This window comes from Ornithodoros turicata, chromosome 1 (genome assembly GCF_037126465.1).
Source record: "Ornithodoros turicata isolate Travis chromosome 1, ASM3712646v1, whole genome shotgun sequence".
Lineage (NCBI taxonomy): Eukaryota > Metazoa > Arthropoda > Arachnida > Ixodida > Argasidae > Ornithodoros > Ornithodoros turicata.
In genome coordinates, this window is record NC_088201.1 from 32682779 (window position 1) to 32754565 (window position 71787).

General features: G+C 44.2%; 3 protein-coding genes across 6 annotated transcripts in view; 2 read left to right on the forward strand and 1 right to left on the reverse strand.

Moving 5' to 3' along the window:
* The first annotated feature begins 2549 nt into the window (after positions 1-2549).
* LOC135398038 (uncharacterized) lies at positions 2550-22857 on the forward strand. Its single transcript, XM_064629489.1, has 9 exons — positions 2550-2676; positions 3555-3633; positions 12307-12466; positions 16304-16475; positions 18830-19233; positions 20806-20838; positions 20915-20962; positions 21165-21280; positions 22743-22857. Exons 3-8 carry the CDS (start codon positions 12308-12310, stop codon positions 21261-21263), a joined length of 915 nt encoding a protein of 304 aa, XP_064485559.1. The 5' UTR covers positions 2550-2676; positions 3555-3633; position 12307; the 3' UTR covers positions 21264-21280; positions 22743-22857.
* Positions 22858-26663: 3806 nt separating this feature from the next.
* Positions 26664-40201, reverse strand: LOC135377913 (tubulin polymerization-promoting protein homolog). Of its 3 annotated transcripts, XM_064610670.1 has the most exons (6): positions 40012-40201; positions 39842-39930; positions 30872-30982; positions 30006-30223; positions 29309-29441; positions 26664-27705 (listed from the first exon to the last, which is right to left on the reverse strand). In XM_064610670.1, the coding sequence occupies exons 3-6, from the start codon at positions 30962-30964 to the stop codon at positions 27523-27525; spliced, it is 627 nt and encodes a 208-aa protein (XP_064466740.1). In that variant the 5' UTR covers positions 30965-30982; positions 39842-39930; positions 40012-40201; the 3' UTR covers positions 26664-27522. The 3 variants fall into 3 exon arrangements, with proteins under 3 accessions (XP_064466740.1, XP_064466738.1, XP_064466739.1); XM_064610668.1 differs by lacking the exons at positions 39842-39930; positions 40012-40201 and adding an exon at positions 33644-34128; XM_064610669.1 differs by lacking the exons at positions 30872-30982; positions 39842-39930; positions 40012-40201 and adding an exon at positions 33644-34120.
* A 17682-nt stretch (positions 40202-57883) lies between these two features.
* Positions 57884-71787, forward strand: part of LOC135377914 (alanine--tRNA ligase, cytoplasmic-like) — a 20891-nt gene continuing 6987 nt past the window's right edge. The window contains exons 1-18 of one of the 2 annotated variants that reach the window (XM_064610671.1): positions 57884-57969; positions 59929-60086; positions 60222-60410; positions 60474-60619; positions 60717-60908; positions 61597-61741; positions 61802-61947; positions 62010-62118; positions 62211-62249; positions 62372-62483; positions 63245-63369; positions 63810-63963; positions 64202-64371; positions 64482-64598; positions 64683-64823; positions 66828-66968; positions 69529-69641; positions 71554-71662. In XM_064610671.1, the coding sequence (XP_064466741.1) occupies positions 59949-60086; positions 60222-60410; positions 60474-60619; positions 60717-60908; positions 61597-61741; positions 61802-61947; positions 62010-62118; positions 62211-62249; positions 62372-62483; positions 63245-63369; positions 63810-63963; positions 64202-64371; positions 64482-64598; positions 64683-64823; positions 66828-66968; positions 69529-69641; positions 71554-71662 (2286 nt within the window). In that variant the 5' untranslated portion in view covers positions 57884-57969; positions 59929-59948. Of the gene's footprint in view, positions 57970-58304; positions 58479-59928; positions 60087-60221; positions 60411-60473; positions 60620-60716; positions 60909-61596; positions 61742-61801; positions 61948-62009; positions 62119-62210; positions 62250-62371; positions 62484-63244; positions 63370-63809; positions 63964-64201; positions 64372-64481; positions 64599-64682; positions 64824-66827; positions 66969-69528; positions 69642-71553; positions 71663-71787 lie in introns of those variants that run through there. The other variant, XM_064610673.1, reaches the window with a different exon arrangement.

The window sequence follows — 71787 nt, forward strand, 5'->3', positions numbered from 1 at the left end:
ATTCTTATCTTTTCTTTTTATTTATTTATTATTATTTCTTTCTTTCTTTAATTCTGATCTTTTCTTTTTATTTATTTATTATTATTTCTTATTTCTGGAATAGCAAGCCGACGTCCCGTGTGGCTGACCTTTCCCCGGTTTTTTTTCCTTTTCGTCTAATAAATATATCCCCCCCCCCCCCGAATGTTCAAAAAGCCCAATTTTTTTTCGGGTCTTATGAACATTTGGGCGTTCTGATCACTTGGGCCTTATGCACACTCGGGCCATATGAGATGATACCTGCTCATTTGACCCGAATGTTCAAAAAGCCCTAATTTTTTTCGGATCTTATGAACATTTGGGCGTTCTGATCACTTGGGCCTTACGCACGCTCGGGCCATATGAGATGATACCTGCTCATTTGACCCGAATGTTCAAAAAGCCCTAATTTTTTTCGGATCTTATGAACATTTGGGCGTTCTGATCACTTGGGCCTTACGCACGCTCGGGCCATATGAGATGATACCTGCTCATTTGACCCGAATGTTCAAAAAGCCTTAATTTTTTTCGGATCTTATGAACATTTGGGCGTTCTGATCACTTGGGCCTTACGCACGCTCGGGCCATATGAGATGATACCTGCTCATTTGACCCGAATGTTCAAAAAGTCCTAATTTTTTTCGGATCTTATGAACATTTGGGCGTTCTGATCACTTGGGCCTTACGCACGCTCGGGCCATATGAGATGATACCTGCTCATTTGACCCGAATGTTCAAAAAGCCCTAATTTTTTTCGGATCTTATGAACATTTGGGCGTTCTGATCACTTGGGCCTTACGCACGCTCGGGCCATATGAGATGATACCTGCTCATTTGACCCGAATGTTCAAAAATCCTTAATTTTTTTCGGATCTTATGAATATTTGGGCGTTCTGATCACTTGGGCCTTACGCACGCTCGGGCCATATGAGATGATACCTGCTCATTTGACCCGAATGTTCAAAAAGCCCTAATTTTTTTCGGATCTTATGAACATTTGGGCGTTCTGATCACTTGGGCCTTACGCACGCTCGGGCCATATGAGATGATACCTGCTCATTTGACCCGAATGTTCAAAAAGCCCTAATTTTTTTCGGATCTTATGAACATTTGGGCGTTCTGATCACTTGGGCCTTACGCACGCTCGGGCCATATGAGATGATACCAGCCTAATATGCGTTTCTAGAAGTGCAAGGGTGCAGGCGAGCTGGTACATTGTAAAACGTCGATAAAACCTGAGACACGGAACAGTATAGGGTAACACCCTGTATTTAAACCATGGAGATCTCCTGAGGCACCAAGAAGCGGTGGGAAGCTGCATCCGCCTCTGAAGCGTAAAAAAAGATGAAAATAAAATAATAAACGTAATACACAGTTCTGCTATTTCAGTTCTTCTAGGAAAACCTCAATTGAAGAGTAGTTTATCAATTTATATTATTAATCATTCATAATGCAATCGCAAAATATATATCGCACGGGGAGAAAACGCCGTTGCAAATGTGCACGGTCCGCTTTTGTCCGGCTTCGACGCTGAATGGGTAAGCTTTTGTCCGGTGAGCGTTTGTCCGGTGAGCCTGACCAACGTGCTGCTCCGGGGCTCCGTCGTGTCCGCCCTGCTAAGCCTAACGGCCGCTAAAATGTGGCTTTCGTCCGCGAAAACGACTTAAACAAACGTCGAAAGCCCATGAATTTGAGTGGTTAAATCGTGATGTCGTGTTTCTAAACACGGCATATCATCTTATGAAGCAATCGAGTATTCTCTTTGATTTTCCTTGTGAATTTCGAGATCGGGGATTTTGCAACCGGGAATATCGAGGTCCTCCCCGTCGGATGTAGTCGGGTGTGTTTCCCAACTCAACCTGAATGCTAGTCTTGGTCAGACCAAGATTTTGCAGCTGTTCTCTTCTACTTTCTGTTGAACTACTGTTTGTTGAACTGTTGAACTACTTTCGATGAACCGTATCTTCAGCAGAAGCGGAGTTGTATTTTTATTTGTTTGTTTATTCCGTGTTAGCGCCGCGAAGCAACTAGAAGCGGAGTTGTAAGGGCAATGAAATAATGAATGAGTGGGCGTAGAGCTTTTATTGTCCATAAACATAGACACAGAAAAGATGCAGGGGACAACTGTAAAACTAAAACCTGTGTCCGATCAGCAGGAGAAAAATACTAGCATACAGCGAACGATATCACTAGCGAACTAGTGCAGCGAATGATATCGCTTTTGTGTTATTCATTGAAATCCTGTCCATTGTGCCTTGGGGTAGTGGGCCGCACCTCATGTGGCGAATTTCCCCATTCATTATCATTCATTTATCTGTTCTTGTTGTTGAAATGGCGTGTAGATTGCATTCTCAATTAAACATGAAAAAAAAAAACGCTCTATGTCTCCCAATTTCAACAAATCGGGAGAGCGAACAGTTTCAGGTGGCGGCGCATCTCGCCAGCATGCTGCGTGTCTCTAATCCTAGTCAGTTTAGTTCCCGCAGCTCAGGGTTCTAGGGTTCCATCCGGATGGCGCCTCCGAAATTGACGCCTATCTTTATCTTGTTTTGCGTTTCGAAGGTCCTTCATTTCAGGTGAACAGTGGGATTCTTATTGCTCTCCTGCGCTGCAACACTCGGAGGTCACGAGACGGATGTGGACTGTGGCTGCGTGAAGGTACAGTCAGCTAGCATATCGTCGAAGCGGTGAAGCCGGACGGCGCATTCTACCGGCAGCAGTCCCCCGCGGAATAGGCCCAAAGGGAATAGGCAAACCTAAACCTAAACCCACACAGACATGGGTTCCGGAAAAAAAATTATCCCGGAAAGAATAGTCCCGGAAGAAGTGGTCCCAGCTTTCATGGAGGGGCTGCCGCGGATGGTGCCTCTATATAGGCTGCTTATGTAGACACGTATAAAAGCAAAAAGGGGAACCCAGAAAATTAATTGGTTCCTTCTTAGGGTCCTCCTATGGTTTAGTGGGTCTCGTTTTAGAGCAGATGTGTAAAGAAGTGTAAAGTTCCGGTTTGAAGGAAGAAGAACTAGCGGGCCAACAGCAGGTCTAGTTATAGATCGGCAATGTATGTCATTTCCAGTTAGACCACCCTCTATTATTCGGGAAGATCTGCAGGTATTTTGCATTTTCAACTGTGTTCCTTAGAAGCCATGGTTTTGTGTGCTGTGAAGGGCACAAAAGAAGTCTCTAACTGACATCCATATTTCCATCAACAACGTCCCACTTCCTTGGGAGGCACTGGGGAAGAAAAAGGCAATGCATTCTTCCTCCCAGACAGTCAGTCGCCCAAGTGACCCCTTTCGAGACACTGGCAGCCGAACGAACCTTCCCACGGTATAAGTGGCTCGCTTGCCCATGGCGACCTATAATCCCATCCTACCAGACGTGTTCCTCTTCACCACTGGTGTCGTAAAGTTGCGTTGTCTCCATATGGGGAAGAACACTAACATCCTCGCCACGGTGGTCCTTCTCTCCCAACCGCAACGATGGTCCTCTCATATGTTATGATGGTCTCAACTTGGACCTTCCTCACTTTGCAGTTCGCAACCGCGCCCTTCGTATCGTGTTACCAATATCGGAGCTCCGAGCAGTGATCGCCACCCGACTCGTCCGTGCCAGGTAGGTCAGTCTTCCTTCCCCAGTGTTGGCTTTCTGGAGTAGAAAGCTGCGATCGTTCTTGGTCTAGCTGATACCAGGGGTGGTACAGTTTTCGTAATATTCAAACAACCCAGAGAAAAGAGGTGCTGAATTCGTTAATTTCTGGGCTTTTGGAGCTTACTTGTCTGTGCCGTCCCTAATTGTGGTCTGCCTCGCCAATTCTCGTTGTTTACGTTGCTTTCGTAATATATTTTGTTGTATAATACTATTTCTATAATTCGTCTGTATTTGTACTATGTATTATAATATTCACCCTCTGAATGTATTTGTGTCGGTATTATAATACACGAAATAGGAGCATTACATGCATTATGATACTTTAGATGACGTAATACTTGCCGGGATGGTCCTACCTACCGAGTGTCTCCGGTGATTTTTATCACTATTAAGCCCGTGCCCCACAAATGTCTGGTCACAAACAAGGCATCTACTATATTCGCCCGAAATGAAACGCGATTGCAGAATGACTTGTATTATGACGCAAAATGTTAGTGCCTCTTGTTGCCCACCCCTAGCTGAGACAGAGTTTCTTCAACCTCCTTTTTCTCTTTTTTTTTTTTTTTTGCATAACTTTACATGCGACGCGTGTACAAAGCATTTAGCTGTCGAAGCTAAAGGCAGTCATCCGCACGTTGACGTTGACGTTACTACGCCCGATAAACTTCAGCAGTTCTTGGAGAAAGAGTTTGCCCATTTCACACATTGTGTTCTGTTGCGCAGAAAGGTACATATCCATTATGTAATATAAGATTGACATTTAGAGACATTAGTAGTTGTCATTGTTACCTCGTCGGTTCGCTCCACCGGTTGGATTCTAAACAATGCCATTGGGCTTGGCCAACACAAAATCTATTTCTGTATTCAAAGGCCGAATGAGAATGTCAATGTCACGGTCAATGTCTGCCTGTTGCGTACATTCAGTAATCCTGCCACGGGAGCGAAGTTCGCGCAGATGATTGCCTTTAGCTTCGGTAGCTAAATACTTCGTACACACGTCGCATGCAAAGTTATGCACCCAAAGGAAATGGAAGCTGAAGAAACTCTGTGTCAGCCAGGGGTGCGCAATAATAGGCACTAATGTTTTGCGTCATCATACAAGTCATTCTGCCATCGCGTTTCAGACGTCTTTAACCTCGGCATCTCCGGCGCCTGAAGTACAATTTTATTTAAAAAAATCTTATTACATTTGCAAATAACCTTTGTCAAAAGTAAATATGACCTAAAGAAAGTCTGCACACAACGTTCGAAAAAGAAGAAAAGTAAAGTTCGAAGAAAAAGCGGCACCGAAAATGCCGTTCTTAGCTTGAACACAACTATAGACACTTCCGAAAAAATAGTTCTTAAATTGGGGGAGGTTAGAAACGAGGATGGTCTTGGCCCAAATGGCACCGTCCGTAAAGCGAAGGTTCGTAAATCGAGGTGTTTGGTTCGGCTGTATAACTATACGCTTCGGTTTTAAAATTATCAATTCGCACAGGCCTAGAAATTTGTTGAACGGATGAATTAGAAAGGAAAAGAAAGCTTGGTTGAACCGATGAAAAATCTGGGAGTGCGGTAATTCATTCATCTCAGTAAGGGTGGAATGCAGTCAGCTATATCGTCCTTCGTTCCCTCAGAACGATAACCTACGAGTGTGGTGATTTATCTCGAGTCTTATAGCATTAACGACACGTGGATATGCCACCTCCAACACACAGTTGAGCACGTACTTTCTGTCATCTTGAAGGATGTGTTCCACATCCTGTAGTACAGCGGCACTCCCACTACAATTAGGAGAGCAAACTTTCCTGGGTTTGAGAAGCAATTGCCGGAAGGAACATTCAGCCGAGCTTATGGATGACAGACAAAGTTAGTTGTATGAGGCGGTTGTGTGTCATTCGAAACCGCGGGTCGGGGTCAACGTTGCACAGGAGCAATGTTCGTGCAATTCCTCCGAGCCAGTTGTTATAGGCAGGGGCGAAGCGTGAGGGAGGTCTTAGGGTACTTTAGCCCCCTCACCCCGAGGATTCACTGAAACACTCAACAGGTCGGATCACAACGGCGGGACGGTGCCTCGAGGAGGATCGACAATGCTGGGTGGAGACGTAAACACGACGACATGTGTGTGTGTAAACAACTTTAGAAAGCATCAGAGTGAGATAAAATACGACAACTAGCTACATCTGTTTTTAATTGTAAGAACTCAGTTCAAGTCAATGAATGCGTGTTTTTCAAGTGCGTAAGCGCATATGGCGGTCGCATTTTAACCCCACTGATGACAGTACCCTACGACATCTGTTTTTACTTTGTTTGTTTATGAGTTGGGGGGATATACCTTCGAGCAGCCAAGCTGTGCATGCACCCTCTTAGGTGCGTCCGTGTCATCGGGGCGCTTCTGGCTACCACAGAGTCTCTCTTTGCTGTGCTTCTGCAGCATCTACTCCAAATTTCACAAACGTTCAACCTAGTGGTTTATTCAGAATCGCGAGCGCAGAGGGCTGTTACAATAAATTCGGGGAGGGGGGGGGGGGGGGCTCATTATTACAGTATCCTTGCAACAGCTTTATTGCCAACATGCATCTTATGCTGAAATAACAAAGGCACTTCTGTAGGGGGTGCACAGGAAAGAAAGACAAGGGGTGTCTCTGCATAAATCCTTATAACAACCTTTCGACTGTTCAAGCTTAATTTTACGCGAGGTCTGCATTTATTTATTGTTTTGTGGAGGTACGCTGCAATTGTTCTGGAAGAGCATTTCCAAACACGCGAAACGTCGCTGTTTTGGTATTTACGTACCACAGAAAAATTTCGCCATCATGTACTGTTTTCTATTTACGTTTTCATCTATTTGCATGCTTTCCATTGGTTTCGAGGTCAACCATCTTGAAAAGCGAGAGCGCCACGCTCCCGCATCAGTACAGTTACATTGCAACTAGTGTACCTACGCGACCTGTGCGTTTATATGTGGCTTCCGTTGGATATGCACATGTAAAAACAGATGTGGTTCGTTACGTAGTTTTTTTTTTCATTTGGTAACGTAGCGTCCCGGGCACTCAAACTTAGCAGATCACCACGACCACACACGACCACCTCATAGCAAGAAACCCATGTTTTGTTTACAAAACAAGGGAAGCGATGGTCACCAGAGTAACATTGGTCCGTGTTCTCATGTAACAGTTGCCCGTTTTTGTACATTCTCACAGGGGACGCAGGTCAACGCCCCACGTTAATGACGTAGGCTAGAGTGACTCGACGACCAATCAGTATAGGTCCGAGTGACTCGGCCGTAAACATTCACTATTAACTAAGCAAACTCTCCTGCTCACTTAACCATCAATTCTGGCATTTCCTCCAGTTTTCACACCGCAAATGGACATAAAAAAAGTAAACTTTCCTTGCATAACCCATGGTCATTTGACCTTCCACCAGAGCTCCCAGAGTTGACCACTGGAAGTAGAGGCGGTGCTCCATTTCGCCTAGATGTCCACGAAGAAAACGACCTTGATGTACCCCTATGCGTTCGCAATTTCAATACATTGTGCTGCTAGGGGTTGTCGAACGTTGTGTGGCTATGCAATGCGACTGTATGATGATCATTCGTGGTGCTATTTCGTAGCTTTAGCTCGCAAGACAATTAATATGCGGCCGTAAAAGCAATGCCCCCTCTGTACCCCCCACACCTTCCTGCTGTCCTCTCTCCATCTAATCCACATCTGTACCCGCTCATAGCCACAGTTGCTTCGCGGCGCTAATACTGAATAATAATAATATACAAAAAGCAATGCGTCTGCCCCCCCCCCCCCATTCCGACAACTTGCGAACTTCTTTCACTCCAGGTTTTACACTAATCTTCAGATAACCATGTAAACGGATTAGCTGCCTGAGCTCAGCGTACGTGGCCGTGCGTTGTCATTGGAACCATTGGAAAGCCGTCGCCACACTGCAGTTGGAACAAGGTCATCCTCTTTGAACATCCAGCCGGCACCGAGACACTGCGCATGTTACCGTCTTTTATGTGGGCAAAATGCACGGATCGGCCACCGCGACCTTAGGCACGATCTCGCGAAGTAATGCCACGATAATATTACTATACAGTCGATGATTGTCACGCACAATTTGGCAAACTTTCGCAATGTCATTTCTGCTGGTTTACGGCGGAATTCACCTGCCATGATCCCGCCCATTTTCTCTGCTGAAGCTTTTGCTCGTTTGCTAACTGACGTTATTTTATCCAGCATTAGTCCGTACATTTGACATAACGTTTCCAGAATTTCACTTCCGCCTTTTCCCAAGTTTCACTCGAATTTGATGTTCATTAGCTATCCTAGTTCAAACTGCGGCATTTTTGCGACCAAGCGTCATAGTAGAATAAATAGTAGAAAGAATAATGAAGTGTGTGCTCTGGATAAGAAAGATCCTGCCATGAATTGCCAACACGACGAGGTAATCGAAGTGTCGGGACCTGTCCATGTAGTGCTGACATCATGACCAACGCAGCGTTGAGTTTGCAAACTTTATTGGCAAACCTCGCAGAATGTTGCTAGCGGGGCATCTATATTTCACAAGCTTTCCTATTCGAGGACTTCTTTGTTCCGACAGCTTGCACAGACCACGTTGAAACGCGTCTCCATGCTCGTGCAGAAGAGAGGGAAAATAGAAAAGAGAGCGTTGGGAGAGAGAGCCCGTTTCAAACCTAGGAGCGCGTGCACCGGCCCCAGGGAGTCTGGAAAGCGATACGCTAGCGTCTCAGAAATTTCTTACAAGCGTTTGTCCACGGTCTGTCTGTTTTCACAACAGGACGAAATATAGCACAGTTTCAGACGTGTCAAGAATCGAGCCATTTGAGTAAGTTATTGTATAATTCATTTGCTTTTGCAGTATGTGCCCGCGTCCAACAAATTCTACAGTTTGGTCTTCGCGTTCATGTGGACGTTTCCTAATTTAATGAACTAGACAATCATTATCGGTCAGTGTTCCCGTGTGTTATATGTTCTGTTGAGGACTGAAGGGTAGGACGAGAGTGTTGTGTGTTGATAACCATTGGATTACCGTATAGGCAGTAATTACGCAGCGAGTTAGTGCCGCCAAGTTAGCGTTGCCATTTTTCTAATCGGGCACTGGTGGTGTCACGTGTAGGATTTTCTTATGAGATAACAGTGGTAAGCTTCACATCAGTACGCGCTTATCTTTAAGTTGCATTTGACTGAAACGCGTATCTCCCTTAAGAGCAAATGTTTCTTTGTTAAAGTCGCTTCATACGCACGAGGTAAGCAGGAATTTTGTTTAGGATACGCCTGTGGCATTCCAAAAAGCTGCAATTTGAGTTTTTGGCAGATCCTCTATTTCAGGGGGAAATATACATCTCGTGCTACGTATGACATTTTAGGCGAGAGCATTGGAGCTGTCGATACCACCGATGTTTATCGACAGGCGTCTAACTATCGAGAGAATCGGAATTCAGTAGAATCGCTGGTTTGAAGCCACATCTCTAGTGTGGTAGGGTATTACTGATGGTGTTCGCGATAACGGTTCTGAAACGATAAGCCATTCGTTCATTCCATTGAACTGTCTGATATCGCCTAACTGTCCTCTGATTTGTCAGCTTCCTTTATCGTATCGTTTTTGTAGAGTGATTCCGATCTACTAAGCTCGCGGCACACACCTGGCCCTCAGTCAGGGTGATGTGCGTTCCCGAGTCCCGCCATTGTGGAACGCGTCTAAAACGGCCTTTGGTGGAACCAATGCCTAAGGTTCGTGTGGTGTAATCCAAACGACGTTTTACCAGAAGTATATCGCCAAAGAGCAGCTTACAAGAATGGTTACACGACCCATAAAGTAGGGTTGTAGGTTGATAATCGTACGTTATCGCCTTGTCGTACGTAAGGGATGGATTTGGTAGTTCTGCGCACGCGCAAAACAGCTTCGCGCACTGCGCAGAACTACCATGCCGTCCTTACGTATGCAAAGGCGGTAGCGTACGATGCACTAGAACTCAGTATTGTTCAGTATGTTGCCTTAGCGTGGAATACATTCTTGTAATGACAGCACTTTGAGGTCGGCACTCGTGACCGCTACTCACTCACTCACTCCGTGCTCCGCTTGCTCACTCTGTCCGTGCTCAGCGCTCCGTTTGCTCACTCAGCCTTCAGTCAGTTATTTTTGTTACAAGTGTTGCTAATTGGGGTCGTTGGTACATGTATTTGCTAAAAATGCAGCTAAAGGCAACAAACACCAAGACACAGGTGCGACGTTGTACCTGTTCTTTTTTTTTTTTTTTTTTTTGTGTTTGTTGTCTTTGGCTGCATGTTTAGCAGGTATTTTTGGACATATCCATAACGTCAACTGAAGCGGATAAAATTACAGGCGCGGGGAACGATTAATAGACGAGACTAGAGCGCTACACAGTCCTTAATTTACTGACCCCGTACCCAAAGCCGCGGGGTCATACCCGGCTGCCGAAAACCCAGCCCGGCCAGCAGCTGCATGGCAGATTTGTAATGCAATCCGTCCAACAGGTTCACAGCGTGAACCAAAGTATTGCTATTAGTTACATGGAACGCGCGAGCGCAGCATTTCATGCGGTTTGTGCTTGTTGCAGCACCTTGTCGCCTAGTGTTCCTCAAAACAGAATGCACCCTATTTGCGTCTAGTCTTGCGCGCCGGTTTGCGGTACACGCTGCGGCGAGGGCGTGATTCTGAACATCGCGAAGTCGAGAATAACGCGACGTCTCTGTTGCAGCAGAAAGGAGCAGGAAGGGCCCAGGCACTTGGTTGTCTTGTTTTCAAAACGAATGATGAGGATTGAATAATGCGAAAGTGTCTCAGAGAAGCTCGCTTGCTATTTCGTGCAGCAGATGTAGTTTCGTGTGGGTAGCTTGCCCAAATATTCTTGACAGCATCTACTTAATGCACATTTCTATAACATTGAACCGAACGAAGCACAGAGAACGACAACATCGGAACTCGTGAGGCAGTGTTGGTGTAACATACGGGTGCAGGTACTGTGGCAACACTGGGACGCGTGCGTGTTGAGCCAACACCTCCTAGATAGTAGAAGGCCTGCGCACTGCCCAACTCCCGGAGGACCGCGGGAGCTTTGCGACCTGCTTCGAGCTTTTCCAGTGTTCGCTCTTTCATTGACGTCATAGCAGCATCCACAGCAGGCTTTCGTGTGTGACGCTTGTCACGTGGGGCGCAGGCCTGATGCTATCTAGGAGGTGTTGGTTGAGCGGACTTATCGCGAGCGTTTCGTCACGCGCGTCCAAGGTCACAGCATGTGCGCAACGTTTTCAGGCAGATATGAAGGCCTCAACATCCACTTGCTGGCATTCGGCGTCTTGCCTTACGCGGGGCATCCAGGTCGAAACCGGATGTGACGAGCATAACAGTGGCAGTACTGGCCCAAGCAGCGCAATGTACTGAAAGTCGAGTGCATTAGGGGTGGACGGGGAGGTGGAAGGCCTTGAACAGACTCGTGAAGCTAAAGAACATTGATAAGACACATACTGCCCACCCCTATTGCACTCGACTTTCAGTACATTGTGCTGCTTGGGGGCCTATGAAAGATGGAAGTCACTGAAAAGGTTAGCCAGGCTGTAGGACTCGAACCCACATCTTCTGGATTGCCGGTCCAGGGCTCTACCAATCAGAAGATGTGGGTTCGAGTCCTACAGCTGGCTAACCTTTTCAGTGACTTCCATCTTTCATCGTTAATTTCTTAGGCAATTTGAGGCTTTGTATGTATTTATCCTTTTTATGTTCCAGCCTCAGAACATAAGTTCTGTCAAGTATTGGCCTGTTGCATACATAGACGAGGCACAACGCACCCACCCTTTCCTACACTGAGGTTGGACAGGGTGTCGCGAATTCTGTGTCGTGCTTACAGGATATTCACGATTACTGGTATGAAACACGCGACTCTTAGGATATCCCTCATCTTGAGTGTCAGCTGGGCAGACTTACCAGAGGGGGCGAGCCCCCCCCCCCCCCCTTTTCTCTTCGCAGTCGGTGCCTATGGTTGCATACATATTGCATCCCTATACAAGTACAAGCCAAGTTACATACTGTTCTCATTACATTTTATGCCAGTGCAAAGGTGACAATGTCAGACGCCAATAACAGCCGCAAACATGAGTTTTTGAGTACCGGCCAGCATTTATGAATGCACGAAAAATGTACTATGGGAATCTTCCCTCCTATGCATCAGAAGGAAATGGGCCGTACTTCTTTAGCATGGGAAGAGTTGCAGGTGTTCAGGATAAATTCTGATTTCGTGATTTGCATTCTAATAATATTGTGATGTCCTGCATGAAAAAGAGCATTGTATATATGTTACCTTGAATAGCTGTTGAATGGGCACATTTGTAAACTTTGCAGCCAAATTTTATTTTTTAAGAACATAGTGGTATCAGCAAGTGCCTCAATACAAAAACTTGATCTGTGCACAATACTGCACTATCATTTTATTTATCTATTTATTTGGTATGTGTGAGTGAGTGCTACGCCTACTAGATTTGCAAAGAAGTATGCCACATAAATAATGATCATTCTGTCTAGCTGTGCATGTTTAGGCCTCTGGAACAGCAGTGTCATGCATGATGCACACTTGGAGCCGATTTGCTGTGGACATAATGCTCAATTTCCATCCCCTTGTAGTATGCCGCTTCTCCTGAGAGACTTCCTGGTTCCCAGCCTGGAAGATGGAACATATGGGTGTCAGCTGTACTGGGTTAACAAAGAAGCCAACATTTTCCAAATCACTTGGGAGCATCAGGGAAAGAAAAACTGGAAGGAACAGAGAGGTGCAGTGTTCAAGGTGAGTGCTTGCTTATTATGGCTGTCTCCGGGGCATGCAGGGTGCAGAGCAGTGGCTCGCTTGTTGTACACCCTCCCTCATCACAATGGCACAGTTCCTTATGCTTTCATACCAAGCATTCATTTCTGGTTTGGCTTTGCTGTCCTGCATTTCTAAACTTGTTATATCGGTTCATTACTTCAAAGAGAACAAACAGATATAAACAAATGTAAAACACACATTCTGGAGCTGCATCGCCCATTGCAGTCTTATTTCATTGTGCTGTTGTTGTAGAACTTTTAGTTCTGAAGGGAATTCAGAAAGCAGCACAGGAAGGTTCTTTCGCTGCCATACTCCTTGTGGGACTGTATTATGCCACAATACAGCTTGCTGCACGGCAGATATGAGCATGTCAACAGCAAGGAGATGTACAATGAAATCTGTAGGGATCAACTCCCTTGCACTTTGCTAGAATCCTTAAACCTTTTGCAGAAATCAAGTTGCAATAAAGTGCTCCTAAGTATCTGCATTTTGCTGTACTAGAGTCTAGCATGATATGGAGGTTTCACATTAGTTACTGTACAAGTATTTTAGTAATAGAAAGCTAATTAAAAATTTACACTTAGTGTCCAAAGGAGAGGTTTTGTCGCTAGCAGTGAGGGGAGTGAGAAAAGTGGATTTTGAGATGCCAGTCAAAAGATAAGTCATGCCAGAATCCCATAACGGCAAACCTGAGCAAGCGAAAAACACATAGACAACACTGCACAGCTGTGTAGTGTTGTCTATCTTTTTGCCCTGCTCAGCTTTGCCGTTATGGAGTACATCATCCAGCTTGCCTGTGTTTACGCAATTTTATCTGTCATGATGGAAGCAAGGTGTCTCTTGTAATGTACAGCAGAGCATGTACAAGAGTGATAAAAATGCTATGAGGAATGCAAGGCAAACACATACTTCAAACTTTTGATAATAGCATCCACAAACCCGGCAATCCCGTGCTTCACAAGCAAATCTTTTTATATATATATATATATTGCAACGAAGAGTGTTTGTGGTGCTCCCCCTTTGAAAGGACCATGAAATGATTCTCACAAATGGTGAGTACTCTGCCAGGAACCGTTTTACAATTCCTCACTATGATAAACACATCGACTTATAGCCACATTCAGTGCCCCACTGGCGCAGTTACCACACAAAACTAGTAGGGCGCGACCGCCCAATACGTCCCTTCAACGCGTTCTTACATAATCTACATCCAGTCCTCTCAATCAATTGTGGACGACCGTTTGTACACACCCCCTGTGGGACCACACGGGGGTAGTTGAAATCAATAGAAACATGGCAAAATGCAAATTGTCTGCAATGCAGAAAGAGATTCGTTGAAGGTACACAATTTCAATTTCAGTTTATGTGTGTTCAGTTAGTGCTAGGGTTTGGAATCCCGGGCCCGGGTTTTCTAAATGTGGATCCCGGGACTGGATTGGGATTCTTTTTTTTTTTTTTTTTCCAGCTACAGTTGTTGACCGTTAATTCTGACACGTTCGCGGAACGGCCACAGGCCCCACAGGGTTAATGTATAACAACGTCCAAAATTTCGGACGACGTACAGCCCTGTTCGATATTTCGGACGACGTATGCCCAGCCAGCGAGTGTCCCGAACGGTTGCCAACTCACCACGTGCGCATGACACAATGTGGAGGTCAAGGACTACGCATTACTCATTTCTTCCTTATGACTAAAGCCCCTGGTTTTTCTGCTGCAGCAAATTCAAAATTCTGCGGCACCGACTTGTAAATTCTGCGATTTTCCGCTGCAAGCAGTCAACGGCTGCTTGAAATGGAAAACACTTTATTTTCTTGGATAATGTGGGTACAAAAATATTTTATAAAATTACAGATTGAGAGCACTGTTGTGGCTCAGCATTACATACATGATATCTTGTGTTTTTCTCTGTCACCTGCAATCATTTTATACCTGCTGAAAAATCTTTTCAGCGTCTACAGGGTTTATAGGAACTTTATAGAAAGGAGCTTACAATACACATGCCCTCTGGAAGTTACAGGACACCCTTTTTGTTTCTAGGCTGTAGGCATTATTTCAGAGTCTTTAAAGGCAAACTCCCAGACATCAAATCAAGGTCCCCCACTGCCACCGCTAAACTGCCCACGGGAGGGACCCCGCCCTTTCCTCAGAGGAAGTGTGCACTAATAAAGCTAAGCTACAAGCTGTCTGTGCTGGTCCTGCAGCATGGGCAGGTTCGTAAAGCAGGCTTCCCCCCATGCAGGGAAGCTTCAGGTGAAGCCCACTTTCAGGAGGTGTCGTTCGTTTTCGGCGAATAGTCGGATATTCGGAAATCCGAATATTGGGTATTCGATTCGCAAATGAAATACTATGAGTGATTGATATTTGATTGGAATTCGAGAACTCTTAATATCCGCACACCCCTAAAAATAGGGGGATTTCGTGAAGTTCCGTGCCAAACGAAGAATTCCGCAGAATCGTGGAAAACCCGGTGCCTTACTTATGACCCACTTTAACTGGACCTGGAAAAAGGAGTGAAACAGGAAACAAAAATTTCCACTTCGGGAAACGGGCAACCGCTGCACAAATAGTGAGCGTGTCCCACAATTTTCGCTTATGTGGTCCGTTCACCATTCCAGATGCAGGAACTGTCATCTTGAATGCAGAAGAATCTTGATCATACGAATCTCTCGGGACACCAAAAATTAGGGATGGGCCAACCGAATCGTACACAGGGATTCGAGATTTGCGAATCCGAATCCTAGTTCCCAAAACGGCGAATTGAATCTTTTGAATCCACCAACCACGTTTTGGTTCTTTTTAAAATTGGTGCCTCCAGAGTCTGCCGAAAGCCTCATTGGCCTGATCCGAATCCCAGTTCCCAGAACGGCTAATCGAATCATTCGAATCCACCAACCACGTTTGTGTGTTTCTGTTAAATAATCGGCGCCTCTGGAATTCGCTGAAAGCCTGATTGGCCTGATCCGAACCCCAGTGCCCAAAAACAGCGAATCAAATCTTTGAAATCCACCAACCACATTCGTTTGTTTCTTTTAAAGTTGGCGCCTCAGGAGTCTGCGAAAGCCTCATTGCCCTGATCTGAATCCCAGTGCCCAAAACGGCAAACTGGTGCATTTTGCTCTTCTCCCCTTTTACTCATCCACTGTAATTGCTGTGTTCTGGTGTGGAGCATCCCAGTCTAGTTTTCTCATAAGGCTGTCTCAGTTTTTTCTTCTCAACATACGTATTCATGGAGGAACAACAACAACAAAAAAACACGAAATTCTGGAGAGAGAAAGATTCTGCAACTGACCTTATGGATCAGAAGACTCATGTTGAGGGCTGTTCTTGGCCATAGCTTGCGTGGTTCACATAAGTCTGCAGGTAACATCTTTGTTATGTGTTGTGGACGATGGGTTTGGTTCGGTTTTGGATTGCAAATGATATTTTTAGGGGAGGGCTGCTTGAAACCAAAGGTCAGTATGACATCGTTCTTTCCTTTTCACACGTACGACCGCATATTCGTTGTCCAGAAAGCCGAAATTCATTACTCCAAAATCCTGGGATTTGGTCCCACGTAATCCCGGGATTTTGGGACATTAAATTATGCTGAAAGCATGGGATACGAACCCTCGTTGGTGCATCCCGGAACAACATTACTGTCAAATTCAGATAAACGGGGGTCGACAGTAGTTTCGCACTTTCCTTGAAGTAATGTCTGTCTGGCTGTGTGATGTGCCTGACAAAATCTGCCCTGCTGTGCCGCTGTCATAGCGTTTTTAAAAAAAAATTTTTATCTGCAACAAATAAAAAAAAACACCCTGTATTTTTCTTCTTAAGGACTGGTCTGTGAAGAAGCGCCGCTGGAACGCAAATGATCCAGAGCGTATGTCCAAAGCAAAGCAAAGAATCCGGTCAGCTCTGGATAAGTTGCGCAATGTAAGGAGACTTTGGGGTGCCAATGGCTGCGAATACAGGATGTATCAAATCCTGACGGATGAGAATGTCCAAGGTATGTACACCTCCTTCTCTAAGCTTATATATATTACATATACTTTGGTTGCACGTTTCGTTTTGAGTGGGGAAGTGGAATGCTGCATCATAGTGCCTCAAGAGCTATCTGTGCCAGTTGAGTTAATAAGAAGCACAGCATTCTTGACAGCTGTGATGTCACAGTGGGGCCACACAACTGCTCAAACCAACCCCTGCAATCTTGCTTACAATATGACATATGCTTCAGCCATCGAATAAACAATGCTTGGAGCTGGAGCATTATGCTGAAATATCATTCCATGGACTGGGGTGTGCTTGAAAGTGAAAGTTCCTCTGAGTGAATGCCAGAGGAATGAGACCTCTTCACGAATCACAATCAAACTCCTTTAGCATGAATACCTTTTAACAGAAAAATATTATGACAAACTGTCTATAGTCTAGCTGGATTCCCATAGGACTAATATATTTATCACACCTACAGGAAATGTACAGCCCCCATTCCCCTGAAAAATGATTATAACTCGTAATAAAAGTCACTGAAAAAGGTTAGCCAGCTGGTAGAGCCCTGGACCGGCAATCCAGAAGATCAGGGTTCAAGTCCTGCAGCTGGCTAACCTTTTTCAGTGACTTCTTTCATTCTTCATTAATTGTTCTTAGGCACTTGAGGCTTTGTGTGTTTGTCCTTTCTTCTGTGTTCCTGCCTCAGAACATTAATTTCCATTGTGTTCAACAGATGCCGCTTGCGTTGCCCCGTCGTATGAATGTGTGTGTGAGTGAGAAAACATGTAAGAGTGAAAGTGGAATGAATGAGTGAGTGGGTGTGGTTTGTCCCTTCAGATGACACAACCTTGGAAGGCACTGGAAAGGTGTGTTAGCTTAGCTCAATCGGTAGAGCCCTGGATGGCAATCCAGAAGATGTGGGTTCGAGTCCTGCAGCTGGCTAACCTTTTTCAGTGATTTCCTTCTTTCTTCATCAGCAAGTTCTTAGTTTGACAGCAGAGAGCAATCCTGTTAATTCAAACTCGAAGAGCACCGATGATTTATATCGAGTTCTGCCTCAAGGGGCCATTCTCAATGAAGGCTTGATGCACTGGCAGTACATACTGGCTGTATCGGAGTCACGTCATGGCCTTTCTGGATGACAGAAGTATGAGAAGCTCATATTCTGAAATATTTATTTACAAGCAAGCATGAAAACATCTCGGCTCATGAAATAATCTGCTATGTGCCCTTGCATTCGTGCCCTTTATGTGCCCTCGCTTTTCAGATACGGAATCCAACCCAAACACGAATCCCGCTAACTCATATCAAGAAAAATATCAGCCATCATCCATGTCTTTTTGTTGACTGTGTAGTCAACAGGGAGGGTATTGATCCCACTTAAAACAGTGAGGCAAGCAGTATTGTTCCATGCCAGTGACATTTGTGCACACCATTACGGTGTGATGATGCATACACCTTTCCTCTGGCACAAGTATTGCCTTTATAAGTAATAGGTAAACATGTCCCTGATATGCCAGCAGCATGCTGGCCGGCACATAGCTGTGTGCTCCAGGTCCGTGCATATTCTGGTGTGGCCAGGCAATGTCGTTCAAATAAACTGTCGCACGTGTTCATATGTTCGAATTGCCAGGTGTTTCCCCCGTTCAAATACACATGACTGATGAGACCCAAGTGTCAGTTCAAATTATCCAGAAGTACGAAGTAAGAGATTTTGAATTAATGGGATGGCGCTGTATTACAAAAGAAAATCTGCACACACAAAGTATGCCATCCTAACTATCGTGCGATGCACACCAGCCTGTGTATAAGCAGCATGAGGATTGGGCCACATACTAGTGAAGCACACAAACTTGGAAGCCTTTCTTGAAATATTCACAATTGTCCGTAAGCTGTGTTTTCAAAAGGTGCTGTACCTCCACGTCTAAGATCTATGGTTCCTTGTGCCTGTGCTTCATAGTCGGTAATGGTTATTATATTAACGTGCTTTGCGATACCATCTGACACTTGACAAGTGGTTACGATTAGCGACATGTCAGCCACCACCAACTTTACTTTCTTTTGTTTTTCCTAATACAACATGGCACATCCATTCTGCCAAGACAGTTAGGATGGTCACTTCATTGAGGTCTTTGCACACATGCCTTCTGTGACGACTAAAGGTTTTTCAGTAATATCGTTTCATATTTTTCCAGAAACATCCGTTGTTTGTTGTAGAACAAAAAGCAGTCGCTCTGGATATTCCTTGCATTTGGAGTTCTTCAGTGTTGTAGCAGTAGAAATGATGACAGTTACTTGCTGATTGACAAATTGAGTACAGTGTTTGTAGCATGTGACATTACCTCTAACATCAACTGCATTCTTTATGTTTAGGAAATGATCCACTTAACAAGGTTGCTAGGGCTTCCATCACTATAAAGAAACCTAAGCAGCAAAAGGCACGTCGGAACTACCAAATCGTGCCTTCTCGACCGCGTCGCACATCAGCAAGGACTAGTGTCGTGGGGAAGGAACCTGCACTTGCACAGGCAGCACGCACAGCACAAAATGGCAATTTCATGAAGCCTGAACGTGACTGTAAGGAGGATTTCAAAAAGGAGCAGCCCAAGAGGAACATGCCTCTTCGGAAGTGCCGCACAGCAGCAAAGGCACGCAGCATCAAAGAGGAGCCTGCACAGGCTTCCACGACACAAGTTGCAGACCTCATGCCCGCTAAAGGTGACTATGAGGATGATTTCAACGGGGACCCATGGATGGAATACACTATATTCGCAACTGTAAGTGTCCATTTCACCATTCACTGCAATACAGTGTAGTTACTAATGATCTGACATTTTTTATGCTGCGCTTGGCTGTGATATGGTCTTCTGGTATGTGGGATTTGTCTTCGTTCAGAGTTCCTTCACTTTTAAGGAACTAAGAGTGTACGGTAGACTTCCGTAAATACGACTTCTGATAACTGCTTTTTTCTTCTGTAATTCGTTCGAGTTCAAAGGTCTCGTCAAATGTCCATATGTTTCTATTATTAAAAACAGTTTGCTATTTCAAACGTTAAAGCAGTTCACATCGTATAATTTGTGCGCGTAGCAGGCACCAGCATTGTACCACACATAGCATCAGATGTCCTAAAGCTCCGATGGCAGATGATGACTGAACAGTACCGACAATACCCATTTGGTGGCAGTAGCGGAGGTTTTAGATAGCTAATTGGCACGCTGGCATTACGTCAGCACAGCCAATGGTAAGCCCACCACCTCGTCCTGGGCAAGGAGGAAATGTCTTCTTTCTTGTGTTGGTCTGCGGTAAGGGAGTATAGCTTGTTGCAATGCACGTGGTCGCCTGTGCATGGGAGATGGTGATGCCGGAAACATACCAAACTGCTTCCGCGAGTGTGGTTTTGTCATCTGTACCCATCCCGTAATGCTTGCACCGGATGCTGTGGACGGTACAAATCCTTTCGAGCTGGACCTGACCCTATCCAAAGAAAAGTCCAACGTACAGCATGCCGTTCGCGATGTTAGGTTTGTGTGGAAGTGGGCAGCAAAGTTAAAGCATGTGGGTCATTTATGGATACCGATATCGTGAGCAACGCGACCTGCCGTGCGGAAAGTGTCGGAAGCGAAACTGAAGACAATTTTGCCAAGTGCACCGTGTGGGCGACCAAGTGTCTGGAACTGGCGTTCTATCACATCAGTGCTCTACATGGCATGTTTTCAGATGCACGTTTCATGTGACAGCAGTCTGTCCGGCTATTTTTGCTAATAAACGTGACATTGACCTTGTTCATTTTTTTTTCATATAATCTTTAATTTGACCTTTGGTTAATCTCCAAATTTCAATCAAATTTCGCATTCTCGTCGGGATGGAATTTAATGGAAGTATTATGTAAAAAACTCTGATATGAGTGAATGTTGCATACTGCAATCCAAATTGGATTTTGTTTAGTGCTTGAAAAATTTTGGCTTGCATGTTCCAGCAATCACTAGCACTATCAAATGTCCCTTAAGCCAAATGCATGTTTACATTTAGTATTGTGGATGATCTCATAGACAACTAGCTTGATTTCCTTGAGGCAATGGTCCAACCTTGCTCAACTTGAGCATATGACTTAGCACAAATGTTTATGGGATTGATTTTGTAGTTTTGACATTGAAAGGAGAAGTAGGGCGCTGACAAGCCGGTGCATGACTACAAAAGGAGACCCGAGACAAGGAGAATGAACAGAGAAATTTCTGTTTTGTCTCATTGTCTCAGGGACAGTCCTTTTGTAGCTTTGATATGTTAGAAAAATCAGCTACTGACTGTATTTCCTCATCTAGATACTGATAAATGAATTCTTTGCATTATAGGATATGCCATCATTCCATCTTCCATGGTGCGAGGTAAATATATTTTGTCTCTCCTCATTGCTTATTATGGTGATCATTCTTCTGAATATTTCCTTCCCATTTCTTTTAGGAAGAGTTTGAGCAGGCATTCTTCATGTCATCCTCATCTGGCGATGAGGTAAGTTCAAGTTTTGAGAAATTCTCTTGAACACAAGGCTGCCAGGCAGTAGCCAGTGCATTAGCTTACTTTTACACATGCACATAAGTACCATTGCAATAATAACTGGGATTTGCAATGGCAAAAATGTTAACGATACATAATTTTGTGGTTTGAGGGCACTAGTAATAGCTTGCTGCTTACAATTTGTACCACTTGGCAGGATATATTGAAAGATAGCACATACTGCGGCTATGCTTTTTTGGACTACGTCCCAGATGTCTGCGCATCCAGAGAATTTGAAAATCGCTGTGGTCGCTAGCTCTCTGTCAGCACCCAGTAAGCATGGTTACATCATTGGTTAGTTAGCCAGCAATGACAACATCGTTATCAATTTCATCGGAGGTTTGCATTGACCCAGTCAGAACCTGACAATCGGATTAACAATACCATGGCTGAAACTAAGACGAGATGAGACACAGCGGCGCTTGAACGTGTCCCTCATGTTCCAACTTTTTGAAACCTTGAATCTATTAGAAGATGTAAGAAAATATACTTCTAGCTGTATGTTCAAGAGTTTCATGTAAAATTTAGTGCTTTGTCCTTTCTCTAAATGAATGATGGATTGTGTGTTTGGAATGTTTTCTATTTAGTTGCATGAAAGCACACGAGGCTAGTGCTTAATGCAATCTTATGCCAACAAGTTCATGATGTAGAACAGCGCTTACACCATATGCAAGGAAATTAGGAGTCAGTATACTCTGCTCCATGGACTGTAAAAGGTGCTAAAGCAGCTTCATGTCAGTTCCATCACTGCTTTGGGGAACCGCTTAAAGGGGAACTAAAATGCAAAAACAACTAGTTCTCAAAGTCAGTGTTTCAATTAGTATAATGCAAGCAAAATTAGTTCACACAGCGCTACCGTTTAGAAGGAAAACTCAATGAAAATGCACCCGTCTTTGGCGGCAACGAATGGGAACCACAGGAGGCAAAGATTGGCGGCATCCAATGAGACAACTGGAGAAGCACGCTATTACCTATAGTGGCCGTGTGGATTTGGAACGGGTCCGATCGTAGTGTTCCGTATATGCGCGGCATGATGCGTACTGCCGCAATTTTCAATACCGATTCACTGAATTGTAGCCCACAACAGTTCTCGCAATGTTCCACTGACAACATTTATCTTCATGTCCTTCGGACAACGACGCCAGTTCGCTTCACAACTCGCACTATGTTTTTCACCGGGTATGCTCCATGGTGTGGCACGCGCAGCATGGACTAAAAACACCGATGCGCGAGCTGAAACGACGTTCCACTGCTTAGTGCCGAAGCAAGAAAGAGCCCGGTATAATTTCGATTGTAGTTCCGTAACAGAATCACCGTTTTGAATTATGATAACAAGTACGAAATTAACATAGCGTGTAACGTAATTTGAAGTGAATATGTTTTTGCATTTTAGTGCCCCTTTAACAACTCCCTTGACACGCTACAATCACATGCGATATCAGTTTCGGAATTTTGAATTCCAGATAGGTGCATATGGATGTATGCATGCAGGTGTGAAACCGAGACCATGAATAATCAGATTTGCGAAAGCGAAGCCGCTGAAAGGCCAACCGTATGTCTGTACATCAGTCAGGCCGTACAGAGAAATAGTAATATGAGTTGAGAAATATGCACATGTGCACAAAAGCAGTTTGTTTTATATGCCGGGAACTTTTTGCTCGATTAGGCAGAGTTGAATTGAGTCACAATGGTTTTCACTTTATTCAGCAACTGATACTCAAATGTTTTATTGCAGGATGCAGACACTGGCATTTACTCCTCCTTCTTCTAGTCATAACCATTATTGCTTGTTTCCTTTTCTTTTCTTTTTTTTTTCTGTTCATTGTAAATAAACAATGGTGTGAAAAACATTTAATGGTATATGACCTCATTTTACATACACTGTAGAGGTACACTACATCAGCGGGAATGAGGAGTTCCCTGGGTTTTCCTCTGACAGTTTATGGGCCCAAGATGCACGTGAAAACCCCTGAACCAGAAAGTCCATATTTCAAGGCAGTGGAAGCCCTTCAATTCTGGAAGTATTGCTTCACAATAACTGTCATTTAATAGACGACGCTCCCCTCCGTCTGCTTCGTAAACCAGCCGTTCTATATAAACGTGTTTATCAAACCGAATGTAGATGCCCTCACATCTAGTACTGCTCAATAGCATTTCTTCTAGATGTTGCAACTGTTCATACGAAAGCCTGCATTGTGCCCGTCTGCATTCACCTGCATGCACTTTCTGTTCAATTCTTATTGACCGCTAGTGACTGTGAAGTGTGCATATGAGTGCCCAGAAACTACCTTCCAAGCATCGTGGAAAACTGGGGGCTTTAAGCATGGATGTCAAGTTTCACAGTTTCTCGACCTCTAACAACTGTTCCCCCCCACTTCAGTGAGACTGTCGTACTTGAGAGGATTAGCGATCAGGTGGCTAGACTTATGGCGGAATTCAAAGAAATTGTTACGAGAGGACATTGCATAAGTGTCCCTTTGGTTTCTACCTTTGCCATGTCTCAGGAAGTTGCTGGACACCTAGGTGTGTGTCGTCTTCGGTTTTTCTTCCATGTCTCAGGATTCACTGTTGTGCTCACCTGCTTCCTCACAGCTCTCTGGAAAACTGCTTTGATATTTGAAGTTATTTCTGTAAGTTCCCTGTAGCAGTAGGTGCACAGAAGCAGTTCTAAGTTCACGTTGGAGCTTGTAAACCCCTAAAATTTTTTCCAGAATTCCTTTATGAACCATGTGTATGCATCACGCATGCATAAGCATTTGTCTCACCGAAGGGCATGGGAAGGGGGTGTTCCACCTGCAGTTATATTTCAGGAAAATTAATTCTCCTGTAAGTTCGAGTTTCACTGGTCAGTCAAGCTAGTATATATCGTAAAACGTATGTTAACATTATTTTCTCTCTTTGGAATATTGCATTCCCAGTTTCTCTGTATCACATTATTGGTTTTTCGTCTACCGAGTGAGATATTGTACATAATTCGATTGCCGCCACATTCCTAAAATTGTGGGAGCAAAATTTTCTACTTTGAAACATGGCTAACAAAAGGTGTCGCGCGCAGAAACGGGAATCTCTCTAAAAATATTTATTTTGGGCAATCTTTAATTAGGTACCGTATTTACTTCATTCGCAAGCTGTTAGGAAAATATGTGGTGAAATAACAAACCCGAAGTTGGAGGGCGAGGGCGAAACCCGCTTCAGGTAAGCTGTACAGGCAGGGACTTTCGGCAGCTGGGCCATGCCAAAATAGCCACAAAAGCAGCAGATATGGGCGTCACCCCCCCCCCCCCCCCCCCCCCCCGGATGAAAATCCTGGGAATATCCCTGTACAGTACAGGGCATCCTACCACGTCATTTCATGACATAAAAGTCATCTCGTGAACAAAAATTTTCAAAATTTTTATCGTCGGAGCCTAGGCTCGTGTATTACTTTACCTTGTGGAGTCCAAAACCAAAAAGCCGAAAATGTTCGCCTTGAACGTCTGTTTGTGTGCTTCAGCCTCAGAACAGTTACTTTGCATCAAGTTCGCCTTCATCACTTTCATGGAACCACAATCTTCATATTTTTCTTGCAACTCAACTCAGCTGAGATGAAAATGTGAGGAACATGCTTGCAAAGAGGGTGCCCGAACTTTGTGCAGCATTAAATAATGATGCTTGCGGAAGTGATTTATTAACAATTTGTCAGCTCAGTTTGCATGGCATACTTGAATCTCAGCAACACATACAGTATATATGTATACACATACATGCAGAGTAATGCATATTCAACCGAACAGTTGCTCCTCAACATTGGTGATGCTTTACTGAGGCACGAGCCTTTACATTTCTAATTGCCTTTTTTTTTAAGGTGTACAGTTTAATGTTTCTTGTTTTGCTTTTTAATGTCTGCTCAGTTTTGGTTACTTTTGTATGCACGAGTTCTAATGCACATGAAATACAAAAGGTTGACAATATAGTTGAGTGTTGTGTATTCATTTCATGCTAAAAATAGGTCTGCTTCTACAAAAATGCTCCTGGCATAACATGAAACATCAATACAGGACACGCACAGATAAAAAATTCGCAAATGAGTGGCTGGCCATCGTGAGGAAGCCCACATCCACAGGGAAAAGTGAATGGATACAAAATGAACAGTAAATTAATATGATTATATCTGTTTAACGATTTCATTGTGCCTTACAGAAGAAGATACATGAAGATATGCCACGCTGAATATTTGCAAGTCTCATGACCTTCAAATGGATGACACGCAGAAAAGTGCGCAGTAATATAATTGAACAGAGCCTTTGTATGATTGAGATGGTCACGGCATAGTTCACTTTTGGGTCTGTATCGTGCTGTTGGCAGTTAGAGAGCATATTCAAGTCTAATCTTATTTTAGGGACGTCAGGAGAAGCAGCCTGAGCATAACTTTACATTCTGGAAGTATGTACCGCATTATGGGGCATAGCAATTGCATTCTCGCTGCCAAAGTAAAAATGGAGAGAAATTGCACGTACAATATTTTGTATACAGTTACTTGTATGTAGTTGTATGTATGAAATAGTTACATTCAGTTAACCAGGTCACAAGTATCTTTTAGTGTCAAAAAAGGTGGTAACCACAGGATATCAGAATATTCGTAGCACAGGAGACAGTACGTACTGTGACATACATGTGACTTTGAAAACTAAGGTGTCATGTATATTTCTCTATTTTACTTTGATTAGCCGAATAGCAGTAGCAAAAACCCTGCGTACTGGTATTAATCGAATATTTGATTTCACGAACAGAGGGAATAGAAAACCAGCAGAATGTAAAACTATCAGCGCTGAGGAATCCACGGAATTCCTGTTTTCTTCGAATCTTTGTTTGCATTGAATATTCGTCGTGGTACATTTTGTAATAACTAACACTGTGTAAGCAAACTTTCTCGCTTCATCCGGCTTATTTTCGAAGCTGCAACGCTGTCGGTCGCGAGGTGATGGCGAATGGTAGACTCCCCCCCATTCCCCCCCCCCCCCCCCACCACCACCACCACCAATGAGGAACGAGCTCCGTTCTATTTTCATTTCGTAGATCTCTGTGCTAAGCGAAAACGAGAAAACAAAATATTCTCCACGTCGGACTGAGTCACCCTGTTTCTTCTGTCTTAGGCTTGCACTACAGCGGAAATTTCGTGTTCTGTGATCTCTGTTTCAGGAAAAAATATTTTATCCTATACGACGATATTCTCCACGTCGCCCCGATGTGTTTTATGGAGGAAGGCTTTGAGTCGGCACGTGGCATTGCGTTTTTAGCATTTTTGGAATATGAACCAAAATATTTATTGTTCGCGTTCGCGTCGATTGCGAGTCGAACGACTAATCAAAATTTGTTGTTGAGTAAATTTTAAACTTTCTGTCTAACATTACACAGCAATAATAAAGGTATGCAGATTCCCTTTCGAGTTGTGCGTTTTCACACTTTTCCTGTCATCGGAAGATAAGCCAGTTGATGTGAACCTTTGTTGCACATCCCACAACATTGTATGTACCTTTCTTCTTGCTTGTTTGGGTGTTTGTCTCGCTTTACATACTCCTTTTTTCGTCATGGATACAGCTCCGAGAGGCTTGTGGCGTATGCTACCCCACAGCAAGCGTCTCGAGAGCGCGTATTACGCTAATTTAATGCACTAGCCTCTCGTTGCGGCAAATTTTATGAACAAACATTATTGTCTACACGATGAATGCGCACTTTCTCACATTTTTTGGCACTGCTAGCAATTTGTAGATGGAAGGAAAGATGTGTCGGACAATGGGAGACTCTCATCTTGGGGAATGTTGGAACACGAATATTCCTCATATTTGTACTCTTGAAGAAAAGTGCGACTTTCTATGTGGCGTCTTCATTACTAAAGTTAGTGAAAATTCTCCAAATAACGCAAAAATATATGAAATCCGGTGGTCGATATACATTGCTTACGATAAATGTGTTTCAGCGTCATCGAGCCTTATTATATGTACCATCTCGGAAAGCCATCGTTGTGAATCAGCGGGAAAGGTATCGTGTGTGCTGCATTACATAAGCATAGTTGAATTTGTGAATTACGGGGCTTCTGCGTTCGTATATACAGACAAAATGTCCCATTTGGATCGAGCTACCTGAGTAAAAATATGAGAAATTATTGCACCGAATTTTCAGTAGAACCATTCTTATAACGCACCTTGCAGTACCTACATATCCAATTAGTTGAAGCAATCTCCTATTTTCTGCACACCTTGCCTTCTTTGTAAAAACCGTTCCCATTTTGGTTCAATCACACGTTTAGATTTTTTTTGTTTTGCTCCTATCTGGAGAAGAATCGAACCATCATCAAACGTTCCTACGGTGGACAAGGTAAAGTAAGTCATTTAACAATTAAGCTAAGGAAGCGTGAAAAGAAGCAGATAATCTGCTTCACAGCGAAACTTCAATGACGCACGATGCTTCATGCACGATATGTCTAACACAAGGAACGCAACACTGCCGGAAGGGTTATGTACAGTCGGAGACGCAGCTCAGTGGGTTTTGTCATAATTCCCTTGGTCCTTGTAGCCTGTGACGTAGCCCGACTCATCAGGGGGATCTTCACGGCCGTCCTTTCCCTTGCCTTTACCCGTGTCGTCGAACCTCTGCTTGTGCGTCCCAGTGTACTTAGTGTGGTCCGTTAACCGTGCCACGGCTCCTCCTGTGGCTACAGGCTGGAAATACAAGCAGTATTAGCAACAGGGACAGCGCAGTGATGCATAGTCGGTTAAGAATCACTACAGAAGTGCGAGACGAGCACAAATGGAACGACACAACGTCACCTGGCTCGCCTCGCCGGGTTTCAATGGCAACAGCTGCTATTTTTGGCCTGTTGCTTGATGACGTAGACCCACGAAACCCTCTGCGTTGATTATTGGAAATTACCCAGGCTCCCGCGTATTTGTCCGACATTGATATTCTTCCCTTCTCATGAACGCCACGTTACTTTATGTAACATCCATAGAATCATTGGTGTCCCGACTAGTCACCACCACTTAGAGTGTGTCACAACCACACTCTAAGGGGGAAAAACGGACAGTTTTATCATTTTGGGGACGATATGCATTGCCACAACTGTTAGTCCCTTTCGGGACTAAATGCACCGTCGTTTATGCGAAGTTTAGGGACTATATTTGCAGCGCTGTGGAATAATTTCAGGTTCGGTAAACTATGCGATCTAGATAGGGACTACAACCTGTAATTCTTCTCCTCAATTTACTCCTTTTTTTCACGGTGTGCACGGGAGTAGACTCAAACAATACATAATTTATTCCGTTATCTACTATTAAAGTTGCCACTGAGACATTGTCACACTGAGAGCTGCCGTTGGGGACTTTTCATTGAGAAATGCTGCTGATCCGAAATAAACGTATATCCCCCCCTCCCCCAACTGCCAGGTTGGTCCTAATGACGAATTCTGATTATGAACTCTGAGTCGGTCCTCCCCTAGCATGTCCCGATCACACACAACGGCATCATTTACATTCACCACTTCATCGTTTACAGCAAGAAAAACGCTCTTTCGTTTCTCAGTGGGACTACGCAAGTGGAATACTTCACAGCTTTAAATGGGCTGTTTTGTGTGTAGTATGATACTCATTAGCTCTAGAGTGTTTCTATGTGCTGACGGTAGTATGAAACGAAACGGAGGTTTCAGAGGAGCAGGTAAAAAACCGGTCACACACCAGTGTTGTATTCAGCACTGGCTACTCCACTCGATTGCGTAATTGCGTCATATCATCGCTACCGATAGTAAAAAACGACCAAATACATTTAGCGCTGCCAAATTTAAGCACTGCTATACTCTTTCCGCTAGTTCTATACTAGGAAGCTGTAGTATACTCTCAAATCAGCACGGAATATAAAACACATGAGCTCGGCGTTTTGTCTCACCTTACGGTTTGCCTATACATATCAGTTGTGGCCACATGTATCGTCAGTCATGCATCGTTGTCAGTAACTGTGCAGTTTTGCGAACTGCAATCTCTTCGCAAGAAGTTCCACAAAGACTGTGGACAGCACGAAAACATAAAGCCTCCAATCTGAATCAATAAAGTTCAAGCGGTGGCTCGCGGGATAAAAACAAGAACCAGTGCGACTACAGGGCCTAAAGTGTCAGACTCTCGCCTACCTCGGCTTTTTGTGAACCACATTGATTCTTAGGCGCTTAGGTTCATTTGTGTTGTCCCTTGATGAAGCCAATTCGTCTCAAGCGCGCGTCCCAAACAGTGCGAACGGCAACCACCAGATCATGGAATAATGATGTTCCTTACTTACCGTTGTTCTAGTCGTCGCGGGCGGTCCGCAGGTACGTAATTTCTGCTTGATATCTTCAACTTCCACTTTCTTGTTCTTGCCAATAATTTGCAGGAACTGTTCGTAGTCTTTTATAGCCAGAGCTTTCTTCGTCCTGAAAAGAAGGCCTGCCGTTGTACAAGTGTGCACCAGCTGCACTGTTCGGGTCAGGCGCGACTGACTTTCTTTCTTTGGCAGCGACGAGATTCGATAAGTACCATTTTCATGCTTTGTCCGAAAGTTGGATTGGATTGCTGTAGTAAATCTTGTCCCTCGCTTTTAGCTGTGTCCCTTGAATTAAAATTGCTTCGCAAAGATCAGAATGAATTTCATTTTGCATTGAATATATACATGAAATATGTTCGCCTTCAAACTCAACATGAAATGGCCTCCACCATAGTCGACCTTGTTGTCTTTACCGAATAACTGTGGATTACGCGTCGCTTTCACTATTCCCTGACATGTCAGGTGGGACAACCTGTTTTGCCAATGATGACTTGGCCGATCGTTGTAACAGCAAGCATTCCATAATGGAGGGTTCGATCCTGGCACACACCGGCTCTTTCGCGATATGAATAATAGACGTCTCGGGGGGTGTTTGTGCTGCTCTCGGACGTTCGTCTTTTCCCCAACTAGCTGTCATTCAGTTTTCGCGCAGTTCGTGTTGCTCACGACTTACTTTGCCACTTGTTTGAAGTAGATTCCGGTGTCCGTGGTGGTGATCTTCTTGCCGTCGATAACTTTGCCTTGTTTGAACCACTTGTCGCTATTGGACAGGGTAATGGCTTCGCCGGTGCTTTTACTGTCGCCGAACTTGGCGAACGCTTTGAACTGGGCCTCAAACGAAGCTGTGGGCTGCGGAGACCCAGGCGTCGGAGATCCTGGAGGGGTGGCCATCTAAAAATGCGAATTCCACATTAGAAGTCTAATGCTTGGCTTACTGAGCCGCATCTCGCATATTTGCAATATTCCGGGTATGCATAGAGTGTGTTCAGACCAAGAACCATAATACTGTCACAGAGGAAGGAGATTCACACTGACAAGATGGCGTATATGCAGGCCAGCTGGTGGATGAACTCCAGAATGTAAAAGCCTGAGTCTGGGCACACAGAGGGACGACACGAACACACGACTCAAACCAGTGAGTTGAGTCGTGTGTTCGTGTCGTCCTTCCGTGTGCCCAGACTCAGGCTTTTACGTTATGGAGATTCACACCAACGATTGCTAGGTATTCTATTGTTGAAAGACGAATGGCGTTGAAGCTTCTGCGCCTTTAGCAGATGATATGGTGAAAAACATAAATGATTCTCTCGCACACTGATGGACAAAAAGTATTCGTCCGTTATTTCTAGCAACGAAGCGTTTTAGGAGACCGCTGGTAACGTCAGCGGGACAGTATCCTACCTATACGAGAACCAATGGCCGCATCGGTGACTCAGGATCTTGTCTATCAGTTGAATGCGGTATATAGGCGCTTCGAAGGGCACGTTATCAATGGTCTACTAAAACTCTCTAATGTTTCTCTGCCGTTTGAACTATTCGTGCCTTTATATTTTCAGCATGAGAGCTCACGTCACCAGCGCAGCGATGAAGCGCAGTGCGTCCCGGCTTTCGGTCTCCGGGTGGTCTCGTCCCCATCGCGGTCTCCTTCGGTTTCTGGTGATGGTGATGGATAGAAGAAGAAGAAAAAATGGTCTAAAATGGCTTCTTTCGATTCAGAGTTGAATACTGCTGTCCACTCTCTAGAAACGGGTACAATGAATGAAAACAGCAAAGCTCCAAATAAGACGTCATCCAGCAAACATTGTCTAGTCCAGTGATGTTCGAAGAACGAAAGGAAAAGAAACAAGCCCACGAACACGGCATCATCCGAAATACTCCACGAGTCGCATCTTAAGTTCTCGTAGGTTTCTAAAGTTCGGTTCACCGATGGTGGATCACGTTGGCGAAGAAGGTGATTTGTTCATCGGTTGATCGGTAGCTATGAGTGTATTATGAGGTAGAAATGCTCCACAACATGTTATCGAGGAACACATAAATACCGGCCGCTTTTTTTTTTTTTTTTTTCGGAATAAGGTACGTACTTTTAGCGAATGCCGTCCAGTCATTAGCGGTTGTTAGTAGACCGCTGATCACGTCGCCGTTAACTTACCATGCCTACAGGAACCAGTGACAGAGAGTGTGACTGAGAATCTATCTGCTGATATAGGGTGCGGTAGACGCGGTAGCGGTCTACTAACACTCGCTATTAGAGAATTTTAGTGCATCGTACTCTGTCGCTATATTTCGTACGCGAGGTATAGTAGTGAGTTTTAGTATATCGTAGGCTATAGCACCATTGCATACGTAAGGGATAGCGTTGGTGGTCTGCAAAGGCGTACGATATACTAAAACTCACTAGTGTGGTGGTTCTGCGCAATGTTCTTTGTTATGTTACACTGTAAACTTTTTCACACCTTTAAAGGTGTGCGCTATGAACATTCAACCTGGTTGCGTAACATTGCATCTCCAGGATGATATTTTACAAAATTTAGAAAGCATTACTAAAGATCAAGTGTCAGCGCAAATCTTGCTTTCATTATGTCTTGGATATCGTAGGTACGAGCTAATGCATATATGCATCGCTATCGATAATCGAGCACGCGCAAGTGTCTACAATACTGTTGAACAATGTTGAGATGTTGCAAGACTGAATTTTCGGAGGACAGACAACACTCGAGTAAAGAAAATTTGTGCGAACCCGTTCTCCATTATGATGTTAGCATAATTACACCTAAAAAGGCGTGCGCCATGCACGTTGTTGCACTTTTAAAGGTGTGAAAAGATTTAGAGTGTACGCCTGTTATGTTTTGCGCGTGCGCAGAACCACGAACGCCATCTCTTACGTGCGCTGGAGCTCATTATTATAAAAAGAAATAGCGACAAACGCTTCACGTGGCTTCATTTAAGAGACCATTAAACGCCCGCGAAGGATGACCGTCATTTTGTAGGATGTCAAACTGATCACGTGGGCCTCGTGTTGGCATCGATGAACGACCGAGAGCGTCGCTTCCCTCGTTGTCCTTCGTGCTTGTTGAGATATTTATCCGCACCAGCAGCATTGAAAAATGGGATTTCAAACAACGTATTCTGTGTTGAAAGTGGAATTATGTCAATACTGTCACATGAATTACCACAGAGCTGTGAGCGGGCTGCTGTTTGCGTGATATTCCGTGTTCCGTACCAATACACACAGCGGCCCATTCGCAGCTTACAAACAGCGCAGCAGAAAACAGCGGAGTCAAGGCCCACAGAAAACACACACACACACACACACACACACACACACACACACACACACACACACACACACACACACATACACACACACACACACACACACACACACACACACACACGCGCGCGCGCGCACGCACGCACGCACGCACGCACACACACACACACACACACACACACAAACACACAAACAAACAAACAAACAAACAAACAAACAAACAAACAAACAAACAAACAAACAAACAAACAAACACATATGTGTAACGCAATTGGAGGATAACAAATGCGGAGAACAAATATTTTTTTATGGCAATCGGGAGATATGTTGCACAGTAAAAACTTCATCCTTCTTCTTTCTTCCTACCCGCGGATAAGTCGTGAACATTATCTGAAAGCGCGCTTAAAAGTTTAATTTCCTATAGGATCTTAGGATACACAAACTATACATGTCGCTATTCGTTGGGAAATTGTTTGTTTGTAAGAAAAGAAATTGTGTTCCATCCCGTTACGTGCGTTTGCTTGTGCGGAGGTAACCTGAGTTTTTGCACTTATTGGGTCACATGATTTCGGTCCCTGGTGTGTTCCGTAACTCGGGATGACTTCCACACTCACAGAAGCGGAAAGTGGGAGTTTTCTCAACATTGGACGCAATATTACGCCGTTTTCGACTGGCCTGTATTTTATATATGGGACTATATCGCCTTTGAAATGCATTGGAATGTTTCTTGTTGTGAATGCGTAAATATTTTATGTTGCAACTTGTGAAGGTGAAATTGGAAATGAAGAATGGTACTCGCGTACGAGTCAATACCTTTGTGACGCGTGACATTCTTTTCGCCTCTGCGTTCGTGTATCGTCCACCTCAAGAAACATCACGCTCTCGTTCTCCCAATTTCACTCTTAAAGTTGAAATTCACAGTTCACGCGTTCTTCTCGACACATAAAAAATGTTGGAGTCCTTGTACAACGCGAAGGACTGCCTGAACGATTTCAATAGCATTAAAAGTGCGAGCAACAGGGATATGGTCTAGGTCTACTTACTGCGACACGAAAGTCGTCAAATTCTTCGCGAATCGCCCTGCGGACTTCGTCGACGATATTAGCCTGCAGGACGCGGAAGTGATCTTGTAGACTGGTTATGGAACAGCAAATATCTTCTCTTGGAGCCTCCGCCGAGGATCGTGAAGACTCCGATTCATCGCCATCTGTACGCTCCATATCGTCGTAGTGTTCTGGCATGAGCATTAACCGCCGTTCTGACCTCTTCTTCAGCTTTGCCATTCACGATGCGATAAAGGTACAACTATGGGACATGATTCGGGGTGCTCTCATAATACGAAGTGCGCAGCGCAGCGCTATAGTGTCGGTAGATCCACCGGCGTCTGACTGATTTCTGGCTCCCCCCGACTTCGCACGGCGTATAATGATTGCAAAGTGTTTTATGCCAACTTGTAGGTCGTACTAACCTATACATTTCCCTCTCCGATCGTTTAGCCCTCTTAGCAAGCTCTTAGAAGAGTGTGGTGAGGGAACTTCGCCCGTTCGCGTTGCTCGAATGCTTTTTGGCTTTCTGCACGACTCGAATTAGCACCTCCGCCCAGTGCTCTAAAGTCATTGGATAATTTTAGCATTGTGTATTCCTGAGCGAGTACTACGATTGGTCGAGAGGGCCCATTACCGTGACGCCGTTAAGATTCGTCACGTGCATATATAGGGTCAACGCAATTTCCACCGTGGCGTCTGCACGATTTAAAAAATATATATATATATTTCCAACACGTTCCACTGATGAACTTTTGGCATTTCTTTGCATTTATTGCGATCCTCCTTTCATCTTCTGTGGTTTGTTACCTTCATCGCGTGGGCACAGGATCAGCTCGAATCGTATTTTGTATCAGCTTTTAAATGACTCGCATAGCACTCAGCAGCAGTCACAATTCGTCCCCAGTTGTTGAACGTTGATTTCGTTGCTAACAAGTTGCGATATGCTATTAATAAGTGTAACTTGTCCGATTAATACCGAGCTCCCAGTACAGTCTCTTCTGTTTCACAGACCCACCCCCAGATTTGTCCACTGTATCACACGAGGAAATGTTGAGCTTGATTGGCATACCTGTGCCTTTCTCGAGACAACAGGCAGAAGAGGCTGACGAAGGGATACGTATTTGGAATGTAAAGATCCACCCGCGCCACACGCGGAGCATCTGCGGCACGTCTTCGACGCTTCGTGATTCACGCTCCGTTCGAGGGTCGTCGGAGTCATCACGCACACTGCGTGTCTCGCACCAGTCACAATCGTGTACGCTCGTGCACTTTCTTAGGGACCGCGGAGAAAGATAGATCATTCCTTGAAGGTAAACCTGATGAGAATACCGAGTGTCCTTACTTGACCAGTCCTATACATGCTCAGTGACGACCAAAAGCTTTTCCATTAGACTTTACATTGTTGTTTACATTATTGTCCTTTGATCGATAGTTCCAGTTAGAGAACATTACACGAATGCAGTCATCACAAAATCTGTTCAATGCCACTTGCTGGTAGACCAGCGTAATACTGCTTCGTGTTTTAGAAGTCGTGCCCCTCTTACGGGTCAGATTCTGCTCCAGCGCATATGTTTTAAGACTTACATCTTCTTCGCTGTGTGTAAGCGTTCGAACAAACAAGCTTCACCTGCATTCCCAATCCATCAAGGTCTAGCATTAAAAAAAAGCTGACACAAAAAGATAACAAGCACTAACTGATTCTATCTGATATATCAGTAATCAGATGAGGGTTGTACTTTGAGTATGCGATCTATCTTCAAGCAAACAGGGATGAACTGGGCAGCTCTACCTCTATACATGTCGCGCGGACTTCAGGCTAACTAGGGTTATGTATATAAAAGTTCAGCATACCTTCCGATTTTTAGGAAATAATTTCGATACTTTTTCTCTCTAGCATCATACTGTTGAAGGACAAATGGGCGGCTGCAGTAGTTCTACATATGTTCATTTGTACAAAAATGTCGTTGCTGTTCCGATGTCTTTCCATTACCGTCTTCCTCCTTTACAGTCACTATATTAAAGGGGACACATAGGTTATAGAGCAACGTTACCCTACCTTCTATTATCGTTTACACCTCGCTTTTAGGCGAGCCATAACACATGCGTAGCTATACAGCAAGACGCACCACTAAAATTGTTCTTTTGTGTCACGCCGTCACACACTACGTGCACAATGCAAGTTGCCTGTACCACAAGCACGTTTAAATGGCCATGCTACACTCTAAAAACAGAACTTCACTGCATAGCACGCTGTCCGCCAACCATTGCCACGAATGAGAGTGTTATCGCTTCTGACTCGAAGAGAGAGGGGGGCGTACGTCTTTTTGTGGCAGTTTGGATATATGAAAATTGACACAGAAAGGCGTACGCCCCTCTCTCTCTCTCCGAATCAGAAGCGATAGCCCTATCATTCGTTGCAATGCGCTCTTAAAAATGAACTTCACCGCATAGCACACTCATAGCCAGCCATCATCTGGAATGATATCGTTATCTGCCCTGATTTGTTGAAAACGGGAGGCGTACGCCTTTTTTGTGACACTTATGCGGAAATGTTAATTGTCACAAAAAAGGCGTACGCCCCACGCTTTCCACAAATCAAGAATGATAGAGGTGTCACTCTGTACAACGGTTGGCCTTCAGCGTGCTATGTGGTGAAGTGTTCGTTTTAAGAGTGTAGGTTCCACCAGTTTGGGAATGTTGTGAATAACGCCCCCCCCCACACACACACACACGTACATGTTAAGTTGAAAGCTCAGCTTCATGCGAGGGTTGGTCAGCTTGCTCCAAATCCAGCAACTGACTTCGGGTAGTCGTCGCGACTCGCGGCACAATCACTAGGTTCGCATATTTCTGGTTGTGCGCGTATGGCATATTTCGTGCTGAGGCCAGTACCCGGGCAGGCATTATCCGATGGGGTGAAGAGAGTCTGTTCTGAACTGTGTCTGAATGTGTGTCATCTGCAGGAGGCTTGTTTGTGTTTTCGATAAACGCACTACTGGGAGTCTGTCATTCCTAACTTGTTGTGTGGCTCTTCCGTCGTACTTGGTGACGAGTACCACCGGAGAGGTCCATTAGTTTCGTGAAGAGCGGATGATTCCGCGGGACAGCGTTTCGGCGACTTTTTGGCCGTTATCGAAGCAACACATCCTAGACGATGTCTATGAAGTCTTAGACAAAGGGGCCAGATGGTGGGCATATGACAGCAACGCATTCTGAATGTAATTCGATGCCGAATGCGTCTTCGTATAGGGAGCGGAGTCAGGCAAAGCGTGTGCGCGTCCGTCTGTCCGTCCAGTCACGCCGGTCTCCTGTAAAGCGTGCTTTCTCTGCACTGTCACAGTGCACATAGGAGAAGGTATCAAGTACCGTAAAGGGAGTTGTATTCGTGATATAATAATTTTCGCAAATGTTTCGCGACGATATGATCGCGGAGAATGGTACTCGCGACTAAATTGACACTGATTGTGGCACAGGCTGCTAAGACCCGCATCTTTATTTGTGCTGAATCTCACGCTCTGTGAAACGGAGCCAGACATGCTTGGACGTGCCCAGATTGAATCGTACCTTCGCATTTTGAGACTACTTCAGAAACCTCTCGCACGGAGGTCCGCCTTGATACCGCGCGAACAGCCGTTGCTCATCATTGATTTACACGCGTGGTGTACCCGTTCGTTAATTTGTCTCGATCAACAATTTTCAACAAATAATTTGCTCCCTTTTGACAACGCGGTCTCGACAGAAAGAGGCACTTTGCAAAACGAAGGACATCGCCTATCGCGAAATCAAGTATAATCGCGAATATGTTTTCAAACGGCCAATTTGAAGATACGCGAAAAATATACGTTTGCAGTATGTCTCCCCCGCCTCTCTTAGCGAGCGGACGTGATGTTCCTGCGCCGATGTAATGGAGTGTGACGATAATGAAGCCGTCCCTTTGGGGTTTCGTAGATGCGTACCTCGTGAAAACAGTAACACACCGCAACTCAAAATGAAGAAGGACAGAAGCAGAGCGATCCCATTCTCTGCATCACCTGTTGAAACACCCCCTGACGCGCAAGTCACACAGCATCACGCAAATGCGTACGTACGTAGATACGATACGATACGTACGATACTTAGATTTGCTTGGGATGACCAAACAAGCATGCACAGATTTTCTTATAGCTTAATTGGTTCGCAAATGGGCAAAGTTAGTCTTTTAACAACGACAGATACGAACAACTTGAATGTCAGTTTGTTGAAATGGACACAAGCTTTCTGTGGTCATGATAACGCGATGTAAGACGGGATATTGGGATAACGTCAAATGGGATAACTTCAAATGTCTAAACGTTGCATGGTGAAGAAGATACCGTGGGAGGAAAAGACGTGGAGTTTTAGGTTAGGCAACTCTATGGAGTGTTTGGTCGCAGCTGTTGGTTTTCTGCTGGTGATTTGTGTGTGTGTGTGATGTTTAATTGAATGGAAGGAAAGCTATCTAACGGAGCATTTTGAAATGCAGCTGTTGTACCGAAATACTTGTGTGTCTTGAAAAGCTTTTTTCTACTCGGTGATGCGTGATCCTCCGATATTCTAAATGCATTTCAAATGTTTTTCTCGACATTTGATGCTCCACTCTGAATACATTGTAATGTATCCGAATTACCTTTCGGTACCTACGCATACATAGTACTTTAAATGCTCGTCTAAAGTATTTTATGCGTGTCTGGTTTAATGTCAACCAACGACGAAGGACCACTGGAGTTAAACACAGCTGTGTACCCTGGGTCGCAAAATAGCTTGATGACTGCAGCCATTTGCGCGTCAAGTCTGTGGAGCATCGAGACGAAAGAAAAGCAAGGACTGTCTTCGTTCTGCTTTACCTTCGGTCATTAAGGTTTTCAGATTCTGTCTAACGACAAGCGGTCTATCCGCGTAGCAGGAGTTGGATATGATACGTGTATTTGTGTACAGATAACGCGGCTTAGAGATAAAGACACGTCCTGGTTCAACTTAGGTTATGGCGTCCATCAGTAATCTAATAAATTTTTGTGTGGTTTATAGCTGTAGCACGTACATGCCTTTAGCGAATTACTCTTTTCCTTAAAATATCCGCCCATTCTAGTGCGTGTCTTTGCGTGGTTCAAACACAAATAATTGTTTTACCTGCATTTCCCGTGGGTTATATCCAACCTCACGCATTTCATTTACAGCATCACAGCAAGTACACAACGTAAATATTCCGCTGCTACGTCTTCTCCCATAGAACCGCTAGCGAATACCTGTGACATGAAACCACTTCACATCCACACATACACGTATTTAACTATTTCTAGAGAATATGTAATGCTACCTCAAATATATTCCGCGGCATACATATGTCACATCGAAAACACGCCATATACGTATAATTTAACATAAAATAACCGTGGTTACCCAACACATCAAAACAGAAAACTGAAACACCACTTATGATACGCGAATATGTTTCCTTCGACATGTCAATTCGTGCATCTTCAGTAACTCGTACTTTTAACCTGTTGTAACAAACAGGTTAAAAGTACGGGTTAGCATTGTGTATGCAACCGTGATCCACGCCCAATCCCCTATCAAATGAAAACAACTTTCAATACAACAGTCTCAATCCAACACACAGCAACCCAACATGGAGTCCCACCGCACAGCGTAACATCCACTCTGTAACGGGCTGGTACTCTGGGAGAGGCGTCCTTGTATCGCGATATGGAGTTTCCATAAAAAAAATCGAACGACTTTGATATCATTGGGTGGGTCCGAAATTCCTGTCGGAACCTCTTCCAAAGAAAATAAGCAGAGTCCCGCGGAGACAAAAATACTTCAATATTTGGCACCGGCGTGAACCTCGTCTCCATTTGAAACGTACTACTATTGGCTTCCCGCGTTTCCGTAATTTCCGCTTCTTATCTAATCACTTCCTTTGTACTATGCACTCCCTACACTTAATCACAGCGGTATTTCTAGGTGTAGCCCAGATATTTCTTAATAAGGGGGGAAAAGGCACATTAGTGAGTTCACGAGCAAGCTGCCTCCAAGCTTGCGAAGCCCGAAAGATCAATACATTTGGCAGAGGCGCCACCGTTCTGAAGTAAACGGGGAAACGAACCCCGCTGCACTCTCTCTGCCCTTACAGGCGACTTAAATTCCCCACATACTGCTCCCAAAAGAGAAAGGCGATACCTGTGCACTCTGCTGTGCTCGCGTCAGTTGTCCAATGTATGACCGTTGCAAGAGGAGTGGGAGCTCTCCTGTAATTCCTCTTTGCCACACTGCGCCGGTGATACCGCTGCTATCATCCGCAATTATACTCCGCCACCACCGCCAAACACGAACATTATTGAGGCGCTTACCTACCGAAGGAGAAAATGAATGACGAGGTTCAAGGTCCACTAGTCTGTCCAACAATAGCGGAACTATTGTTGCATAAACTTGTCTGACTTTGTTCCCGGCTGATCGAGCAACGCACGATGCAAAGCAAGCTTCCGCCTCGCGGGTGGGAGATTGCTGTTGAGGGAGGCTCCGGATAAGCCTGCAATTGGCACCGATAGGTGGCGCCAGAACGCGGAACTCTAAAACATGGTGCTCCTACAGCGCGTCACACTGCAACATATACCCGTCACTGATTTTTGCCGCCACAATATCTCGTGCCTTTGTGCGTATCACCGTGGCACAGTGTTCTGTGTTGTTGTTGTTTTCGATTATTGTCCTGTGCATTGTGGTGTAGACAAACTTCAGTAATTTCCTATCTATTCCTGGGGAGATCTCGTGTCGTATTCCCAATTCCTTGTGTAAAAGCCTGAGTCTGGCTTTTACATTATTGAGTTCATCCACTAGCTAGCCTGCATCTACGCCATTTTGTCCATCCCAATCCCTAGGTTCCGTCTGCCATGCAAAGACAGAACATCTCTGTTTCTCGCGCGTTTTTTTTTTTTTTTTTTTTGTTTAATCGGATTTACATCCGAATGTACTCCTCGATAAGCATGCTACGTTGACAGATCCTCTCACGTACTTGCATACCAGCACTAATGGCTGCGATTGTATGGGTGACGATGTGCGTATCGTGAGGTAATACTGTTGCTAGTTTCCTCCCAGCACTCGTTTAAAAAGTCTATCCCTTGTAGGTGGTGTGCATTGACGTGCGCTGGTTCACCAGAAAGAGGGAAAAAGCACGGGTAAAGCTATGGTGTGAGGTCATATGCACGCCACCTATACTTTTAAGGCAGGGTGCGTTCTAACGATAGGATTGACTTTAAAGTCTACGTGGTCTGGCATGGCCTCCCTCATCACAGCCAGTGCTCTGTCCCAGTGCTCAAGTGTGCCCGCCCTCTCCACTTGCTCTGTCGATTCCCACTTCCCTTTGTGCTCGCTCTCCTAAGGGTACTAGTGTCGTTGGCCAGATATTCGATGACGCAGGGGCGGATTTAAGGGTCTGTCATGGGGGGGGGGGGGGGGGGGCGGTCTTAAGGAAATTTCGTGCTTTGCGGCGCAGCATCGTCCAGGAGATAGGGTTTTACATAGGGAACACGACCGTATGAGAGGGGGGGGGGCTGTCGCCCCCTCCCGTCCCCCTTAAATCCGCCCCTGCGGTGACGTCACAGCTAACGGGATGTACGACTACGGAGAGCTCACTTGGTGCGCGCTTCCTATGTTGTGTACTTTATATAATCTTGTTTTTTCTTATGTGTGCGTGTGTATGCAGGACCGACGTCTACTTTTCGCCCACGGGGGGCAAGTGGGAAATTTGCGCACCCGCTCCGTATTCTTGCTTTTCGGAAGGTATCTTGTTTGCGCCCCTTTAGGCGGGCTCAGCCTCCCCCCCCCCCCTTCCTGTAGACGGCGGCCCTGTGCGTATGTGTAGGGTACACAGTGCTCGAACCTTTTTTAAATTGGTACACGAAGGCGAAGTGGCCTATGGGCAGTGTACGGATCTCTCATGCCGTTATTTTAGGTCACGCTTGAGGTCTACATTCTGCTTGTCTTGATGGCATTTTAATGCCACTCCGCACGATCGTGCGTTCTTTTCGTTTGGTTTCGTAATTGTAAATGGTCGTTGAACGCTTTCTCGTCCACGGTGTGTAAACTTTTACCTGTCTTGTGCGTTTTCCTTTGGTAGACAGCTGCCATGATCCACCTTTGGCTTCGGAGTTCGTCAGTTTGTAGCTTACCTTTGATATGTCTTGTCGTTGTCCTCGGCATTTGGCTACAAAAAGGAAAGCAAGAAGACATAACAAAGCAAAAGTTGAGGGAAAGGTTTCCGTCCCGAAACGCCACACAGGCTACCGAACGTGACCGGTGCAAGCGTACTGCACCGAAGCGTCCAACCGTCGAGGTTTCTCTGAAAGAATCATCTTCTCTGTGACTATTGGATGTCATTTCTTCAAACTTTGGCAGGCTTGTACATGATGCGTGACTCAAGTTATCAGATGGGACACCACTATCCAGGAAGCATGTCTAACATGACCAGTCGAATGCCTTCTGTGGGATAACCATAACCGTGCATTCTCACGAGCGACATCCCCACGGAATATTCCAGTGGAAGAAAAAACTAAAAGCCGCTCACGGGGCAGAAGTTTCACCGCGTGTTATGTTAAGCATTCACTACGGTGCCGGAATATCGGGAGTGCGCACTTAGCTGTTGACTTAGCAGACAACATCGTTTGCGTGCCTCCTTGTCGTCTGCAACGGTATGCTCCCATCCACAGGATATTCCCCACGGTTAGCTGTCCCAACGTCACTCAGATGCAGAAGGCCTGCTTAATACCTCCTCTCACTCCTTCGCCACGTGGACATCTAAAGTCGGGATGTCGTCTGCCCCAGCAAATCACAGCAGACGATTTCAAACCCAGGCTTTCTACAATTGGCTGCCGTTACATGCAGCTCGCTCATGACGGCTCGTCTCCACAGCTGAAGCACGGTCGTGATTGGTGGCCTATTAATGACAACGTCATGTCGTTTATGTGGCCACGCTTTGTTTGTAGGTGGTGTTGGCAGTGCATGAACAAACATGACGTTGAATGCTCGTGCTTGCGTGGCAGCCGAGAGCTGACATTTTCCCCATCTTCCGCTGGAGTATTCTGCACTGTCAAAATAATGGTGCCGTGGTATAATGCCCTATCAACACGGCAAACCTAATGCATTAAACGGGATGGCATTTACTTCACCTCCTAACCAACCATAATCTCGAATGACATCGTTCTCTCCCCTGATTTGTTGAAAACAGGAGGGTACGCCTTTTTTGCGACAATTATGCAGAACATACAACTCTTAGAAATGAACTTCACCGCATAGCACGCTCCTAGCCAACCATCATCTCGAATCTGCCCCGATTTGTTGAAAACGGGAGGCGTACGCCTTTTCTATGATACTTATGATGTTCATAATTGTCACAAAATAGGCGTACCCCTCCCGTTTTCAACAAATCAGGGGAGAGAACGATGTCATTCGAGATGATGGTTGGTTAGGAGGTGAAGTAAATGCCATTGCGTTTAATGCATTAAATTTGCCGTGTGGCTATAGGTATTAGTCGTAAAGTTTGTCTGCCTGCACTCTAAAAACAGAACTTCACCGCATAGCACGCTGTCCGCCAACCATTTCCAGGAATGATAGGGCTATCACTTCTGATTCGAAAAGAGAGGGGGCGTACGCCTTTTTGTGACAATTTCATGTATCCAAGCTACCACAAAAAGGCGTACGCCCCATCTCTCCTGGAATCAGAAGCGATAAACCTCTCATTCGTGGCCGCATGGTTGGCGGACAGCGTGCTATGCGGTGATATTCTGTTTTTAGAGTGTTTAGTATGGCGACATGTAACACCGTTAAAACAGGAAGGTAAACGGCGAAAGATTACTACGCGGATTTGAAGGACGCCCTGAGCGCTCGTGCGACGTTCCCCACACTGTTAAAACAAAACCTGACCCCATAACACGCTCCTAACCATTCCGAATGATATCACTCTGTCTCCTGACTTTTTTTTAGAACAGGAGGAAGGGCCTATCTTGGACATGCATAATGTGTCCAAGGTAGACGCCTCTTCCCCTTTTCAACAAATCAGGAGACAGAATGATATCATTCGGAATGGTTACGAGCGTGTTAATGTGGTCAGGTTTTGTTTTAACAGTGTGGGGAACGTCGCACGTGTGAATGCGCGGCCAACAGGAGAGGAACAGGGATTCCGTCCCTCTTCTGTGCCGCCCTACACTCTTAAAAATGAACTTCACCACATAGTACGCTCCGAGCCATCATCCCGAATGACATCGTTCTCTCCCCTGATTTGTTGAAAACGGAAGGCGTACGCCTTTTTGTGGCACTTATGCCGAAATCTTAACTGTCACAAAAAGGTGTACGCTCCACGCTTTCCACAAATCAAGAGTGATAGAGGTATCACTCTGTATTCAGCGTGCTATGTGGTGAAGCTTTCTTTTAAGAGTCCCAAGGGTTGTTGTGTGTTTGTTTTAGGAGTGTACACTCTTAAAACTGAACTTCATCGCATAGCACGCTCCTAGCCAACCGTCATCTGGAATGATATCGTTATCCGTCCTGATTTGTTGAAAACGGGAGGCGTACGCCTTTTTTGTGACAATTATGAACAGCATAAGTGTCACAAAAAAGCCGTACGCCTCCCGTTTTTAACAAATCAGGGCAGATAACGATATCATTCGAGATGACGGTTGGCTTGGAGCGTGCTATGCGGTGAAGTTAATTTCTAAGCGTGTAGCCTCTCCCGTTTGTATTACGCCCCCTCCCCTGGTACACTCACCAATAGGCCAAAATATCCTCCCGAGCGCTGGTTTTGACTCCCCAAACTTCTCGCAGAATGTTATCAATGAAATAGCACTGAGCGATAGACACACTGTTATACTCACACAGTTTTATTTTATGAACTCAGGTACAACGGCAGGAAAATATATGTTTCTTATTCCTTTCACGATTTTATACATTTGGCAGTGGTAGTCAAGTAACAGCAGCTCTCAAAGGACACTTGCACGTTACGATATTGAAATAAGAGAAAACCCTGTATGCCCTAAGTTCCTCTTCGTTGCCCTCAGACTCAAGGCCATGTTACTCCTCCCATGTTCCATACAAGATGGAGCTTCGGTATGGGTCTGCACAACATAACGTATAGATCTTGGTGTTTCTTGTCTCAAAAGCTAATTTTACGTAAACGTGCCCCATCGAATAATTAATTAGACTGTGGTCTCCTGGATCCATTCATGCCACTTCCGGCGCCAGCACAACACTCTTCACCACAAAACGCGCTCAAGGTCAACCGTTGCACCGAATTATGCCGTTATCACCACTGATTTGTGGTAAAGCGCGGTGCCTACACCTTTTTGTGACAATTATCATAGCCGCATAAGTGTCATAAAAAGCCGTACGCCTGCCGTTCTCAACCAACGCAGGGGAGAGGGCCATTCGGGATTGTGGTTGGCTATAGGAACGTGCTACGGGGTGAGTTTCTGTTTCAAGAGTGTACACGTATACGGGTAGAGCTCGCCAGAAGAATCGTTTGACACCTCATTTGTTTTGTAGCGTACGTGTTGTGTGCGCCGTGATTGTTGGCCGACTGACGACATTCGTGCCCCGAATTGCGCAACATATCCCCCCACCCCCGCACCATTGCCGGTTACCCGTACATTATCAAATGAAACGTTTGTCTGTTCTCTATACAACGCCACCTAACTCATCTTGGATAGTTTAAGTGTGAGCGTTTTTAATTACTTTCAATTTCGTGACGCGGCCTCGCCTGTTATGACACCCCATACGTACCGCAAAAAAAGTGTAGTAGTGCTACGTAAAAAAACAAAAAAAAAAAACGAAGAAACTGCTTTCATAATCTTTCACCATGGACACCGTCAAAGTTTGAGCTGTCGTGTTGTGCTGTTTTCTTGTGTGCCCATGATAAGTCTTGTTTACCATGGACCATCAAAGTGGTGCAGTAAACCTAAATATACGGAAAGCCATCACAGCGTGTGTCCTATCGGTGACGTACTTGATTTGTGCGACTTATATGACAGTATTTGTGGTGTAAAAAAATTGAGGTTATGCAAGCTGCTAAATAAACATTGAGTTACTCTACATTTTCCATGCTGCCACTGGTAGACTGCATGTTTCTGAGAGCAAAACGAAAACACAAATATTGCACCTCATATTCTTATTCTTTTCCACAAACTTGAGAGATCACTTCATAAATACAAAATTGCAAACAAAGTTGTTGTTGTACAGCAATAGTATTCACATGAAAACTGTTAATTCTGAAGAAGAAAGAACATTATTCCTCCATGCACTGGCGTTGCTGGTGCATACCGTCGACATAATGGAGCCTATAATGGTAACACATTGCTTTAGCTTTTATAAAGAATCGTGTACAACCTAAGAATCAGCATCGTCGGGGCTATTTTAACTCCTGGAAGACAATATATTGCGAGGAACGTGGCATTCAGTCATGTTATATTTACGAAAATATTTTTCCTTTGTGAGGCATAAAATAAAGGCACGTTAGAAAATGGCCCACTCGAGGTGCCATTCTTAGGCTGAACATGACCATAGGTATTTTCCAATCTATACCAAAAACATGGCAAGTTTTGCCGGTCATTGTCTCTGCGAGGCAGAACTAGTGCACGCAACGCTCTTGAGTATCAGAAACGTCGCCATTGTTCATGTGGTGAATAGTTTCTTTCGCTGACTTTTGCGGTGCACCAGAATGGTCTTGTGCCATCTGTATATGAGAGCGCAGAAAACGCTTGGTGTCATTCTGCTCGAATTATCTGTGGTTTTGCCGGGGACAAAGCCGTCATTTGGGCACAGTAACGTCGCACGACTATCACCAAGAGTTTTACACTCATTTGAGCACAGTATGGGCTCCTAAACACTATACAACGAATGAACATTTTTCCAACAACAACAACATCACTATCATCACTATCACGAAACTGAGCGCAAGAGAGTCAAAGACGCATCCATTTAGTGCTGTGTGGCTAACAAACATGAACAGTGGTTATGAAACACAAGTGTCTTATGTGTTTCCTGGGGGAGATCCAGAGCAGACAAATTGGAAACCAGCTGCCAAGTCCCGCCCGTTGACTAGGTTGTCTGAGCAGAAGTAAGGAAGAAGGACCCCACGGTGCAGTAGGTCGACGATGCCTTTGATGGCTGGCACACACGGCACTAGGGCAAACAGAAGGATGTACCAGAAGGCAGCGAAGGAGGCTACCCAGAAAGCCACGAAGATGAGCAGCAGCAGCCACACGATCATCCACAAGACTCGGGCGGCAGCCATGGCTGGAGAAAAGAATATAGGATCTGATCTGCTTTCTTGCGTTGATGACATCCTTACTGGCCATTTACTTTTATTTGCGATTAGCACATAAAACGTCCGTTTTACGAAAGTTATTACGGGCCATTGTTCGTGTTTCTTTCTCCCTTTCTCTCAAAAGAAAATAACGGAGGTTATGCCTCGACTCACGAGGGAAAGTTATGGCTTTTTGTAGGGGAAATTGCCCGTAACATCGGTAACACAAGCTATTAATTTATGTCTGTATATCATTATGGTGTCACCAACCTTCTTTGAATCATCTCAAGCAGCAGAAATACCGAAAACCCATGGGGCAACAAACACCAAGTCCAGATTGTACACAGTTTTTTTTTTTAGCCTTTACAGAATTTTTATTAAAAAGCTTTGAGAGCAACATAGATCGTTTTTGCAAGATGAATAGATCTGTATAGTTTTCCCTTTCTTCTTTTTCCCCCACCCTCATTTCCCTTTTACATATAATGAGCCCTATATAAGTAACGCGTCCTGGAGTAGTCAGTCCCGAGTAGTTTGGGAGTAACATCTCCATTTTTTTCTTTTACCAATCAATCGTTATTGCAGTTGAGTTCTACGGCCAGGCGGACATCCTCTGGAATAGAGTATCTAACTACAAGATGACTAATTACCTTAAATTCATTAATTAACTCCTTAATTAAGGATTTAATTTCAGGCAAAAGCGAGATAACAGAACGGGAGACAATCCTCGTTGAAATCCATTGTATCTTTTAAAAATCAAGAAAAGAGCGCGTGCCGTGAAATATCCATCGCTGAATTTCGGTATGCAAATGACCGAAACCGAAAAGGCACTCCCGAGGAGCAAATCACCCTCGCCGTTTGAGGCGTATCTGGGCCGGAAAGCGGTTTATCCGGCCAGCTGAGCGGCACCTACTCCAATCATCTCCATCGCTCCAAATCACGAGGCCCTCTGACGTGAAATGAGCGCTGTACTCCCTGCGTTCCCGGTCGCCGCGGTTTCGGTTTCGGCTCATTTGCATATCAAAATTCCGGGAATGGATATCTCAACGCACGTGCGTGTTTCGGGATTTTTTAACCGTGAAATGGCTTGCAACTAGGATAGTCTCTCAATATGCTATCTCGCTTTTGCCCGAAATCCCCAAATTAAAAAGTTAATTAATGCATTTTAGGTAATTAGTCATCTTGTCGTTGCACACTTTTTTTTAGAGGATGTTTTCCTGGCCGTAGAATTCAACTGCAAAAACGATTAGATTAGAATTAGGGAAGAAATAAATGGAGATGGTGGTCCCTACAAAACACCGGAGCCGGCTATTCCAAAACACTTAAAAATAAAAATTACTACGTCTAATAAGTTGGAGACGGTGCAATGTCCACAAGGAATTGTCGCACGATGTCTAAGATCCCACGGCCATTCTCCGAGGAGCTTCACTGAGTCTAGAGGACGGTGGTCCAGTCTTTCCAAGGCGGCTCTAAGGTCATTACGTTGGACACTGTATCTGGAGCAGTTAATTAATATGTGTTCAGTGTCCTCCACTTCGGCACACGTGAGTGCAAGAACGACATCTATGCTGCTCAGATAGCAATTTTAATAAAAATTCTGTAAAGATTCGCCGTTGTTGGCCACACAGGAGTGGGCGTCGTCACGACTATAGCAAAAAAAGAAAAAAAAAAGAAAAAAAAAAAGAAGAAGACGGAACAGACGGAAAAACAGAACTTCACCGCATAGCACGCTGTGCGCCAACCATTGCCACGAATGATAGGGTTATCGCTTCTGGGGGCTTAATCGCTTCGTCGTCGTTACGGTCGTTACAAGCTAACGAGTGGCGGGAAATTCAAAAAGATGGGCACGTGACACATTGCGCGTGACGTGTACCACGGCCTTGACATATCGCGCGAAGAGCGCCGTGCACGTGTTTTATCACATGCCCACCTTTTTAAATTTCCAGCCCGCCTTTTTGAATTTCCCGCCACTCGTTAGCTTGTAACGACTAGAGTCACTAAATAAGCTACGCTTATTCGGTGCTTACGCGAAGCTTATTCAGTGACTCTATAGTAACGACGATGAAGCGATTGAGCCCCCTGATTCGAAGAGAGAGAGAGAGAGAGAGGGGGGGGGGGGCACACGCCTTTTGTGTCAATTTGGATATATGATAATTGACACAAAAAGGCGTATGCCTCCCTCTCTCCCCGAATCAGAAGCGATAACACTATCATTCGTGGCAATGGTTGGCGCAGAGCGTGCTATGCGGTGAAGTTCTGTTTTCAGAGTGAGGGTACCGTAATGAATGCCAAAAGAGCTGAAAGAGAATTATTCGGTCGAAATAACGCAATTGCAGCAATAACACGCCCGAAAGCACAAAAAATAACGCAGAGAAAATAAAATGTTGAATAAAAAATCTTTGAGAAAATAAAATGTTGAATAAAAAATCTTTGAGAAAATAAAATGTTGAATAAAAAATCTTTGAGAAAATAAAATGTTGAATAAAAAATCTTTGAGAAAATAAAATGTTCCACACATATTATACGACCTGCACCATTTCTACTTATAGACCACTGTTGTGATTTACAGGTACAGTAGCCAGATGGTCCAGTTTTCGAATGCTACTATTTATTTCAACTGGAGCAGCGAGTGAGTGATGTTCAATTAGCTTTGCCCCAAACCCTGCTTCATTCATCGAACAGGAGCGCCGTACGATGTCTTGTATTGCCAACTGTAGGATGGGACAAGCGTACGATGTCTTGTCACTGCGTAATTAAAGTGGTACTAAAGTGCACACTCGTCGCGGAATGAAAGATTCCGTTACCTTGAAGGCTTGACCTTAGCAGTACAAAATCGATGGATTTCGTCCGTTGCATTGTTCTTGATATATAGGTGCTAACGAAACTGCAATTTACGTTTTCTCTCTTCCTCCCCTTCCCAAGAAGCGCGACACTGCGGAACGGCGTCCTATTGGTCTCCCTAAACCAGCGATGAGCAGTACTCGGTACTTAAGTAGTACTTAAAATACTTTTTGGGGCACTTTTACTTTACTTCAAGCAATCCTGCTGAATAATACTTTCTACCCTACTTGAAGTACTTTTTGCTGTACTTGAAGTATCCTTCTGTGAGCCTTGCCAGCTCACTGCAGGACAGCCGGCCCGCATCCGGCCCGCCGCCACCGCGGTGTTCATTGTGGTGTTCGCAGCACTGAGCCTCGCCTTATTTTAGCCATTTCGCAATCCTATCGGAGCCGATGGTTTGGCACGCCTCAACGTGCTATTCCGCGTTGTTTGCTCATGCATATAGTGTACGTGTGTGGTTTTTCTGAGAGGTTGCATCTGAACGTATGTATGTGCATATTAGTCTCGTAAAGAGCTAAAAGGCGCTTCATGAAAACAACATGTTGCATTTGAGGCTACCTAATAAGTACTCCAAGTACATTTTTCACCACTTTGTATTTTACTTAAAGTATTTAGCTCCCGCACGACTTTTTACCGTGTTTAAAGTACATACTCTAAAAACAGAACTTCACCGTATAGCACGCTATGCGCCAACCATTGCCACGAATGATACGGTTATTGCTTCAGATTCGAAGAGAGAGGGGGCGTACACCTTTTTCATATATCCAAATTGACTCAAAAAGGCGTGCGCACCCCTCTCTCTCTCTCTTCAAATTAGAAACGACAACCTTATCATTCGTGACAATTGTTGAAGCAGAGCGTGCTATGCGGTGAAGTTTAGTTTTTATAGTGCGCATTTCAGGAAGTACTTAATACTTTACTTGAATTACTTTTCCTGGTACTTTGCCCATCACTGCAATTTGTCCAATCATCGCGAGATCGTTTGAGGAAACGAATAGGAAGCCCCTCTTTATCACATCACATCATATCACGCCCCTCCGTATTGTCGCGCTTCTTGAGAAGGAGAGGAAGACGGAAAGTACACAAGTGCGGTCTCGTTGGCACATAAATCACGAAGGACGCAACCGATGAATCCTGTACCTTTTGTGTTGTTGTCAAGGTAACGACATCTTTCATCCCGTGAGGAGAAATTTATGCACTTTAATGTGCTGAGAAAGCAGCCATGAGCGTGACCTTTCAGGCCCGACTAGATCTCCTCGGGTGACGTAATCCAGGTCCGTATGATGTAGCATCAACGTAGCGAGCAGTCGCCAAGTGTCATTTTCCGACTCTCTAAAGGAGAGGAGGAGTCCTCTCGCTCTCGCAGAAGAAAGACCTCTCTCGCGCGCGCTACACTCTAAGAAGAAGGGGTGTGAAAAGGTGGTAACTTCTATAGTTACCACCTATGTCAACATAGCGTCTGATAAAGGGTGTAAAAGGGTAGTAAAATCATATCATAATAAAATCATATATCCAAATTACTACAAAAAGGCGTACGCCCCCCTCGCTCACCCTATCATTTGTGCTATGCGGTGAAGTTCTGTTTTGAGAGTGAGGTAGCAGGTAGAACTTTGCAACCTTTTAGGCACAACATATGCGACAACTATTACCTCATAAAAGGTGTAACTGCTCCGCCCCTTTTTTTAAGAGTGTATAGGTGAGCTAGAATCATGGTTCATGCACAAGAGCGCATTTCCACAATACGCCGCAGCCGAAAACGAAAACTTTATGGAGGGAGCTTTAATTGCTCCTTTAAGACATTCGCGCAGGCGTATAATATACGTGGGGTGTTCAAGTCAAACCGGGACTCTCTGTCTCCTGAGTGTACAAATGGCTCGCGCTACTTCTTTTTCGTCATTTTCACACTCGACAGGCCTCCGCGTTCACCACGTGGTGGTCCAAAGTTTGTGCAAAACAGAAGACACGTGCTGGAGAAGATGGCCGACAACGAGGTGAGCGCGCACATCGAACAGCGAATTGTCATGAAGTTTCTCGTGAATGAAGGCGTAAAGTTATCTGAAATTCACAGAAGACTTCAGGCTCAGTATGGCCACGATACACTAAGCCGCAGCAAAGCGTTTGAGTGGTGCAAACGGTTCCGAGACGGCCGTACATCAGTGCAGGACGATCGCGGCCAGGGCGGCTCAGAGCCCAGTGTCAGAGTTCCGAAGCGCCCCGTCTGCGGGTAAGGTCATGGCCATGGTTTTCTGGGACAAGGCTGGCGTTGTTCATGTTGATTTTCTGCCCAGTGGTACCACCATCAATAGTGCATATTACTGCCAGGTTCTCAGGGATGTGCATAAAGCGCTGAAGCAAAAGCGGCCGAGCCTCATCACCAAAGGAGTCCCCCTCCTACAGGACAATGCACGCCCGCTTACCGCGCATCTCACGACACGCACCTTACAGGAACTTGGCTGGGAGTTGCTGCCACATCCCCCTTACAGTCTAGACCTCACCCCCAGCGATTTCCATTTCTTCGGGCCATTGGAAGGCGTTCCTTGGGGGCCGCCACTTCAGCTGCGACGACGAGGTCAAGAATGCGGTCCGATCATGGCTGCTACGCGCCGGTAAGGATTTCTACGCTGCTGGCATCCAAGCCCTCGAGAAACGCTGGGACAAGTGCATTAGTGCAGCTGGAGATTACGTTGAAAAATAAAACTAATTTCTCGCCTGTAAGTTCATTTTACTTTTGCGAAAAATGAAAAGTCCCGGTTTGACTTGAACGCCCTTCGTAAATGAACTGTACTGAATGGTACTGTACCTGTAGTACTTCGAGTGTCCCAGTCTCAAAATGTTCTCGACGAACAGCTAAGAGGGGGTACAGTTTCCTTTTGCGAGTTGTGTTTGTGCCAGGGAACCCAAAATTATCGCATTTTCTTGCTTTTTAAGTGGGTGCTCTGGTCACACACACACAAAAAGAAAGATCTCTCCCCCTGTCCTGCAAGAAGGATGCCTATAGCAACCAATAGCAACAACAACAACAACTGTATTTTGGTGATGGTGTTTCATTGCTATAGGCCATGCTCCATAGCTCCAAATGTTGCAATGTCCATTTCATGTATATTTCTGCGACACACTTAGCTGACGTGTCTTTTAGTAATTTTGTTCCAGACGGATCACTTATGGTTTCATCTACACGAGTGATTTTTCTACATGACTAGGCTGAGTACTAGCTAGCATTCAGACACCCTATACATGACGTTTCACTCGCTCCGCCTGTTTAGACGGCGCTCTAATCGCATTTTCTCTTCCTGTTTTTGGAGACACTAGACCGGTCACTGGGTACGCCAGCGCACCGTTACACAAAACACTGGTCGAGATGATTTGCGCTGAGTCAATAATTTTGACTCTACTTCGTGAACAGATCCATGGACACTTCTCTGGGGAGAACAAGAGAATAGGACAAGTTTGCAAAACCGAAAAGGACGGTAATTCAGTACACCGTGTTTCCGACAGCATTTGACAGTCGTCGGTGACACCATAATGATTGTTTCATTGCACGTCCTTGAACATCCAACACGATTGCACCTCGTTCAGTACCTATTGTTGAAAATGAACAAACACGCTGTTCAGCGAAATATCCTACACTTTTGCAGAATAGTGTAGAATATTTTGCAGAATTGCGTCGTTGCTGAAGCTACCCTGATATTGAAAGGCTCTGCTACTTTGGAAGATGGGAACGCCGTGCTGAAAGGACTCTTTGAAGACACATGGCAAAGTTACACATGGCAAATGGCTAAACAAGGGAACAAAGTGAGGATCGGCATAATAGTATCGGAAACAAATGTCGTTCATATTCTTCTACAAAAAAAAGAAAAAAGAAAAGAAAAATAAAAAGAAAGAAAGATACCAGTTTCTGCTGCTATTTTTGCATAATTTGGACATCTACACATTTTTCGTGCATCTGTTTGCAATCAAGTAAGCATACCTTGATTTTCTGGCTGCCTGACTTTCGTCCATCATGTCCGAGAGGTGCAACCCTTATCGCGGCGAGTGATTGCGCGCTCATATCCATGTAATCTTTACACACACATCTTTAGACATCGTGAAGGAGAAATAGGGTGACTACAGTTGTGTTCAACCTAAAAACGTAGTTTCGGAGCGCTGTAGATGAGCATATCCTTATTACACTGAACCGTGAAAATAATTATTGTGAGACATAAATATGAGTTGAAGAAATGATCGTACAATGTTTCAAACAATGCATTGTCTTCGGGGTGTTTTCATTGTGTACTACAGTTTTTATGCTAATGAATATATAAGAAGAAAAAAAGTTGCACCGATAATGCCATTCTTGGGTTGAACACGACTGTAGCGTCCAATCGTGTACGTTTTTCTAAATTAAGTTCAAAGTGAGTGGTGAGAGTGCCCACCCCTCCGTCTATATCATATTTGCTCATTAGTTATGCGTGATGCGAGATCCTTTAGTCATGTTCCGTTAGGCTGCACATTAGTCACACATTTTTCGTGACCAGTTTCAGAAAGTTGTCAACACAGCGAACAGAGGATGAGCAAAAAAGAGGGGTTCGCGAGGCAAGGAAGTTAGCACGTTTTAACCGGGAGCATAGGCATAACCTGTACAAGTCCTGTACTAAATAGCAGATATATGATCCAAAGTGCAACTTGGCCAACATACATATTTATCAACATCGAAATGAAATTTGTAAGCACGAGTGATGCGCAGGCAACGTGTGGTGTGCGAATCAATGCTGCACACATGGCGTGCTATACGAATTATAGTACAGTGGGTGATGAACACGCAAAACCTGTTTAGTTCCCTTTTAGTTACGTGTTAGCATAGCGTACGTGCATCTAGTATACGTGACTGCGTCGCGTATCATCAATGTCCGAGTCATCGACAGACATTCGAGGGTAGCCCTCTCGTTAGCGACTTATAATCGAGACTGCCGCGCTCACACATAACGTTGGTGCTACAATTACTTACCATAAAATTTGGTGTACACTAGACGTGTCAGTCGATTGGCGAGTTTAGGAAGGCGCAAGCAGCGTAACCGCGCCCCTCAGAAGCGGAAATACAGCTTTGCTCGATTCTGTGTGCGTGGCAAACGGCCAACAAGTGAGCGGTGCCGCGGCGGACGTCAACAGGGAGAGAAGGTTGTCAAGTGTTTCCAAATAGAAAGAACCAAAAGCGAAACAAGCGCAACGAGTATTGCGGTCATGAGATGGCGCTACGCATAGTGAGGACAACATTTTGTGGCTTCCGCTTGCGCAGCATTGCGTGCGAATTTATTGCAGTGCATGAAGGTGATCGCCTCCCGCGTACACCAACCTCTACATTTCCGTCTGCAGATATATGAATAATATGAGGACATTTCCACCGCTAATTACGTCATCTCCGCATATCTTGGCCGTCGTTCACTGCAACTCATCCGTTGACAAACACAGTCTCATGTTGGAGATAAGCTTGGCTGCGATCAGAGCCGTTCAGAGGGTGGGGCGAGAGGGGCAACCGCCCCAGGCGCCTTCCCCAGATCGGGCGCCGGGCGACAGTTGTTTTCTTTCTCTCTCTCTCTCTCTTTTCACTATAGTAGTGGTTCTCAAATGGGGGTCCGCAAAGGCATCCTGGGGTCAGCGAGGTCCTCACTTGTCGGTGAGTTTACTACACGTGCGTGGGCGTCTGCCGAATACAGATACAAGTATGAGCAACATTGCTTCACGCTTCAGTGCACTGGTAACAAAAATAATGCAGTCATAGGCTAATCATTCCTTCATTCTACTACTTGTACAATAAAAAACACTAAATTATCTCAGTTTTGAAGCAGCAACTATGTAGTTTGTGCCCGTACCTGTTGCTCTCTTCTGCGTGTGGACCTTCAAGGGGTCCCCCATCACTCCCCCCAGCCCAGAAGGGGTCCTCGACACATGCACGACTGGGAACTACTCCACTATAGAATTCAAAATTTCGAATAGTGAAAGACGGACATGTTGGTAGGAGTCCATAATTAATTAGCACACGAAAACAAAAACGAACAACACTGTTGCTTTGCTTTTCACTAGCCTTGCAATTCGGAACATATTTGTGCAGCAAATAAACTGTTATGGGGGTAGTTGAATATGAAGTGCTCAATTCTAGGCGCAATTTTCTGTCTGGCTGTTGTTGCAGGATCCTCTTAATCAGCGCTCGGGGGGATGAGGGGCTTCACACATATTTGGTGGAAATTTACCTCAGGACGGCTCTGCTTGCGGCCCCCATTTGCTATCACCAGCTGGCTGACTTTCTACTTGTACCTTCCCCATTACTGATCCGGGACTTTCAGCGATGAACTAGGCTGTAGTCAGATAGATACTATAGTTACCGCTGCGCCAATAAAACACGAATTATCATCATCATCGTCAGATAAATACTGCCCTATAGGTATTGCATCGCATAGGTATGCATCGTGCAGCTGCACGCTTGCTAACTTAAAAGAACCAAGTTGCAGAGCAGAGATAGGTCACTTTTGGATGTGTAATCTTTCGTCCACTATCCCTTATTTCCGTATTATATGAATCTACCTTAGGAGGATGTCATTTGCATTTTGACTTGACCTGTCCCCGTGTGTCCGTAGGATGAACACCAGGTACTTACAGAAGTGAACTTTTGACAGAAAAAGAAAAGAGAAAAGAGTCGTTTGAAACGACGGCTGTTCCTGTGCCCATATATGCTCGCTTTTCAGGCTTGTTTGTCCTTTTTGGCAGGTATTTTGGGTATGTTTCAGATCTTTAGAGGATATTAGCAATGTGGGGGGGCTGCTGGCAAAATCCCTGGTATACATCACTTAATTTCACTTCTGCAAATGCATATTCGTGCAGTTTAAATGATACAAGAGCACATTCACAACAAGCTCACTGGTCTTGAAAAACGAAACCAAAACTGAAGCTATTTGCATTCACCACGCACAGCGCATGCTCAGAAAGTCCAGTAGTTCGTGTGGCTGTGGCGAGCTCGTGCTTGGCTTGTAGGTAGCTTGTAGCGCTTGCCTTGCCTTGGCCCTTGGCTGCTTGCTTGGCTGCTTGCTTGGCCGCTTGGCTTTGGCACAAGGTATATCTAAACTGGTAGCGAAAACTAGCGAAAATACCAAATCAGACCCATCGGCAAGGCCACCAGCATGAGGCGCGAGCGATCCTGGGTGTTGACAGTAGAAGTACGGTTGTAAACAGAAAAACTTTACAACATGGGCCTGGCTTGTGTGTGTACTAATAGGTTATTCTTAATTTCAATGTAGAAAAAGCTTTCTGTTACCCCGCTCGTGCATATATACGAGATCATCTACCACTCCAGTAAATTTCCGTATCCTGCTCCTTTGCGCATGTGACACAGTTGGGGGGTGTTTATCCGTGTGTCTCTGTATCCGTACCGTGTGTCCGTGCATTGTAATACGGAGTTCGTACACTCTTTGGGTTAAACAGGAAGCGACCTTCACATCTCCGTGCTGTAGACCAAGATTAACAGATGTGAACAGATATGAATGCAACAATGCATCTCCTGTTGCTGGGCCCGCGAAAAAAAGATTTCGTCATGGGACGAGCGGCCATGATGGTGTGAGTGTTAGCAGGAACCAACTGTGCACCAACGATGTTGTGTTTTGTTGCAATGGACCTATAACGGCCACTCATTGAATAAATGCAAACGTCTAATCACTAGATGTACGTATAGGTCCAGGTGAGAAATGGGCCTTATGTGAGCCTTTCTAATTTCTTTGTGGTCTCAAGACGCCTTTCTGTTTGGAGTTGTCAAAATCTGTGATAACTGTATGTATTTGGAATTGATATGATTCATTAAATATGATATGCTTTATTTTTCTGTGTTCTCGTCTGGTATTGTTGACTGGGCGCGGAAAAGGGAATACAAGGCAAGCGAAGTGGGCCAGTATAAACGTGCATGGCTAATTATGCACTACTTATTATTCATACTAGTGACGTCGTCTCTGACGTCATTTATTTACAATCGTAGTAGTCCGCGCAACGGATGGATGGCGCTGACCGTCTCTTTCATGGCGTCATTCTGAAGACACAGGGGCCTATGGGAGTTGCGCTACCTGTTTAAATATACCTTGTTTGGCACTCAGTTGTTGCATCGTGTGTAAGCCGCGTGTGTACTTGCATCAAGTCCTCCAAGCCGAAAAGTGTTCTTGACAGAAATGTAAGCTGGACATGTTGCACTTTTCTGTGTATATATATGTGTTTGTGTGTCAGCACGCAAGTGAAGATTGGTATGTGTAAAGAGTGTGTGCATATAAAGCGGATAAAGCTCAGATTCCATTTGGCATCAAAGGTGGTCAGTATTGTGCTAAGTAGAGACCCGCAAGTACTCGAAATAAATAATAAAACAGCAACCGTCGGCAAAAGCATCTCTGTGTATTGGTGTTATGAAATGTAATGTATACGAAGCGTAAAGATATATGCATGCTGTTGGTGCGTGTAGAGCTGCTGACGTTTCAATCTGGGCTACCTTGAGTCACTTAAACCGGTCCCGTGCAAGTGAGCAACGGAGGTCCGTTATCCCTACCTTTGTGACTTCTACTCTGCGAGCTTCCATATGCACTGGGAATACTGTTATCTAACACTCGAGTATGATCTGTATATTGCGTATAAGTCTGATGATTAACGAGGCATTGTCAAGGAAGAAGTCTATACACCCGGGCTTGTAATGTAAGTAAATAACGGGCACATAATATGTATAGTGAAATGCTTTTTAGGTGCTAGCCTTTTCGGTGACCTCTTGATTGTTGCTTCCCAGTATCCTGTTATCGATTTCAGTTACCGCATCAGCTTATTTTGCAAATGCGGTATGAAGGTTTTGTGTGATTTTTCGATAGCGCGTAACCCATTTTTAGCTTGCTCTTCCTGATGCATATCATATGCGACGCGTGGTTGTAATGCATAGACTGAATACTTTAACACATGTCTGTTGGAAACCTGGAAGGACTGCACCTAACTGAAAACTTCACTATCTAATGCAGACATCCGTGACGTTGTGTTTGCATTTTTCAGAAGCTCACACTTCCATCATATCAAATGCATATTACCATCAAAATTTTCCATTTTCTTCTGTGTCTGAAACCTTATGACCACAGGTAGCACAATATGTGACAAGCATGCTATTCAATTTTTGCATTGGATTGTGATCAAATAACATACTTCATGATATGTTTAGCTTCTTCCTCAAACCTTCCAACTGCAGCAGCCTATTTTTAGCTTCTCTTAAAAGGTATTGCCTGTGGCACAGCCTGTTGTGAAATGTAGGTGAAGCTCACAATGAGAAAATCGTCACTTTTATCAAGAACATACCATGCAAATCCATGGGCTGAAATGTTAAGTACTTTTGTTGCTTCAGCAAAAGAGTAGTCGAAGACTATACAGTTTTATTGACTTGTCCATAAACAGCGCGATGGCCTTTTATGACAGCGCTGATGCAAGCGAGTTGGTTTCTGTCAAGGGATGACATGGTGCAGAACACGAACAAGACGACACAACACACACAATCACCTTTGTGTGTTGTGTTGTCTTGTCTATGTTCCGCACCATGTTGTCCTTTGAAAGGGTAGTATCTGCAACCATTTCTAATTTAAGTTAAGGGAAATTGCTTCTGAGCTGCCAAGTCTGAGGTGAGTTGTATACATGTAAATAGTATGATGTGCACCCTCTAGTTGTTCTCAGCCAGTGGTTTTGGCAAAAAATGCTGTATGTTAACAACCAAGACGAAGTTTAATACGGAAATAAATTTCATGTATGCATAAGAAGGTGGTCTTTAAGAGATTTACCATAAATTTTGTGGAGAAACTGAAAGAAAGAAACACAAGAGAGAAGGAAGAAGCATAATGTGGAAGTTATGGTGTTTCTTCTGTCTTACTGGGTCACTAGTAAATTTCCAGCAGCAAAATATTGCAAGGCACCTGCCAAGAATGATTTTATGTGGATACTTTTGATGATGTGTTGTACTACACAAACTTAATATCTAAAGACAGTCCTATTCCCTCCTAATGTTGTGAGGTGCTCTGCATAGCCATATTGACCCTAAAGAATTTTTGTTCACTTATTAAATTACCATAGCTTGCACAAAATCTTACTGCTCACTTAATCTCTCTCTCTTTTTCATTAGCTCATTTAGGGCACGTCACAATGACTTCAGCTGCTGAAGTTAGGCAACAGTTCATAGACTTCTTTGCGAAGAAGTATGAGCACACATATGTCAAATCATCCTCTGTTATTCCACATGAGGATCCTACGCTCCTTTTTACAAATGCTGGAATGAACCAGGTGAGGCTGCATGGTTTATGAAGAGGCTCTGTTGAAATACGAATTGCTCCTAATACTTGCCTTCAGCCGTGTCTGCATAACAGCTTTAAGCTTTAGTATGAGAAAGTTTGTTATTTCCGTTTTGCTTCCTTCCAGTTTAAACCCATATTTTTAGGCACTGTTGATCCAAACAGTGATGCAGCAAAGTACAAGCGCGTTGTTGACACCCAGAAGTGCATTCGTGCTGGTGGAAAACATAATGATCTTGATGATGTTGGCAAAGATGTCTACCATCACACATTTTTTGAAATGTTGGGAAACTGGTCGTTTGGTGACTTTTTCAAGGTTAGTGTAAGACTGGCATGTTGCAGAAAATAACTGTAATAACACCCTTCATTTCACATGCAGAAGGAAATTTGCACCTGGGCTTGGGAGCTTCTCACCGAGGTCTACAAGCTTTCGGCGGATCGTCTGTATGTTACATATTTTGGGGGCAATGAGGAGGCTGGGCTGAAGCCAGACTTGGAATGCAAAGATATATGGAAGAGCTTGGGGTGAGCTATCTTAGCACGTGTACTGGTTGTTGCAGTATCCTAATTTTGCGAGAACTAATTTACGAGCATCTTACGATAATACTACCTCTTATTATAGTATTCCTGAAGAGAGAATTCTACCAGGCAGCATGAAGGACAACTTCTGGGAGATGGGTGAAACAGGGCCATGTGGCCCCTGCTCTGAAATGCACTATGATCGTATTGGAGGGCGAAATGCACAACATCTTGTGAATGCAGATGTTCCTGATGTCTTAGAAATCTGGAACCTTGTGTTCATCCAGTACAACAGGTAGTCTCTGCATTTGTAATCGTAGACTCTGACTGTCGCGATTGGGGGGTGCTTTTCCTTGCCTTTCCTTGGGAAGTTAACCTGCTTCTTCAACCATCGTAACACTCCACAGTACATCCTATCGTGTGCTTTGTAAATTATGCGCCTGTTGGAGGCGGTCAGCATGATCGTATACAGTACTAGAAATTCAGTCATCCCTTTATTGCCATACTGAATGACTGGAGAAAAATGGCAAGATAATGTCGATTTCTATAACGGTTTCGAAAAATGTGATAGACATGTGCCTCATGTTAGTGTTCTTTCCTTGGATGACGTGGGCTGCTGTACCTTGTTACTACCAGCCAGCAGAAATGTTTGACTTTGTGGCGACGATCCATGTGCTTGAAGTGTGGATCACATGGAAAGACTGTCCCGTTTGTCTTCTCAAAATCTGTATCAAATTTAGCGTTCACTTTACCTAATCTTGGTTTGCTTTATGTGTGTTGTTTAGTAAATATGCTCTTAGCCTTCTCACTGGAGGTGTGAGCGCATTTATTTCTCTTCTTGATTTGTACGACATGCCCTCATTGAAGTGTCTAAAGCAGATTCCGTAAATGGGCCTCACAATGAAGTTTGCTAGTAAATGAGCAATAGCTGATTGTGTGACACTGAATACTCTGTGTTTGACTGTAACTCTTTTGTTGTCCAGGGAAAGTGACGGTACTCTACGTCTCTTGCCAAAGCAGCACGTCGACACAGGAATGGGCTTTGAGCGCCTTGTGTCAGTCATTCAAAACAAACCATCCAACTATGATACTGACGTCTTTGTTCCGCTGTTTGAAGCCATTCAGAAGGTAATTCGGCTAGAACATAAGAAAAGGTGGGAGTGAGCCAGTCTGTTCATTTTGATGCAGGCTACGGGTGTGCGACCTTATCAAGGTCTTGTGGGTAAAGATGACGTGGATGGCATTGATATGGCATATCGAGTACTCGCAGATCATTCAAGAACTCTTACCATTGCACTCTCAGATGGTGGCCGACCAGACAATGTGGGCAGAGGGTAAGTTCTTTCTTGTTCTGTTATTGGCCAGTAAAGGTTGTGACTCACTGATGCACATCCAGGTATGTGCTGAGAAGAATCCTCCGAAGGGCAGTGCGCTATGCTACGGAAAAGATGAATGCAGCTCCTGGCATGTTCGCTAGCCTCGTGCCAGTTGTAGTGCAGATATTGGTAGGCATTATTTTTGTCCATAATGATGCAACGATGTAACTCAATATTCACTATAGAAATAGGGCATGCATAATGAGCCAGTATTTTTACAGGGTGATGTGTTTCCAGAGCTAAGGAAAGACCCTGAATCTGTGAGTATACCTTGTGAACATTGCTTCTTGCTGTGCAGTATTGTTTATCTATAACTGGGCTCTTTTTGAGTTAATTTTGGATGACATAAGCATTTTTGAACATGCTCTTTGTTGCATTCAAGATCATGGACATCATCAATGAAGAAGAAAGCCAATTTTTGAAAACTTTGTTGAGGGGAAGGCGCCTGCTTGAGAAGACTGTTGCAAAACTAGGCGGTCAAAAATCCCTTCCTGGTATGATGTTACAATGCATTTTTATTAGTTTTTGTATTACTATGGCATAACTTTTTCACGTTTCATTTCTGACCTGAGGTGTAAATATAGGGTAACACATTATAAATGTAGCGCACAAATAAGATCAATGCACCTGTAGATGAGGTTGTTGTAGATGAAATGAAAGGTTATACTTGTGGATGTTACATATGTTGAAAGAGGGATAGAGTTGCATACTCTGCAATTGGCATGGTTTGTCCGCACATCATCTGATCCTAGCTTTGCGCATCATAAGTCTTCAGGGTCTTCTTTGTTCTAGACAGCACTGATATATTGCATAGGATTTCTTTTCTTGCACGTAGCTTACAGTTTTCAAGGTTCTAGAACCTGTAACACGAACACACAAATGCAATACTTCATGTGAAGATACTGAGAAAACATCTAGTCTGTCTTGAGGACCATTGCACACACAGCCATGTACACACACACACACACATGAATGCATGATTACTAGATGTTTGTGCATTTACAAGCTGTCTAAGCATTCTCTTGCATGTATTTGAGACGTTCGGCGGTTAACTAATTCACGTCCTCTGTCATGTCGTAGTTCCCATTATGTGCTGGGATTGTGACTGTCAACAACGAACATTTTTGGGAGGGAAAAGAATTTGATTATGTTACTGAAATTGGTACTGAGGGTAGAAAAATGTGACATCTTACTGGAACAATTTGGGCACTAGGAAATTTGTACGCAATTTATCCTAACAATTTTATTGTTGTAGGTGATGTTGCATGGCGGCTGTATGATACATATGGTTTTCCGATCGACCTTACCCAGCTAATGGTTGAAGAGAAGGGTTTGGCTGTCGATTTTGATGGCTACGAAAAATCCAAAGCAGCTGCACAGGTAATTAATTTGTCTTGCTTCACCTGTGGGGCTTGCCACAGATCGCATGTTAGTACTCATTTTGGGAGGGTTCTGTTTGTTTCCCAAATCAAGTGAGAAGGTGTGTGTCTCCAGCATCAGAGGTAGAAAGATAAAAAGTGTACATACCTATTATATACCAGACAGATAGATTTTTTCATGGAAATAATAGTGCATACCTTCTGCAGACATAATTGTAATGTTTAAAATATGGCCACTAAATATCTGGACTCCCAACTTGTAGCCGGACATTTAACCAAAATATGATGCATGTTAGAAACTGTATTAACCTTCAGTGTGAGAATGCCCTCCAGTGATAGGATGCTTCTATATTCGGCAATACTAGTAAATGACATTCATGTGCCTTGCTCCATTTTATCAAATTTTTTAACAATAGTCAAAAACTTGTGTTCCTATTCTAGCTGGCGTCACAGGCCAGTGATGCGAAGGTGGACAATGGTCTCAAGTTGGATGTGCACACTATTTCTGAACTACAGACAAAAGGCATCCCACCAACTGACGACTTACCCAAATACAACTATACCTGCACCCTCCCAGAGAAACATGCTGTCTATGGTGATAACTTTTTTTCTGTTCATGCTGTATCACATAGTACAGTAAAGGTTACATGTGGCTATAAATGGTGACCACTGCATAGTACGTAAACAGTTGTTAGCTGGATTGTGGTTCCTGTTCACGTTTAGTAACAAGTAGTGTTTATTAAATGGCCTGATACAATATGAGCATTGGTAACATGCTATCATGTTCAAATGCGACACCACATAACATGATGCATGCGATGTTCCTCTTGCAGAATTCGCTGCTTGCTCTGGTACTGTACTTGTACTTCGGAACAAGAAGCAGTTTGTGCAGTGTGTCGAAGCTGGTGAACAATGCAGCATTATTCTGGATAGAACAAATTTCTATGCTGAATCCGGTGGGCAGATCTATGATACTGGATTCATGACTTCGGAAATTGGTGATGTACGTAATGTTATCTTCGAAGTGAAAGTTCTCTATGCACATGATTCACAGCATATACTGTACATCATTGTCTGCCTTTCTTTACCATATCTAAAATGTTTCATTTGTAGGACGTAGAATTTGTTGTCACAGAAGTACACATTCAAGGAGGTTTTGTTGTCCATATCGGAAAGCTGAGTATCGGCACCTTGAAGGTTGGTGACAAGCTGAAACTCTTCGTGGATGAGGTATGTTAGGCACTTTGTATCAAACAGTGCAGCTATTGACTCATGGCTGTTGTAATCTCATGGATGGTACTTCATTGTATTTAGGCTCGTCGTAAATTGGTCATGAATAACCACACTGGGACCCACATACTAAACTTTGCCCTTCGGAAAGTACTCACAGCAGAAGCTGACCAACGTGGTTCTCTTGTAGCACCTGATCGACTTCGGTTTGACTTTGCTAACAAGGTACAGCTCTTCCTCTGTCGTAGACCTGTGTGTATAGGGTTCTACTCAGACCAGATATGTTGTACAGTAGAACCTTTTTACGGTGAAGTTGGTCAGACCATTACAAAATTTCACTATATACCAGTATCACCACGAAATCAGTAGTTCATGCTTGGGGTTTCAACACACTGGGACCGCAAGTTTCCTTCACTATATCCATGTATTAACTATATGCATGTTCACTGTGTAGAGGTTCTACTGTAATGGCAACTCAGCTGTCAATGGTAATTCATCCATAGAGTGATCAGTAAAGGCAAGTTAAACCCAGCAGCTTCCAGCCTTATTTAAGTCATGTTCCTCTACATTTCATGGTGAAATGCTGTGTATCCCACAAGCCTTTCCTGGAAAAAGAGTGACTGCTGTGAAACATGATGTACTAAGCAGTCATTGGTTATGCTAGTCACTTTCATATCTTTGACTCAACAGCCCCACACTGCTGCTTCTCATCAGTTTGTTGCTAGCAAGCGGAACTGTCCCATAATGATTGTTACATGTTGAGATGAACCATATAGTGATAATGTAGAACATACATTTAAACTGAAAATCTATGGGGGAAAGGTGGTACAGTCCACTGTTCACAGACTGCACTTCAGTATTTGCTCTTTTTGTGTTGACAAGAAAGTAGCATTGTCATTACTTTTTGTCATTACTTTTTTTTTTTTTTTTTCACTCAAGTAACTTGCATGTGGACATTTGCCTGATGAAACTGCCGGTAAAACTTGAACGTACACAACATTCAATAAAATAAGAAACTAATAGTGATGTATGTTTCAAAAGCGTAACGCATGTCAATACCAGTGATATAGATTGTGCATAGAGGGGTACCATTCGAGGATTCGAGGAAGTAGTAAGTACCCAAAACGTAAAATCTGTTTAAAGATCCTCTGGTGCTTGTATTTCAGAGACAGAGTCAATTGTGGCTGATCATCAATAATCAGTTTCTACTATTGGACAGCTAATATTGTAAAAAATGAAGTTGATAACATTGTACATGTTTAAACTATCATATTGCTTCACAAATTCATCAGCACAGACTTTCAACATGTCACAAGCAGATACTAACATGTGCTGTGATGACATTTCTGATGTGTTCCTTTGGAGGTGTAACTTTTGCCATGTGGTGCTTGGAAAGTGACTTGTAAAGGAACTCCCAAAATTGTGCGTGTTTCATTGGCATGTTTCACTTCAGAATGTTTCAACGTGAGGCCTTAATGTGAATTTTTGTCACAGGACCAGTTCTTGGGGCATACATTGATGGTACAAACATTATTTTAATTCTTATGAGTTGCAATGTCAGTTGCCTACAGTAATGTGTATGCACCTGCCAGTGCAACAATTGCAGTTGTGCTTGTCGTGAAGCCATTTATTACCGCAGTACGTTAAAAGGAAGAAAAAGGAAACGTAAATATTGTCACAATCCAAATTTGATTCACGTTTTAAATGGGATGTACTATGGTTGCATGAAATAGTCAAAAGTTATAAATGTCTGTATAGACCTGTCTTGTAGTCCATGAATTCAAGATCTGAATGGTGCATTCTCTTATGATATGGAGGTGAAATGACCTTAACAGGGCTGTGACACTTTGATTGGTGTGGTTCATTACATCAGGTGCACACTGTATTACACACTAGAGTATTGAGGAAAAAATAATTATTTTTCTGCGTATCTTACTTGGCGAGATATAAACCCTTGAACACACGTACTCGTTAAGCCCTGACATCAGAGTTCCCGCCATTCCGATTGGTATTCGTAAGCACGTGACCTCTCTCTTACTTCCTTACTGACTGTGATGCCTGCCGTGACGTCCGAGCAGCATGAGTTTTGGTATTCGCAGTGCTGGTTTTCTACTCTATGTCTATTACCCCCTTTACTGTAATTTGGAACGCAGGTTTACATCGGTGCAAATAATTGCAGTTTACATTTACGCGGAATAACTTGATATGAAAGGGTGGATTGTTTTTCAGAAACCAATGTCCCCAAGTGAAGTGAAGCAGGCTGAACAAGCTGCTAATGAACTTATCTCGAAGAATGAAGAAGTCTATGCAAAGGACTCTCCACTTCCACTTGCCAAAGCCATTCAAGGACTTCGTGCTGTATTCAACGAGGTTAGTTTATTGGAGGAAAGTTTGCCATCTGTCACGCGAGGGGTGTGGCATAGGGTGCAATGTTGCTCCCACCACCACCACCACCACCACCACCACCATCAATGCTAAATATACATCAGTCAACAAATATGCCTGATAAAGAAGCAAAGGAAATCATTGACTTTTTGTATGAGACATCATAACGACTTTTGATGCAGGGAAATATTTATGCATATTACGAGGGGTGTTCAAGTCAAACCGGGACTTTTCATTTTTCGCAAAAGTAAAATGAACTTACAGGCGAGAAATTAGTTTTATTTTTCGACGTAATCTCCAGCTGGGCACTAATGCACTTGTCCCAGCGTTTCACGAGGGCTTGGATGCCAGCAGCATAGAAAGCCTTACCGGCGCGTAGCAGCCATGATCGAACCGCATTCTTGACCTCGTCGTCGCAGCTGAAGTGGCGGCCCCCGAGGAACGCCTTCAGTGGCCCGAAGAGATGGAAATCGCTGGGGGTGAGGTCTAGACTGTAAAGGGGATGTGGCAGCAACTCCCAGCCAAGTTCCTGTAAGGTGCGTGTCGTGAGATGCGCGGTATGCGGGCGTGCATTGTCCTGTAGGAGGAGGACTCCTTTGGTGATGAGGCCCGGCCGCTTTCGCTTCAGCGCTTTATGTACATCCCTGAGAACCTGGCAGTAATATGCACTATTGATGGTGGTACCACTGGGCAGAAAATCATCATGAACAACGCCAGTCTTGTCCCAGAAAACCATGACCATGACCTTACCCGCAGAGGGGGTGCTTCGGAACTTCTTGGGAGCTGGGGAGCCCGGATGCTTCCACTGTTTTGATGTTCGTTTTGACTCAGGAGTGAAATGGTGCACCCGCGTTTCATTGCACATGATGATCCGATCAAGGAACGGCTGTCCTTCCGTGTCGAAACGGTATCTCAGCTCTTGGGAGATTTCCAGTCTTCTCTGCCGGTCAAACACGGACAGCTGCCTCTGGACCCAACGATATCTGGACCCAACGAATATCAGATGACTTTACGCCTTCATTCACGAGAAACTTCATGACAATTCGCTGTTCGATGTGCGTGCTCACCTCATTGTCGGCCATGTTATCCAGCACGTGTCTTCTGTTTTGCACAAACTTTGGACCACCACGTGCTGAACGCAGAGGCATGTCGCGTGTGAAAAATGACGAAAAAGAAGTAGCGCGAGCCATTTGTACAGTCAGGAGACAGAAAGTCCTGGTTTGACTTGAACGCCCCTTGTATTTGTACTCACTGCCTTTGTTGAGCATGTTATGATATCCCTCGAAATGTTCCAATTGTATACAGGATAGGTAGACTTCTTGGGGGGGAATCTGGCCCCTAGGAAACATTTCTGGGATGGGCTGTGGCTCCTCCACAGTCAGCACCCATGGGTTAGTGCACCATTTCTAGCAAATGTTTCACGGTGCTTAAAACAAGATGACATACCATGAGGGGACCACATATCGACATGGGGCATGGGGAAATTCACACTTCTCCACTTCACAAGAATTTAAGTAATGCAAGGTTGTTTATGGGAATTATATCACTGTGTACCTTATTGGTAGTGTTCCGGGTTTTCGGAGTTTATTATGTTCTGAGGATTCTGAGATTTTCGTCGTTTACTTTTCATATCTCTGATAATATCCGAAGTTCAGAGAAAAAGTTACAGCTGTGAAACGACATATTCACAAAAAGGATGATGTGCTGTCATCCCAAAATGCTCATTGTCAACAACATATATGCCATGATCACTTGGCTAAGTGAACACCTCAATATCCTTGTGTTCCTCTACATAACCGTTAGACAGCTTTCGCTTGCGTCTGATCATGCTGTCAGTGTTGCAACCTGAAGCTGTCCTTTCATGAAGACAATTTGTATGCCGTCTGTGTTTCCTTGTTTACTACACTGTATTGCACAAATGCACCGTATTTCACCGTAAGTTCACTGTATTACATGGATGCTTCTCAAAAGACAGCTGCATGCTGGATTTGGTTTAACCAAATTATTTGGTTAGTCACCGTTCCTTGTCGCAGGGGTTGGTAACCGGTGATGCGAGGTAATCTTGACACCAAAAGAAACAATTCAACCAGTAAACTACTTATCAAGGCATGGCGTTTCTTGCTCAGTTCTCGATTACTGGAACCCACAAATACGGAATTTTTTGAATAAATCTGTATTGCTTAAAATTTTTCTGGCATATCTTTTTCAGATTTTTTTGAATAAAATCCGAAAAGCTGGAACCCTACTTATGAGTTAGAAATACTACTGACAGTTGCATAGAACTAAAACATAATAAACCAGGAATAATCCTAGTGAGGAATAATCTTCAAACGAAAAATAACCCCTAGAAAGAGGTACACTGTGTGTTCGTCTCTCTCGGGGGCATAATAATGGGGGAGGGATAAAACACTGCATATTAATGTATGGGCAAACACTGTTGTAATCCTTCAGTTTATTTGGGGATGGCTAATGCTTCCTTGGTGCGCTTCTTGCTCAGAGTATTAGACTGGACAATTCACACTAGATCTTTCTTGCTACACTGCAGACATACCCGGATCCAGTACGAGTGGTATCAGTTGGTATCCCAGTGGAGGACCTTTTGGCAGACCCTACTAGCCCCGCTGGCTCAGTAACGTCTGTGGAATTCTGTGGTGGAACGTAAGTGAGCAACTGTTGAGTAACATTTTTATTGCACAGAACAGGACAACAAGTTTTGCAAAATCCAGCTTTTGCACATCTTGGTGCTCAGGAGTGACAGCCACCATTAGATTGTCATTTTGTTAAAAAGTGGCATGACATTCAGGTTGCTTCTGCCATGTGGTAGATGGACAGTGAAACAGCAACATAACACACTCACACAGCCCATTGCATCAAAGTCACATCTTTGCAAAATAATAACTGCTGTTCTCAAAGGAAAATGGGATGAATGCAGAACAAGCACTGTGAGTGCTGATCCTAAAAGGCCATGTGTGCGATGGTGATAGAAGAGGAGATTTTGAATCTGCTTTATATGTGTCGACTTTTCCCCTATGTAAGCGGCTTTATTCACTATAACTTTGATTAGATAGGTTAATAGGATACAGATCGGCTAACATGTCCGCCCGTTACGGCGGCGTCAGAAGGAATGTCCGTGTACAAGCCCTACGTGCTTTTTCTTCTGTCAAACCCTGGATGGACTTCGCTCATTCTGCTCCTCCTGTTGCGTCTGCTCCCTTTGCGGGGCCCCCATGTCAGTAGTTTACAACACCTATTAGTCTGCCACATAACGCAAGTAATGTACTATAAACCTGCCTGTCCGTATCTCTACAAGTTTATATTGAAGTTACAAAGGACTGGGTTTATTCTAAAGGTGTGACTTCTGACCTCTTCTTATTACCTGATTGAGAATTACTCATCTATACTATAACTTATTAAATAAATGATGAAGTATCAATATATCATGATTGCATCACTGGTTGTTTTATGCGCTTTGTTGCTCCTGATTGTCCTCAACCAGCGTGACAGCATCCCATGTGTCTCATAAGTTGTTTTTTTTTTCTCTCATATTCAGCTGACAGTGTACATTTCTGTATGCAACACACAGTCAACATTCATTGTGCTGGCATGATTCAAGTATGTGATGGGCAAATGACTAATAAGAGAAAGATTGATTGTAAAATTACTTTGCTCACTTGACTTAGTGTATGCTACGTGTGTTCTTTAATTTATGGCAGATACATATAAACAAATAAGATGCCTGCACACATTATTTTTGGTTACCAAAGTGAGTCACCAAGATCTTCATGTTGGTAATTACATTGTCTTTCAGTGCACTATCCACCTCAGCTTGGGAGTTTTTAATCATAGTGTTTGGTGCCGTTGTGGTAACCTCTACCGAGTGTTGCATGTAGTACATAGATTGCAAGAACCAAGATTAACTCCCTCTTCCATTCCATATGTGTATCTGATAGTACTTCATAATTTAAAAAATTTCATCTACACGGTACAGTGCACCTCAATTCACCCGTATGATGATACGTGCAGCCAGTAGTGAATGTCAATAATAATTTTTATTGCTAAATTATATCCATCACATACTTAGGACAAGTCAAGTCCAAGTTTGAGAATGCAACTAATGTGTGACACTAACTCTGACATAACTTCATATGGTGAAGTATTGTATATGAGACTACGATGTAGTTTTTCTCGTGTCATTTGTAGTAGTTCCTTGTGTAGTCTTTTAGTAGTTTATCCCACAGATGTCCGTAGTGGTTCATGCATTACCAAACTGTTTATTAATGGTAAATTTGTATGGGGATTTTGGATTGTACTCTCGTGCCAGATTCCAACCAAGGTATTCACTATTTGGCAAGGGCACATATTTACCTGGTGCTTTTGAAGTCCGCTAGCACTTTTTTGCTCAGCATTCAAACTGCCAGCCAATTAGATGTGTGATATTCATCTTTCTGTGTGGAGATGAGAAGCAAACATTGAGAAAGTGGGCGAGACAAAATACATTTTCCAGTCACAAGGAAGTTTGTCTGTCTTGCTATTCTTGAATTATAACACAAAGAAAACAATTTCTTTGCAGCCATCTGAAACGTGCAGGGCATGTAGGAGATTTTGTGATTGCAAGCGAAGAGGCCATTGCTAAAGGAATTCGGCGCATTGTCGCGTTAACAGGCCCAGAAGCTGCAAAGGTATGGTCTCACGAATGTCACAATGAAACTAAAGGAGCCTTTTGTGCACCTCTTTTCACTTGTGGTTTTATTTCATTACCTTTTATTGTCACAAATGTGCATTAATGAGAAACGCTAATGTAAAT

Excerpts from the sequence above, each read along its gene's own strand:
- LOC135398038 (XM_064629489.1), top strand. The coding sequence starts at position 12,308 with ATGCCGCTTCTCCTGAGAGACTTCCTGGTTCCCAGCCTGGAAGATGGA. Across the intron at positions 16,476-18,829 it reads GACGGATGAGAATGTCCAAG|GAAATGATCCACTTAACAAG; the intron begins GTATGTACACCT and ends CTTTATGTTTAG. Across the intron at positions 19,234-20,805 it reads AATACACTATATTCGCAACT|GATATGCCATCATTCCATCT; the intron begins GTAAGTGTCCAT and ends TTTGCATTATAG.
- LOC135377913 (XM_064610668.1), bottom strand. The coding sequence starts at position 33,883 with ATGGCAAAGCTGAAGAAGAGGTCAGAACGGCGGTTAATGCTCATGCCA. Across the intron at positions 29,442-30,005 it reads TACTTCAAACAAGTGGCAAA|GACGAAGAAAGCTCTGGCTA; the intron begins GTAAGTCGTGAG and ends CCTTCTTTTCAG. Across the intron at positions 27,706-29,308 it reads CCGCGACGACTAGAACAACG|CCTGTAGCCACAGGAGGAGC; the intron begins GTAAGTAAGGAA and ends TTGTATTTCCAG.